The sequence below is a fragment of the Lineus longissimus genome, chromosome 6 (assembly GCF_910592395.1).
Source record: "Lineus longissimus chromosome 6, tnLinLong1.2, whole genome shotgun sequence".
NCBI lineage: Eukaryota > Metazoa > Nemertea > Pilidiophora > Heteronemertea > Lineidae > Lineus > Lineus longissimus.
In genome coordinates this window covers 8750744-8822832 of record NC_088313.1, presented here as the reverse complement: position 1 = coordinate 8822832, position 72089 = coordinate 8750744, and the positions used below count along the sequence as shown (strand labels likewise).

The 72089-nt window shown below is 42.2% G+C and overlaps 3 protein-coding genes across 3 annotated transcripts; 1 reads left to right on the top strand and 2 right to left on the bottom strand.

Annotated features, from left to right (window-relative positions):
- Positions 1-9227: 9227 nt before the first annotated feature.
- LOC135489935 (uncharacterized) lies at positions 9228-10151 on the bottom strand. The gene has a single exon (XM_064775570.1). The coding sequence runs from the start codon at positions 10149-10151 to the stop codon at positions 9228-9230; it is 924 nt and encodes a 307-aa protein (XP_064631640.1).
- Positions 10152-35707: 25556 nt separating this feature from the next.
- LOC135489357 (putative nuclease HARBI1) lies at positions 35708-37902 on the top strand. Its single transcript, XM_064774672.1, has 3 exons — positions 35708-36723; positions 36940-37168; positions 37724-37902. Coding segments are annotated over exons 1-3 (1077 nt in total). The 5' UTR covers positions 35708-35876; the 3' UTR covers positions 37725-37902.
- LOC135489934 (nuclear apoptosis-inducing factor 1-like) lies at positions 37792-39212 on the bottom strand. The gene is made up of 3 exons (XM_064775569.1): positions 38619-39212; positions 38238-38461; positions 37792-37984 (listed from the first exon to the last, which is right to left on the bottom strand). Exons 1-3 carry the CDS (start codon positions 39210-39212, stop codon positions 37792-37794), a joined length of 1011 nt encoding a protein of 336 aa, XP_064631639.1.
- Positions 39213-72089: the final 32877 nt, after the last annotated feature.

Here is a 72089-nt window from a genome sequence, read left to right as displayed (position 1 = left end):
TGACGCATTCTTTGATGCGTCGCGGTCAAACATTGACAATTTAACTGCTAAAAGGCTTAAAATATCAATTGTGGTCTTGTCTCTGCTGTCAATGCGTTGTACGCATGCGCATTAGTGATTCTTACTTTACTTCCGTTCTGAAGCCTGGATGCAACGTGTGTCTTACATTTAATTTATTTTGTGCTTGCTTTGCTTAAAATGGCTGGGAGAGGTAATGTGTAGGCCAGGATTGAAGTTCTTGCCCTCCTGGGCCTGTGGAGGGACTAGGACGTAGACATGGTAGAGGGGCAGATGCAAAACGTTCATAGAAATACTCCTATTTACGCCAGGCTGGCTGAGCTATTGTCTGATCAGAGGTGGGAGCGCACTCCTGAACAGTGTCGCCGCAAGATTAAGGCCCTAAAGCATGAGTGTGGCCTGTGCGTTATAGCTAAATGTTTTCTGTCGGATGTTTTACGGAGAACGACTTCAGATCGGATTCAGTGAGAACACAGCTTAAGGTAATTAATGCAGGCCCTGAAACTGATTAATCAGAACTTATAGGCAGAATGATTAAATTGGTAAGGCCTTTAGTGAACATATAATTCAAGATGACGGCCATACATTGGACTTTGTCAGGGACATAAAAACTAAGCAGCACCTCCTTCACCCTAGGACATCATTCATACCACAGGAATTTAAGGTCGCTTACTCAACTGCTTATCTAGTATTTGGGTCAGAATTCATGCCAATGTATTTCAGTAGGGCTATACATGGTCCTTAATTAATGTTTATGTTTACTTGGTCCTGGCTGTGCCAAATTTGGAAATTGATTGCCCTCCATGTTTCAGTAGAGTAAGATATCTGGAAGATAAAATAACAATATATAATGGAATGAAAACTACAACAGTGCCATTGTGCTTACCCTCTCATCAGACTGATATATCAGCAAAGTATTTGATCTCTGTGGCCTTGAAAGTAGGTCAAATCAAAAATTGAACTTACATGATGTGTAGTCTTGACTGATGATGACAGTTTTACAAACATCCATACATTATTAAATAGTTCAGCAGAATAGCAGTTTTTCCTTTTTGGTTTTAGCCACCTGGTGGCAAAACAAAGAATCAGACTGTACTGAAATTTGGTATCCAAGGTGATTTCATTTGGAGGTACACTTGTACCAAGCTTCAAGTCAATAGATTAATTTTGCGAAATGTGCCAGTATTGGCCAATTTGTGACCCAACACCACGAAATGAGTCGCTTTGCGCACCTATTGATTTTGCGCTACGGGCCGTCAAAGGCATCATGTATCAAAATATTAATAAATTTTTCAGATTTTTTTTAATGAATAAATTATACATTCAATGACCATTATTACACATCAACACAGCAAAAGTTTAGTTTGCATCCACTAAAGTACTTAAATCCTGCATTTGATGAAGAGTACACAGTTCCAAATTGGTTAATTAGTGCAGAAAACAATGAAAATTGCAACTTTTTAGCGTAACTTTACAAATGTTTACAACCACGCTATCATCACGTGTCGTATATCAAAATGCAGATCTTGGCTTTGATTTTCCAAATATGGAATAATAAATTCAAATATTCACGGCTATCTACCAATAAGAGCCTTGGATACAAGTTATCCAAAGTATCAACAAAGCACCCAAGCCGAAGGCATTTCGTAACATGCACGCTGATTGGCCCAATCCCGATTCAAAACGAGGTTCTTCAATGGCGGCGCCCATGGCTTAGAGAAACTGAGTGACTATTTCTGCAATACATATCGATTTTTACCCATCAAAATGGCTCTAAGTAAGAAAAAGAAGGTTGCTACGGCTTTGAATGATATTCGGGATTATAACATGCTGAACATTTCGGCCCCTGACTTTGTTTTAGCGACGATAAATGATTATTTTCTTGAGGAGTCTGATTCGGAGTCCGACAAAGCTGATACTGATAGTGATTCAGACTCTGAAATGCTTGAAGGTACAAATGAAAACAGCGTTGGTGATGATGAATTGGTTGCTAACAACTTGACTGAAACATTTAATGTTGGAGAGTTAGACCCTGAGCTGTTGGAAATGGTTGAAGATGCAGCAAACAACGTGTTGGTGCATGCAGACAATGTTCATGATGATGGTGGTGCACCTGCTGGTTCAGATTCTGATGATGATGATGATGGACCCCTTCTAGAGGACATGCAGGATGCTGTGGGCTTACGAGAGGGTGCCGCCTTCAGTGATACAGATGCAGATCTTGAGGCTGTTATGAAATTTAGTTGTGGGTGCAAGAAGTTCAAAGAAGGACAGTGCATCAAACAGTTTGACGATCGCTGGATAGTTGCACTCCGTCGCAACATGATGGAGTTTACGTCGGCTGAAAAAGATCTGGTATTGATGGCAACCCTGAGGGTGAACTTTAACAACTCGGAGAAAAGAGTCAACCACAAACATGGTCCTGTTGATAAGGATCGACTGCAACCGAACAACCAGTATGTTATTGAAGGAAAGTCTGTCTGCCGTTCAGCCTTCAAGTTCATGCACAAGTGAGTATGATAACATGACTGATCAGGGTCAGGATATTGATTGTAAAATAATGTTAAATACAACTTCCCAGCTATCTTAATATCTGTCTTATAGTACAGAGAAGTGGATTAGCATCTTGAAACCTACCTTTAGTGAAGAAGATGGCAATAAGAAATGAAACGGCCAGGGGCCATTGTGCTCACCGTATAGATATTTGGTGCTTTGTAATTCATCGAGATTAAGAAACATTGTACATGTATAGTATATAGGTCAAACCAAAGTCGGTATGACATGTGATGTATCGTTGCTTGGAGTAAGTACCATAAGAATATCATCAAAAACAAGTCAATAATAAACGAGATATTGCACTTTTTACCTATTTTAGTTTTGGCCTCCTGGTGGCCGAGTTGAGTACCAGATCAAATCGAAATTCGGTGTCCGAGGTTACATGACGTAGGGAGTCATGTGTATCAAATTTCAAGTTCAAAGCTTTAGTGGTTAAGAAACGTGCCATAGTTACAATCAACGACAAATTTACGCCATTTGACCTCTGTGACCTTGAAAAGCAGGTCAGATCAAAAACTCATATGATATGTGATGTATCCTTGCTAGGAGAACCTACCATAAAAATGTTATTGAAAACGAATCACTAAAAATAAGCAAGATATTGCACTTCTTACTTTTTCCATTATGGCCCCCTGGTGGCCGATTAAAGAATCAGATCGAGCCAAAATTTGGCATCAGAGGTTATCTGATGTAGGGGGTTATATGCACCAAGTTTCAAGTTCATAGCTTTAGTGGTTAAGAAACGTGCCATAGTTTACACTCTAACGGCCAATTTACGCCATATGACCTCTGTGACCTTGAAAAGTAGGTCAAATTGAAAACCCGTCAGATATGTGATGTATTCTTCCTAAGGGTACCTACCATAAAAATTTTATCGAAAACAAGTCACTTATAAGCGAGATATCACACTTTTTAGATTTCCACTTTTGGCCCCCTGGTGGCAAAGTTGAGAATCAGATCAAACTGAAATTCAGCACCAGAGGCTATGTGATATAGGGGGTTATATATACCAAGTTTCAAGTTCATAGCTTTAGTGGTTAAGAAACGTGCCATAGTTTACACTCTAACGGCCAATTTACGCCATATGACCTCTGTGACCTTGAAAAGTAGGTCAAATTAAAAACCCGTATGATATAAGATGTATATTTGCTATGAGTACCTACAACAAAAGTTTCATCGAAAACAAGTCACTAATAAGCGAGATATCACACTTTTTAGATATCCACATTTGGCCCCCTGGTGGCCAAGTAGAAAATCAGATCGGACAGAAATTTAGTGTCACGGGTCATCTGACCTAGGGGGTCATGTGTACAAAGTTTTAAGTTCATAGGCCTAGCGGTTAAGAAACGTGCCACTGTTTTTGAACTAGGATACGACGGACGACGACGACGACGACGACGACGACGACGGACGACGGACACTGCGGTATTGTATAGACTCCCCTACGGTGAGCCAATCAGATTTGATATGGCTTTCATTTCTTTTCCAGCATCAGCCAGAACAAGCTAACAGCTTGCATTGCAAGTTATAAGACAAAGGGGATGTGCCATAGGGAGAAGAAAGCAGGTGGTCGTAAATTCAATCGTCGTGCCCTCACGTATGAAGATACTCAGCGAATCAACACATTCCTGATCAACTTTGCTGAACAGTATGCCCTCGTCCTCCCAGGCCGCGTACCAGGTTTCAAGAGAGCAGATCTCAAGCTTCTACCCTCTTGTGAAACGAAGGTATCGATATGGAGAAAATACTGCAAGGCTGTAACTGATCTAGGTATGTTGTAAAGCTCAGATTTATTTCTGATAGACACTTTTAACCTGATTATAGATTAAATTTCAGGTTTTTTACATGAATTAGAAACTAATTTCATCAGTTTCAGAAGAAAAAAATAATCTCTATTTCACGAAAAATAACAGTCAACTTTCATCTATTACTTACAGGTCATCGAACTGCCAAACTGAGTGCCTTCAAGTCAGTATGGAAGAGTGTTGCACCTCACATTGTGAAGACCAAACCGATGACGGACTTGTGTGGGGATTGCCAACTGAACAACTACAAGATATATCGTAGTGCAAATCTCCCCAACTGTGTGAAGGATGCAAAGTTACGGAAGCAGGAGGAGCACCTCAGGATCGTTGAACAGGAACGAGATGTTTTGCGGGCCATGACCAACGAGGCCAAGAAAACAGTAGCTGAGCTTGGTATAGTGACCCTATCTGCGAGTGAACCTTGCTCCAAGGATATTTCTATGCATTACAGTTTTGACTTTGCCCAGCAAGTCCACTACCCATACAGTCCTTACCAACCAGGGCCAATCTATTTTCTTACACCGAGGAAGTGTGCCATTTTCGGGGTCTGCTGTGAAGCACTCCCACAGCAGATCAACTACTTGATTGATGAGGGTATGGCGTCATCAAAAGGTTCGAATGCAGTGATATCTTATGTTCACCATTTCCTTGGAAATTACGGCTTAGGTGAAAAACATGCGGACTTACATTGTGATAATTGCTCTGGACAGAACAAAAATAAGTTTGTTGTGTGGTACCTGCTATGGCGAGTCATGAATGGATATCATGACTCTATCACTATGAACTTCTTGATCGCCGGCCATACGAAGTTTGCACCAGATTGGTGTTTTGGGCTTTTCAAGCAACGGTTTCGGAGATGCGAGATGAACACTCTGAATGACATCGCTGATGCAGTCACTACAAGCGCAAATGCAAACCGACCTCAGCTGGTGGGAAATGAACAAGGAGAGTCTTATGTCAACATGTACGATTGGCAGGAATTCCTGAAGCCTTTCTTCAAGCCGCTGGATGGAATCAAATCGTTGCATGTCGTGAGGCAAGTCATCTTAAAATTTCACCAAACAAAAACAAATGAAAAAGTCTACTATCATTTGTATGCACCTGATGAGACCAAAACTTTATTTGAGATGAATACTTTAAGAATATTTGGTGGTTTTATTAAAGTTTGCTTTACCATTATTTTTCAGGTTTGATAGTAGACATCCTGGTGTTGTTTTCACGAAGGAACTGTCCTCAGACACAGTGGAAAAAGCCGTCCAACTGCTCAAGAACGTTAATCACCTTCCACCACGTGAACTCCCAACTCGTTTGAAACCACCTGGATTAGACTTTGCACGCCAGAAGTATCTTTTCGACAAGATACGGGATTACTGCATGAGTGAGGACTCGAAAGACATTGTTTGTCCCAAGCCGGTAGCTGTAGCAGCAGCAGATGACAGTTCAGATGGTGAGGAATATAGAGCTCCACCTCAGAAGAAGGGACGAAAGAAATAATGTATATTATTTGATGATAAATTTGTGTTTTCAATGGAATGTGTAGTTCATGAGAAATGGAAGAAAAAAAAAATTTCAAGAATTTATTTTCATGAAATTTTTTTTTTTTTTTTTAATGTTGGCCGCCAGTGTGCACTCTTTGATGACTAGTTTTGCTGTTGATTTCAGATTTGAAAATTGAAAATAGCACATTTTTCTTGCATAAACTGTTGCATATACTAGTTATGAAAAGAATTAAACAAGTTTTATGGACTCATTGTGATGGTTGCTATGGACTTTTTACTAGTATTGATGCCTCACCTTCAGGTCCATTTTTCTCCTTTTCTTCCTCAAAATAAAAGCGGCTTAGACAGTGTGCAATCCCGAATATGATTTGTCATAACTCTGTAAATATTTGAGCTATAATAAAACTTTTGATATCATTTTGAAGCTTAGATTCTCTGCTTTCTGTTGGTATTTGTAATTCATTTTTGCCAATTTGCTCCAAGTGACTCATTTTGTGGTGTTGGGTCACATTTACGCTATTTGACCTCTGTGATCTTGAAAAGTAGGTCAAATGAAAAACTTGCGTGATATGTTATGTATTGTCATCAGATGTGAAATTTGGCGATGATCCAGCCCTGAATTAAGGAGATATAGCACTTTTTGTGTTATTAGTTTTAGCCACCTGATGGCCAAACCAGAATCAGACTAAATTGAAACTTGGTCTCCCAGGTGACATAATAGAGGGAAACATGTGTAACATGTGTACCAAGTTTCAAGTCAATAGCTTCAGTCGTTACAAAATGTGCTGCGCTAAGAGATGACGACGACGACGGAGGCCACGCCAACGGAAATGTTTACCTTTCAGAGAGGTAAGCTAAAAAGTGATTTTCATCTAAAAGCACAATTTCACATTACCGGGGTAATGTGTGTGATGCTAACTGTTTTGTGGTTTAGTGAATAGAGATCCAGATAGATTTATGGTAGGAGTAGTAGGCATCTGAGACACCAGTTTGAAATGAAGCTATAGGACAATTTGTGTAGATGTGATCAATTTTGGTATTTCCATCTGTTGTGACACCACTGGGGTGTACAGTGAAGCCTTGTCGTTGAAAAAAGTTTATTAGGCTTTGTGTAGATGCAGTAGGCTTCAAAATATCTATGTTGAAATCACCAAGAATTACTGATTCATTGGAGGCAAGGAATGCTGTAGGTAGGTGTTTTATTGCTTCAATTATCTCTTTTACAGAGTTTGCAGGAGGACTGTATATACCTAAAGTCGTAGTTCCACCTATCATAAAACCCCCGTGTTTTTTCAAGACCTGTGTCTTTGCCGTGTGTCAAAAAACCCGTGGCGCACTTACACCTATCAGTTGTGTTAGATAATGGTTAATAGCCCTGGCGACAGGTGCGCTGTAGGTAGGGAGCTCTCCTGTGTTTTTTTTCCGTTGGAGGGGGCGCAATACCGAGGCAACTACACCGCGCCATCTGTCGCCGGATCTTAGAACTTGCAATCGCTGTGTCTATTCAGATTCCACCTATCAAAAAACCGGGTCTAAATTAGCCCCCGATTGGCCCCATCGAGCTCGATGGGGCTAATAGACACGGGGATTTGACACACGGGTCTATTTAGACACAGCAATTCATAGGTGTAAGCGCAAAAGACACGGGGATTTGATAGGTGGAAGTACGACTTAAGATATTAACGTTGCACCCAGTTTCTCTTTCAACTTGGTTGAATAGCAGTCATATTGGAGGAGATGTTTTGATATCTTTTCTAGTGAACACAGATATTCCATGAAATGGTCTGATGTTGTTTGTAGCAAGTTCCATTAAATGGAAAGAATTGAGTCCATCAATATCTATTGATGAATCTGATGGGATTATACGGCTTTCATAGGTGTAAGCGCAAAAGACACGGGGATTTGATAGGTGGAAGTACGACTTAAGATATTAACGTTGCACCCAGTTTCTCTTTCAACTTGGTTGAATAGCAGTCATATTGGAGGAGATGTTTTGATATCTTTTCTAGTGAACACAGATATTCCATGAAATGGTCTGATGTTGTTTGTAGCAAGTTCCATTAAATGGAAAGAATTGAGTCCATCAATATCTATTGATGAATCTGATGGGATTATACGGCTTTCTGAGCAGAAGACAATGTGCGAATGCTTGGTGAGTGGATCAGCAGCCACATCTGGCAAGTGACGATGAAGCGATTGTGCATTTATGTACATAATTTGCAATGATGGGGGTTGTGATGCATGATATGTTTGGACTTGGAGGGCACCTTTTCTAAGTCGGTCCATTTCTACCTTGGCTTTATTACTAACAGCAATTTTGTCTGCGCTGAAGTTTTTGAGGTATAGGCCATCTAAATTGGTGACACGGCTACATGCAACGTAATGAATATGTGTAGCAGGAAATTGAGAACTGGCTTGGAAATCTACGACAACCTTAGGCAGTGTGTCACCTTGTGATATATGCACTGTTTTGGCTGATGATGGTTTTAGTGGAAACTGAGTTCGTAGGACCTGTCCAACTTTATATTTTCCAACAGGGAACTTGCGACTAACTGGAGTAATAGGTGTCCATGTGTTAGAAATATTTTCAGCATACAGGTTGTGTTTCTACGATTCCTTAGGCCCGCTACTTCGGTAACATAACACAAATGAATATCGAAAATAACACTTTTATTTCGCAGCAACTTCCAACGATTACAAAACGTTGTCTCTCGTCACAGCCTCCATCATTACAGCCTATTCCAAAATCAATCGCCACAACATATTCTCCCCCTCATGAACAGACAGTGGTAACGAAATGTTCATCACTAACGTTAAGAGTCCAAAACACATACAAATTGTCTCATTGAAGACCGAAAAAAGAACGAAGTTGTCCCGTTATGGACCGAAGTATGAGTCCGGTTAATCCGGGCCCGGTGAGCGCTCAACGATCTGCGAAGTTAACAACAAGCAATCCTTATGCTAGATGTCCGAAATTAATGTGGATCTGCTGAATCCCGAAAGAACTTATATAAGTGATATACATTAATATCGCGGTGATAAAAATACTAGTCCACACGTCTAACGAATAAAGTCCAAATTAACTGGTAACACGAGAAAAGAGCAAATTAAAATAGTTAAGCAACTCAGCCTGGGCAGCGCACGGCGTGCACCCAACAATTGGGAAGCATTATTCTGGCTTGGACCCTAATTGCTGCGAAGATTCTAACCATCCAAATTTCCTAAAAACAACCACACTATGTCGAGTTATTATAATGTCCAAATAACCAAACGCAAGTTATCATCACAAAAGTTCAAGCGTAGGATGCTAGCGGAGCATCACCTAGCGCAATGTTCAAAGTCTGATTGTCTATTTCTTCACAACAAATGGGCACAATCTAGTATTCGGACGGATATACTCCTGGCCACCGCTCTTGACCTTCACAACACGAACGTGTCCGTCGGTTCCTGGAAAGACCTCAGTTACCACTCCCAATGGCCACTTTCCACGAGGGTTGGTTTGATTGACCAGAATACACACATCATCGACTTGAACGTCTTGGAGTTCTCTGTACCATTTTCCTCTTCTGTTTAGGTCTGTGAGTATCTCCTTCATCCAGCGTTTCCACACGTCACAGATGAGCTGTTGGACATAGCACCATCTATTCCGTGGGTTCACGACCAAGCTGTCCACTACTCGTGGTGCCAATTGTCCCCCAGCCTGACCGTAAATGAAATGGTTGGGCGTCAAGACGTTGGGATCATTGGGACTGTCACTGCAATAGCTTAAGGGTCGAGAGTTAAGCAATCCCTCGACTTCCACGACAGCACTCAGCGCCCGCTTCGCTTGTTTCACCATGGATTCAAATAGACCCCCATGATGAGATCCGGTGGGTGGGTTGAATTTCCATTCGATGCCGTCGTTTGCTGCTTGATCAACTATCTTGCTCTGATCCATTGCCTGGACAAGTTCCTTCAACTCTCGGTTCGCCCCAACAAAATTAGTTCCATTATCGGAGACGACAAACTCCGGTTTCCCGCGTCTCGCGACCATTCGGAAAAACGCATTCAGGAAGCTGCTTGTGTCGAGCGAATATGCGACTTCAAGGTGCACAGCTCTGCTAGTAGTGCAGGTAAACAGGCAGATATAGCGTTTCGCACTGGTCTTTCGGCTAATCTTCACAAAAAACGGACCAGCGTAATCAACTCCACATCTACTGAAGGCTCTCACTGGGATTGTTACTCGGAAATCAGGCAAAGGAGCCATCAGTTGCTGTCCTTTTACCTTTTTCATCTGCTTACATGTGTAGCATGTTCGCTCCCACCGTTATACTTCTTCTCTACCGTGCACTATCCAGTACTTCGCACGGATGTCAGCCAATGTTCCATTCACTCCTCGCACATGGTGACCAAGCACATGGTAGTGTGCCACAACAAGCTGAGTGATGCGATGCTTGTTCGGCAGGATTACAGGATGCTTGGTCTCGTAAGGTAGGCTGGACTTCTGGAGGCGACCTCCAACACGCATAACACCTTCGGCATCAAGGAAGGGTACCAATGGCTTTAGTCTTCCTCGAGCTGGTTCACGTTTACTCAAATGGCTCAGATCCTCCGTGAACGCCTGCTGGGCCTCTTTTATCCAGTACTGCTCAGCCTCCCTTAGTTCATCGACCCGATATTTAAACAGGTACCGCTGGTATAAAAGGTGGAGGCGGGCACCAGGTTGGCAAATGGCTGGGTGGCAAATCTGAATTCAGAGCTCCTGTACATTTTCACATTTTCTTTCAATTTTCTCAGGTTTTGTGGCAGATTGTGACTCAGAAATTTGATGATGATGATTATGAATATCATGAAAATCAAAATCCCTTGGAAGATTATTTCAACTTGTGTTTGAAATAGTGGAATTTGATGGAAAATTGCCTTCTAAATGACCCAACTGAAGAATCTTATGCATATTTGCAGTGCATAAGTAATGCAAATACGCATAAATTATACATATTCATGAGTAATACACTGTTAGTAAACAAAGTGCACATGCACATGTTATGCTCAATCTGAAATGGAATCAAAGCTCCATGCTTTGCTTATTTAGAGGGCCTACCTCCCAAGCTGTCAGGTCCCTGAAGTCAGTAGTCCTATGACAGTCCCAGTACCAGTCTAATAAGTATAATCCATTTAAATAAATCCAATAGAATGAAAATAAAATCCATCTGAAATTGACAGTCAAAAGTCATAATCCATACACGATTGAAAATAAGTCAAAATAATATTGTGATATTCCTTACAACCAGTGAAATAGTAACTTATGATATCCAAATCTAGTTCCACATATGTCCCATGTATGGCTTTCCCCGAGGGTTAGGGTAAAGACCCCTGACCAGGGTGAGAACACAGTCAGGAATGACCTCGCTGTCACCTCTTTGCCTTGAAATCCAAACAACCTGGTCTTGATTCCTTTCTTGCAACATCCTATGTTTTTTCTGAATGTATCTGTAATCATTCCATGCATCACGATCCTTCATCAATTTCCAATATCTTTTGTACAAGTCCTTCCTAATTGTATTGTTTCCTTTCCTGGGAGGCTGTCCTGCCCCCAGCCACCCTGGCCTCTTGGTTGCAACACATGGTTGGCAATAACATAAATTACATTCCTCTCTCTGTGGATCACGAGGCACACGAATCTGCTGCCTTTCTTCTACAACAGGCACAGCTGGAACTGGGTTAATGTTAACCCCTCCACCCTCTACAGTGTCTACTGGTAATGCTACATTGTAATCAATAATTCCAACAGGTTCAGCAGCAACTACTCTATCAACTGTGTCTGCTTCAGCTGAGTCTGAATCACACTGTATTCCAACATCATGATGCATAACACCAAGTTCTTCAATATCCAAATTATTAAAATGAATTATTCCCCATATCAACTCTTTTTGTTCAGCTGTAACCAGCAGTTGCAATATCTCCTTCCTTTCCATGATGATAAAACTTGGTCTAACACAGCCCAAATGAAACAAAGACATTCACCTCATGAACTAGGTCTTACCAACATGAGGGGTGATAGGTTGGTCTGTCATCTATTTATTTATTTATTTATTTATTTATTTCGTACGAAGTACAATAGACAGTGAGTTAATAGGGTGCATGTACATGTATATTTGTGCAATTACAGGCGTTATAATAAGAACATAGTTATTACATACAGTTTAATCAAGTCTCATCTGTACACACTACATTTAGCATCTGCTCCATCTCTGTTTTACTTAGAATAGAATAATCCCAGCGGTCGCGCATTCTCAATAGGTCCCTAATTACTGGTCCGTTAGGCTCCGTTTCCTCAAATGTCTCCTTCTTTACTGGTAGGTTGTCTATAGTACACTGGAACAAGTCGCATATTTTCAGCAGATTTCGTGATGCACTCGTTCCGCCCAGAAGAGTCAATTCGACACTTATTGAAACTCTCTTGCTTTCACTGTTCATACAGCTTTTAAAGAATCTCGCAAATCTCTTAAAAACCTGGATATCGGACTGTTCATCTCTACAAATAGACGGCAGCAGTATACAATGGGTTCTGCAGGGTAACCTGAATAACTTTCGAATGCAATTTCTCCAAGCAGTGTTGAATCTGCTGAAGGATCGGTGAGAATAGTCCCATAGAGCGCTACCGTACAATGTCATAACATATGATTTAAACAGCCTGTACTTTACTTCGAAATCACAGAAACCGAATAATGATAACAGACAGTTTGTTCGTTTGTACATTTCCGCGATGACATCGTTAATGACGTTATCCTTAACGTCAACGCCAACCATGTGTCCTAGGTGTTTTGTGTGGTCTTGGGCAATAATTCTGCCGTTCCATATAATGAATATCTCCTCGTTTGGCTTCTTTATACCGTAGAAAAGCAAAATGCTCTTTGTGGGATTAAACGTGACTCCACTGAGAAAGTATCGCATATCTTCAACATTTCCATCAACCCGCTTTTCATTGGAGATAGAATGACAATGTCATCGGCGTAGCCAAAGGCCCCCATAAACACGTGACCAACATGACATCCCAGTTTGGAACATTCCAATCGTTGAAGGAGTACATCCATATATATACAAAAAAGAATTGGGGATAAAACTCCCCCCTGTTTAATCCCGTTTTTAACACTAATTGGCCTGCTCAGTGCGGTTTTCCACTTTACCCGACACTGTTGAGTCGCGTAAAGTCTAGCAAGAAATCTGGCTATAAGTGGACAACACCCTTTCTTTTTGAGTAGATTAAAAAGTTTGATATGTTGGACTCTATCGAATGCTTTACTAGCGTCTAGGAACATAGCGTACACATTGGACCCATTCTTTCTGAAATAGTCGATAGTTTGTTGCATGGTAAAGGTGCATTGCGTGGTAGAACCTTTGCTTTTAAAACCGAACTGTAAATCTGATGACTTAAACGTGCCGGGGCACTTCTTAATCACAATGTGGTCGAAAACTTTCCCAAGAATGTTACTCAACGTTATACCCCCATAGTTTTCTGAGTCGCTCAAAGACTTTCTAGTGTTTTTAGGAATAGGAATGATAACTGAGTTTTTGAAAGCTTCAGGGACATATGAGTGCGTTAGCATACCCGTGAGTAATGCAGCCAGAAGTTCATCTAAGTCTGTAGTGCCATGTATTAAATGATCCGAGAAGAGAATTTTATGCCCTTCATGCTTTCCTTTGTTTAAAAGTTTAACCGCACCGCGGACTTCTGCCGGTGTGATCACGTGACTTTTGCAAGCACACTTATTCTGCATGAAGAAACCTGGCCATAGAAACTGTCCGTCCAAAGCTCCCACAATATACCCCTGTAGCCGAACAGTTTTTTCTTTTTTATATCCCTGCCAATAATCCTCCTTGGTTTTCTGGAGTCCTTCACTAATACTGTGAAAGTTACTTCTCTATCCTGCTGTTCATTCCAATCTAAAACAGCCAAGTTACTACGGATAACATATGCTGATTTCTCAAAAACTATCCTTTTGTCATGACACTGTAATATTGCATTATTGAATGATTCAACAAAATGTGTGTCCTTGCAACAAATGTACAACTCCGGTTTCTTGTATACAGGCATACCATGAAGGAACTTTCTCAAGGCCTCCACTGCTTTTGGGTTGACAATCGGTTCCTTGCTAGGTTCATAGTCAGGATCAGACCTGCGAGGGGACTCAGGATGACAGTGACTGTGATCGCCTTGATAGTGTGGAATGATACTGTCAATTCCTTCCTTGATCTTTTCAGGATCACCATCGCATCTTTTGATGTGGTATTACACATGGGTCTATACTGAACCTGCTTTATCCGCCAAGTCCTTAAACCAGGTTTTCCCTTCTAAGTACTTGTACCCCGATGTCAGCTTTTTCAATCCAGCAGCTATGTTTTTAGTCATGTGCCATGTATCCAGAGAGTTCATTGTTGAAGCATGCTGATCCCTGACAAACTTGGTGATCTGAGGGTTCGAGTCATGGGCGTGCACCCTCACTGGAACATCCTGTTCATCTAAATATGTATATATTTTCTTAGTTCCTATGAGTTCATGTCTCCCTGGAGCTGGATCATCATATTTGGACACGACCTCATGGGCAAGTACCTTGTGAGTTTTATCCCCCAAACACAAAACATCAGTAAATCTGGAATTCTTGCACCAGCAGTGTCTTGCATCTGTCGCAATGTCTATGCCATCAAGTCCACTTGTTTCGACAGAGGCGGCAATTTCTTCTCTTTCGTACTGATTTGGTAAAATCCCAGAAGCGAAATAGGCGTGTGCCATCCTTAGGTTAGTTAAAAATTGTCCACCTTCGACATGAGGAGAGGTTGTCCAACTCATCTTATGGGCACCATTTTGACATGCAATATCAAAAATAGCAACATGCCCATCCATCCTTTCTGTCATTATTCCCATTTTCGATGTGCAGTCCCGGTGATGCAAACACAATTTATCGAAGAGGTTCTCCAACGACTGTTTTGATGTAATGAATAATGGCTGCTCAACTTCTGATCTCTCACAGTACTGGTACGAGTTGCTACTTGGTTCACTTTGGAGTGATTTGTTATTCTCAACTGTCATTTCCTCATCACGACAAGTATTTTGGACCCCTGTCTTATTATGAAGTTTATAGAATTCCACAATTTCATTCAAAAACCTGTAGTTTGATATTTTCGATATGGTTCCACCACCTAGGTGTTTTTTTATGAAGTCTATATTGTTATAAAGCGAAAGTTTCTCTGCGTCGCTCTCACACGTAAATTCCAAGCAGCCACGAAATTTCTTCTCTGATGATTTCTTCTGCTTGTAGCGCTCTTTTCTCTCACGAACCTTTGATGTACTGTCAGAAGGAAATCGTTTTTCAGATTTTCAAGACGTTCCCTGTCCTTTAATCGTAGTTGTTCTGTATCCTCATGGCTTAAACTGGGTACAGATGATGTATCTTGGTCCATGTCTGATTGTCTGATGAACTTCTGTCTATCACTTATTTTTCAAGACTCTCCCTTTAACAATGAGCCAGCAGCCTCCCTACTTCTGAATGGAACATTCGGATCGGTTTATAGACTTTGTTATGTCCTAACCAGACAAATTAGAATGACAAATGATAAGAACCATATGTGTCTAATCTTTATTTCATTTCATTTTCCCCAGAAACTGGCATTTCTGTCAGGTTCAAGTATCTTAGTCAAATGACCCATGAATGATGATTGAAGATTTCCTGGTACAGAACCCAATTCATGCAGTGGGACCATCTCAGAATATCTCACATGAAGTCATGTTTTGAAGATTTTTGAGTTTTCAGACAGTTTGAATATTCCCGAATGAATGAGACTCGATACACTGTCAATGAAAGTCTGGTAATACATCTCAAGAAGGCAAAAATCAACCATTTTATAGGGAATAGCACCCTCCTATTTCATTTCTGAAATGGCCCCTGGTTCTTTGGCCAGGCATCTTGTTGCCAACAGCTTGAACTTGTTTACACGGTTACACTTTATCTCAAGCAAAACTAGCATTTCTGGAAGCTAAACTATTGAACACAAAACATTGTTTGCCACCTCCATGAAAGTTGTACAGTACACCTAATAGGCACATGGACATTTCCCGCCAAGTATTCAATTAAGCTATATTTAGGTGATGTGCCAGCCAACCAGCAGATGCATGCTGCTGCCTGAGAAGTTATCAGCCAGGTATCATGCACTGCCTGACTCGTGCCACTGGGAACTAGCGGTACCTGTTTAACAGCACACCGCTTCAGTCTCTTTATAAAACGTATGACTAATGCTGTGACTCTCACCAACTGCAACCAACTAAGAAACTTGTCTGGATCGATGATGCTGTCAACTCTCTGGGCTGTGAACAGTACAGGAGAAGTCCGCATTTCTGTACTTGCTTCTGGGCTGCAACTTCCGACTTGGGTTCTCGGCCACAGGTCCTCCCCCTCGAGCAGAAACCTGGGCCCAGCAAACTAAGGACAATATTCGATCAACTCTGTCACTTGGATGCCTCGGGTTCCTAGATTAGCTGGGTTCTGGAGTCCGGGTACGTGTCGCATCCGATTCCACGTAACCAGCATTCTTGCAGAGCTGTCTTGCCCCGGATGACAACAGGGGCCAAGAATTGGAACGGATCCAAGATGGTTGCATTACCAATCAGAATCTGTCTCTTCGTGGTAATCGTCTGATCGGTACTGCTTAAGATGAAGTTAAACGTGTCCGAAGCTGCATCCCATTCAACACCAAGGGTCTTCACACTGGGAAATACCGACTCTTCCAGATTAACTCCAGATGCTTGCTCCGACTCGTCCAACCCTTCTAGAACAGCAAGTCTATTGCTGCACCAACGGCGGATTGTAAAACCAGCTGGTTTCAAAACGGCTTGTAGATCCTGGCGCATACGCCTGGCTTCATCATCATCTTCAAGGCTGTCGATTACGCCATCAATGTATATTGCTTTGAGAACAACCTCTGCTGCCTCCGGATACTGCTCTCGCATTGCCTCAGCTTGATGTTTTGTTACAAACTGCGCCAAAAACGGAGATGCTGCATCACCAAACACCAATCTGGTTGCTTCATAAACTTCAATGGGTGCTGTTGGATCGAGATGCCACCACAACAGCCGGTGAAACTTCCTGTCCTTCTCCGCCATACTGACTTGATTAAACATCTCCTTTATATCTCCGATTAAGGCAACAGGCTTCAAGCGAAACTTCAGTACGATCTCCAAGATATCTCGTTGCAGCATCAGACCTGGGAACATCTTCTGGTTCAGACTTGTTCCTTCGTAGGCTGCTGCAGCATCATAAACGATGCGCACCTTCGTAGTTTGCTTATCATCCCGGATCACGGCAAAATGCGGCCGGTACCATCCTGGTTCTTGAGCTTTTTCCGATGATATCTTGGTGATGTATCCTTTCTCGACAGTCGCCTCAAATGCTTCTTTGTATCTTTTGGCTACTTCCGGTCTCCTCATCAGACTGGCTTCAAGTGATCTAAGTCTTCTTTCAGCCACTATTCTGTTATCTTTTAAATCCGGAGGGTCTTCATGCCAAGGAATCCCAACTTCGAACCGGTCTGGTAACTTCCTTATCGAACTCTTAGTTTTCTCAATCACCATCTTGTCTTCTGGAGCATGGATGTCCTCATGAACTTCTCCAATGACGTCCTGGTCCCACAACTTTTGCAACTGCTGATCGGTTGACTCGTGTGTGGCATGAAAGCTCATCGTGAAGTTGGTGGTGGTCTGATGTACATTGATCAAGGGTAGAGGACCAACACACGTCCAACCAAGCGGTGTTCTCCTGGCGACTGGCTCGCCGGGTTTTCCAATACGCTCCCTCAAGGGCGATACCTAACTCTGGGTAGTCAGATCCTATCAAAACATCAACAGTCTTCCTACCCGATGCTGTAGGAAACTCCAAATCAGCAATATGGTCAAACTTAGTCTTGTGGTGGTTCCAATTCTGTATCGGTAGCTTTCTGCACATGTCACTCATCGTCCAGATCTTCATCTTCCGAACCGTGCTGCCATCTATACTCTCAAGCTGAACTTCTACTTTCTGGCTGTCCAGTGACACACAGTCAGCAATTGAAGCAATCTTCAAATTCGCCTCAGTTCCACTTATTCCCAGAGCTGTTACGACATCCGCTCGAACATAAGATGTGTCAGATCCTTCATCCAATAGGGCATTTATCAGCACTCTCTTTCCTCCTGGACCAACTAACCACACTGGAACCGTCCGCAGCACAACCTGTATGGGTGCATTAGGCTGCAAATCACTGGTACCAAAGGAACTGTTGGCATTATTGGCAGGGTCGGCTTTTGACTTTGGTGACGGTCGGTCTTCATGAAGATGGAAATGGTGACTTTTACCACAGCCATTGACATTGCATGTGTTCCCGCGGGGGCAGTTTTTACCCATATGATTTCCCGCCAAACATCTGTAACATAACCTCTTTTCCTTTGCTAGGCTCCATCGCCTTGGCACGGCCACCGACTTCCAAACAGGACAGTCCAACAATCTGTGTGTGGATTCACAGATGTAGCATTATATGTTGTGGGAGCAAGAATAATTTTTCTGTTCCAAATAAAAACATCGTGCTGTGTATATTATATCCTCTTACTTTTAAAAATATCATTGCCTATTAAACCATATTTACCATGACTAGTTGGTTTTGTGGTGGATGTCTTCCATGTTGCTGATCATTTTCAATACCAGAGTCTTCATCAGGGCCTTGAAAGCCATCTTTTTCATCTGATGAAAAGTCGTCGTCACTCTTCTGGAAAGTCAAAACAAATTTGTAGGGAAGGAAACCATAATACAAATTTTCAACAGGGAAGTGTAGCATAGAAAAGTGCCATTTCTATGAGAATCAGCTATAATGACGCAATATCATTTCCATTGCCATCACAGTAGCAAAGTGTAAGAGAGCTAACAGCATGACATCATCGTGTTGATCCTTGTCTCTGTGCACCGTTCATTGATCTGCATGAAAATGATCTGGCTTCACTCAGGTCCAGTTGGAATTGGAATAGCCCGATAATTCAGTCAGTTTTAGAATTTTTCCATTTTATGTGTTATTTCATGACGGGAACTCCTACTGTAAGTGTAATGTAAAATGGAAGGCGACTGGGCAGCCAACAGTTTGGTAATGATGCCCTTAATATTAACAATGGTCCTTGAACCATGTTTTTATTGTAGTTTCAAGGAATTTGGCTGTGGAATTTGATGACAAGAATCCAGTTTTCTTTGTGATGATTTTTTCCAGCCAGAAAAATATCTATTGCTGATAATCTGGTGACTGCAATGGAACTGGAAGAGAAAATAGTCATTCATAATAACCAATTCAGACTCCGAATCAGAAGAATCAATGTATCGTCTATTTCCATCTAAATTCAAACCGCACTCTTCAGGCCCACTCATGAACATGTCCTCATGGACCAAAACTTCCCCAGGGCAAGTGAATGAGCAGTTGGAACGAGAGAACTCCGTTTGTCCTCCATCAGCATGACGCTGCAAAGAAAGTGAAAAGGACTCAGTATTAAAACAACTTTCCATTGTAAATTAAATCATCAGACGCAATAAGCTGGGAAATCATTGTTGTGTTGTGAGTAAGAGATGGCATAATATGAATCAATGAGTGGCTACCGAACTGTGATACTTCCCAGGAAGTTGAGCTTGACGCAAGGGCCCAACGCGCCGCGTAGCGGCAAAAAAGCGAAGCTGGCGAAACATTTATAACGGGTCACCGTCACTTATTATTGGACTTATAGCGCATTTACGGGGTTGCAACTATTTTGCTTTATAGTGTCACCAGGAAAGAAAAGCATGCGACCTAACGCCGATCTATTTGTATAAAGTGATAATTGGAAGGTATATAGTAGGAAATATCAATAAAATAATCATTCCATGTCGTCTTTTGAGGGCATTTTTGATTGTAAAAAATATATGTGTACGTCACCGTAGTCTCTGCAATGATAATTTTATCAGAGCAGTCTCGCGCAAGTAGAAGTTCTTTACCTATTAGTTCTTCACTTATTAGTCTCAACGTCTGGCGCAAAGCCAGACGTTTTCCATTACGATTTCACTACGATGTTTGACAAGAAGGAGCAGTGCGCGAGATATGCTAATGAGCAGACTTCCCTGGATTGAGTTTCTGAAGAATGTTCCATATCGCGCTAAGCTCATCACTACTGATTATGACAGGCGTGCAACGGTAGGTATCTGCTCCCCAACTTCCACCCTAATACGGTACAATAAGTTACCATTTGATGGGAATGGGACAATGCCCTCACTGTGTATGGAGTCATAGGGATAAGAAGACATTATTCATTAGTGTTGGTACAAGTGATTTTGCCCAAAAAGCATGCGCATTCAAAAAACAAAATATGCAAGGTTACGGTATCACGTACATGATCATGACGACGTGCAGAAAGTGCACTGGCCAGTGCATACCCTATGGCTATGTACTAGTAAACATGGTAAACATGAACAACATCATTATTCATCGGCAGTTCATTTTAATCCGAGCTTTTCCTGAAACATATAGCCATGATGATTAGGCCTACCATGTACCATGACCAATAACAGCACTAGATCATGTAGATGTCAACAAGTTCACATGAACCGTATAATCCCGCATGGCGCATGTGGGGCATGCGTCTAAACCAAAGCCCCAAAATCACTTGTTTTGGTCTAATTCACTTGTGTTTCCCCCGTCTCCCAGTCCATAATACATTTACAGTTTACAATCCCCGATCATGGCCCAACAAAAGGTCATCGGTTGAGTAAAGGAACACAACTGTTCAATGGATTTATAGTTGAATGCGATCAAACTACGTCTTTTCAATCGTGGATTGTAAATTTAACCCCATGGGCCTAGGGAAGGCCCTATAACAATACTTTCGACACAGTTATTATCTCCGCTGCCTCCACCATGTTACACACAGTGCTCACTGCTGATTCTAAAATGCGCCACCTAGTCAAAACAGGACATATGTTCTTCTAGGAATAGATCTCTTTCCAATATTTCGTCATTCCACTATCGTCATCACCTAATCATACTTTCATTGACATTACAGGCACACATCCACAGAGCACTCTTCAAATCATCTACACAGTGGTTATCCAACTAGGATTATAAAGGTAATTTCTTAGCCCCACACAGTGGGTTTCAGTCTTGATAAAGGGGCACTATTGCTAGCAGCTAGGTAGGCAAGATAAAGTTAGACGAAGTAGCCGATAGGGGTCTCTCACCCCTCAAAGTCCGTCACAACTATTCAAGCTTGTACAAGGAATACATGCAGCGCTGACTCTAACAAGGCCCAATGGGAATGTCGCACAGTCATCTGTCAAAAACAAGACCTATGTTGCAGTATGATCTCTTGCCAATATTTAATTATTGCACTATCGTCATCACCTCATCATACTTCATTGACATTACAGGTACACATTGACATAGACCACTGTTGCAGTCAACGACACAGTCGCTATCCAAGTAGCATTATAGAGGTAATTATCATTATCATACCTCATTAGCATGTGAACCAATCACGTCGCGTCCTTTGCGATCACGGCAAAGCCTCATGGAATAATGTCTTTCACCGTTGAATAATTTTTCATATTCCATGCCTACAACTTCAATTTCTTCATATTCCATGGCTAGAAGTTCAATACTAATATAATATCCAAGATAAAGTTACAAGAAGTAGTCAATAGGGGTCTCTCACCTCTCACTGTATGTCCACACTATTCACGCTTGTACGAGGAATACATTCAATGCTGAATCTAACAACACCCAGGGCCCTTACTCTGTATATTAGTCACTGGAAGATGGCCCATTTCATTCCTTGCTTCTACTTCACCTATAGTCTCATTGCAAACGCCTCAGTTCTATGATATCACATTCACTTTCAGCTGTCATGCAACGCAACAACTGTGCTATCTGCCATCGCACATCAACGAAGAAGTGCAGCCGCCCACATTCCACCTCACGTCTGTCCGACCAGCTGCAATCCTCGAGGACGCCCCACTGTACCACGATTTCACTACGATGTTTGACAAGAAGGAGCAGTGCACGAGATAGGCAAATGAGCAGACTTCCCTCGCTTGAGTTTCGGAAGAATGTTCCATATCGCGCTAAGCTGACCACTGCTGACCATGACAGGCGTGCATTGGACTGGTACAGGTTGGAACTGAACATTGAATATGCTGGTGGTGACGCTTTCTGATGAGAAGTTGGTCGTGACTGATGCAGTATCCTTGGACTTGTCCACAGCATCGTTCAATCATTGCTCTCTGTGCTGCCTTGATTCTGTACTTACCCAAATACTAAGACCAAATGCCTGTTGACTGTGCTTTAAGAGAGACTGGCGCCATGCCTAGAGATATGACTGACCCCTATTGGCAAATTTGTATGACTTTATCTTGCCTACCTAGCTGCTGCCTATAGTCTCCCTTTAACTGCGGAGCACTTCAAAGTCGATAAAATGCCATGTTCCACCTTTTAATGTGTTCAGACCGCCATTTTCAAAATAATCAAGTCAGGACACTGCCTTCTAGTCTCATAATAAATTTAGCTTTCCTCAATAATAACATTTCTTCTTCTTCAATGCTTTCATCATTCCAAACTTCTCCTCCTCTGACTTTTACAGGGATACAGTCATGGCAATCAAAACCCAAATACTGAGACCAAATGCCTGTTGACTGTGCTTTAAGAGAGACTGGCGCCATGCCTAGTCTCTCTTAAAGCACAGTCAACAGACACCAACCCCCTCAGACTCAGAAACCACAAACGCCCAACCCTTCCTGCTACCTTAATACTTCTGGATCTTGAGTGTACAGGCCTATAGCTATGGAAAATATGTCGAAGCGCACCTGACACTTAATTGTAAAGGTGCACTATATAAAAGCAGCGTACTTATTTTCATTTTTTGGCTGATGGAGAAAAAACATCACCCAGTTATTTATAGTTTTAAGCTTCAACAGCTTTTCCTGACACTCATGCTTTTAACAGAGCAGTAATGACAGCAGGTCCTAACTATAAAAAGGGACAGTTTCACATAAAGGGAAGGGCCCGCCAAAAAATGGGGAGTTTTGGACGGCCCGGTCGAACCTTAGGCGGGAATAAGGTTTCATTGATAAATATAAGGAGTTTCAAGGACCCCAAAACACTTGCAAGGTTTGAGAAATACTGGTCTGTCATTGGTTTACGTTTTCTTATCATCAACATACTCTCATCTTGAAAAAAAAGACAATATGTACCCCCAATGCGACCAATTTTTACTTTCATTTTGCAACATTATCGTTAACGCGCCCTTTGCAGATTGGTAAGGTACTACATGTATTTGGATGTTTTGCGACAAACTGCCCAGTCTAGTTTCTTTGCTTGCGGATAAATGAATAAGTTAAACTGCCGTTCCTTACTGTTGGAATCGAAGGAGAGAGGATAGGCCTACTATATTCATCTGATATTGCTAAGTCCTTTTTTGGAGTCTTCAAGGCTTAGCCTTCCGCTGCCAAATACAGTAGGCTATCCCGATGAAAACTGATGCGCCCAGGTATGTGTAACGTTACTCATGAAAGCAGACATCACATATACGGCGTTTTGTCTGGTACCGCTATATATATCATGTTCGTATCGCAATCGGTCCTCTTTCTAAGGTTATTTGGTTTCCATGGTTTCCACGTCCCCACCCGACTCGAAGTCCATATATATGTACTACTATTCTTTGCATTCTCCATCTTTTCTTTGCTAAAACATCACTTCTATTACTATTGACGATGTAACATGTCCTAACTGCATTCCGCTATCATCACCGACTTTATTTATATACCAGAAGACTGGCCTCTGTGTAGCCGATTATGTAACCCATAGTTAAAACAGCTGACAGCACCCAGGGGATCCACGTGCTGCTCGCGAATTTTCAACTCGTAGTCAACAAAAAGTTGTAAAGTTATGTAAATAAGCTTCCTTATATGGAACTAGTGACGTCACACAGTAGTTTGTAATTTCGCTACAGATGTCACTACTGCTCTCGGTTGTAAGACGATTCAATCTCTTTAAAGGACACTCCTACAATTTGTGATGAAAATGGTAGAACCTACGACATCAACACTTTCTTTGGTGATAGGTAAAGTAAGATAACATTTGCTGGGCCAACAGGCCTTAGCCAATTACTCTCTCATTAGGCTCAAGCTTATCCCAGCAAAATTAAGGAGTTAACTCCCCTGGATGGGATGCTAAGTCCATTGCAGGACACCTCCCCAGCTAAACTCGTACCCATCACCAATGATCACACCTGGGTCAGAAATATTAATTCTTGCAAACCAAATATTTCTTTCCGAACTTACACGCAAAACCGTTAGAAAAATTCAGAAAACATGAAATTCAAATTGTTATCTTTGTTTGGAAACGTGTCTAGTTATGACATAAGAAGACGCTTTAGGGCCTGAAATGAAAAACTCCAAAAGCACCATTTTTGAAAGTACAAGTGATATCTATACTATAATGCGTGTTGTGGCCGCTAAATAGGAGGCGATTTTTGTTTCAAAATTGGGCCTCGGAAATGCGTCGAATTTTTGCAACTTTTGGCTTCGTAGGTGTGGATCATAAGTAAGAGTGTCACTGAGGGTGTCATACGTCGAATATCTTGGTGGTTTTGGAATAAATAACAACTTTGTGGAGATGACGTCAACTGGAGAGCTCCAAGTAATCTCTTCGCCGAGAAGTCCATCAGTAATCTCTCTGCATTACCATCACGAAAATTGCCGAGCCACCTCCCACCTCCGCTATTAACCAATCAGATGTCCTGTTCAAATGGTCCCTTCCATGCAAGCATCATCCACCAATCAAAATCCACGTCACTGACGCCAGCATGCAAGATGGCGGCGCCCATATCTGAAGGAAAAATGAGACAAGACCACTAATGAATATTCATAGGTTGGAGGGTCGAGGCCTATCAATTAGGCAAGTCTACAGATATAAAGAAATTATTTGATGAAAAAATTAATTTCGAATTTTGCTAATTGGGTAATAGGGGGCGTGTTTTGAGTTTTTTCTGCCAGTTGGCTGAAAAGAGTGGAAATATCAAAGTCTGTCTAATTTGTCGATTATCAAAAAATTTCCGTGGTCAATCACCATTTTATTTTTCACCATTTACTTGCCCGACTGTCCGGAATAACATAATCTAAATTTCAGATTCATAACACCACGCGTTCTTTGATGCGTCGCGGTCAAACATTGACAATTTAACTGCTAAAAGGCTTAAAAAATCAATTGTGGTCTTGTCTCAAATGAAGACAAGACCACTAATGAATATTCATAGGTTGGAGGGTCTAGGCCTATCGATTAGACGAGTGCATGTTTTTAACTCTCAAGTACATATTTGGAGAGGTATTGAAAAAATATTTGTTGTGGCAAGTCTACAGATATATACGGAAGCGTATTAGTGCCAACAAAAAAAATAAAAAACTAACTCATACGTACGACTTATTATCTTATTCATTTAACTTATTGACTCATACGTACGACTTGTTATCTCATACGTACGACTTTTATCTTATACATACAACTTATCATCCCATACGTACGACTTATTATCTTATACGTACGACTTGTTATCTCATACGTACGACTTATTATCTCATACGTACGACTTGTTATCTCATACGTACGACTTATTATCTCATATGTACGACTTATTATCTTATATGTACGACTTATCATCTTATACGTACGACTTATTATCTCATACGTACGACTTGTTATCTCATACGTACGACTTGTTATCTCATACGTACGACTTGTTATCTCATACGTACCAGTTACCATACGCTATACGGATCTGGTTCTGTCGAATTCTAAAATTGCGCGTCTATTTCTATATGGGGCTCAATTACAAAGAGATTATAAAAACACTAGCTCATGTCGACGGCATCATACTCAGTCTCCGGACCTTGAACCGGATCCTCTCCAAGTCTGGCTTATGCAGACGCAAGAATAAGGCTGACATACTTGACGTTGCTTTGTTTATAATGAAAGAGGTGGAGGCGGCAGGGAAACTTCATGGTTACAAGTTCATGCACTTGAAGTGCATACAAAACGGACTTGTCTTCACTCAAAATGAAGTTCGTTATCAACAACATATCATCGATCCTGAGGGAGTTGCATACAGGCGACGGAACAGGCTGAGAAGGCGCCTTTATCAAAACCCGGGACCCGACTTCGCTTGGCACATTGATGGGTATGACAAGTTAAAACCGTTCGGCACATGCATCAATGGGTGCATTGATGGTTTTTCCAGATTCCTCGTGTGGCTTGAGCCTATCGTACAAACAGTGATCCGGCCGTTATTGCGAGTTACTTCATGCAAGCAATTCTAAGTCGAACGGGTTGCCCGAAAAGGCTAAGGATGGATCCAGGTACTGAGAATTGACATGTCGAGATATGCAGAGGTTCATGAGACATGACCACGTTGATGAGTTCAGCAGGCGAAGTGTCATATTTGGATCAAGTAACCACAATCAAAGAATCGAGTGCTGGTGGTCAATGAATCGAAGACAAAATGCTCAGTTTTGGATGAATCTGATCCAAGAAATGAAAGAAAACGACGACTTCTCAGGTGACCGCTTGGACAAATGTTTGACCCAATTTTGCTTCATGCAATTAATTCAGGTAAGCCCTGGTCCAGAATGTCTTATTAGCTTTACCGCCGAGTTCATAGCTAGTTACCGGTACATGTAGGCCTACCGGTAAGTGGGGGTGAGATCGGTGCATGACAACACTTCATTGATGTTTAACTCACCCAAAGATGAGTACAAAATACATAAATAGATAGATGAGGAAATTATATTATCAATGCAGAGTGTTGTGAACAGAATATTTTACAGAAGTATTATAACCTATACACATCTCTTTCTTTTCCAGAACGATCTTGACGAGCTTGTCCACTTGTGGAATTGTCACAGAATTCGTCCCTGTCGTAATCAAATAGCGCCTAGTGGTAGACCGCTGATGATGTACAACCTACCACATCTCGTCGGGGGAGAAAGCCAAATTTGCGCGGTAACGGACCAACAGGTAGATACATGCCTCACAGAATGCACACCCAAGGGCCGTCTTCCTTGCAACGAAGACGTTTTTGACTTGTCGTGCCTATTAATGACAGAAGCTGGCTTGTCTCTCCCGACAACCCCCACGGAGGGGCTTTTGTTGTACAGATACCTGAGAAATGAAATTCTTACAAATCTTTGAGGTTGCTGTGTCTCGCTTCCTAGGCACAATCACTAACTGATCCAAAAACTGACTGGTAGGCCTTCTTCCAAGGTATGCAAGACTGACGACGTCTGGGGAATGTCCCTCTCACGGCAAACCTGAAACTTTCATGTCCTTGTAGCTGCCGTATCAGTTGTTCAGGTGCGAGAGGGGCTTATAGCGACTTTTAACGTGATGTGTGTACTTATTCATGTATAATATATTCACATAGTGGTATTACGATTGTTATAAAATGAATAAAGTAAGGCATGCACTGAAAAACATGTTTAAGTTTACTTTTCCAAAGTTGGTAATGTAGAAAAGTGTGCTAAACCTCAGAAGAAGGTGATGATGATTACAGGATGATTACAGGATTTCAACCGTGGCTCTGTCAGGACAAAAATGCTGGATGCTCTTCCAGCCATTTCAAAATTCAACTGTGTTCCCAAACTACCGGTACGAATACCGGGATGTTGCCGCCTGCTCTACCAATCAAACAATGGTACGACTTAATACAATTGTGTATAACACCAAGAATATATATTCTTGATAATACCAAGAATATATTACCTATGAGTAATATGTCAAGGATTTATGATAATACACATCCATACCGATCGTCTGACAACCAAGAATTTCAGAACAGTAACAAAAACAAGTATAGAAAATGCGTTTTATTGGTAATGGGACTCGGCATTCCTTTCAGCAAACAATATGCCATAAACAAAATAAGTCAGCTACTTTAATAGTTGATGGCACAGATAATTACAAACAACATGTTGGGGGGGCTCTCTTTGCACCCCCTACCAAACACAACCAAAATAGGTCAACTATTAATCGTGGCATATAAGGTACAATTACAATCAACGATTAGATTGAACACAGGGTGGGGGGCTCTCTTTGCACCCCCTATACCATAGACAACCAAAATAGGCCAACCATTAATCTTAGCCCAGGTAATGATACTTTTAAAACACATATTGCAGCCATGCACATTGGCATTTATTGTGGAGAGGACTCAAAAGGCTCATGAAAATATCCCTAAAACCGTTGATAAGGAAAACACAATGTGCCTACGCCATGTCCATTTTGTACGAATCTGGATTGTCGAGCACCGATTTCAATTCCATCCGAAAATCCGGGTAGGTTTGATAGGTGCTCGGCAATTCCAGAGTCGGACATGGACCACACGTTCTAAATATTGGACGCCGTTCGACTCCCTCAAGTCGGCTGAAGGTAACGTTGATCCCATCAACTACGATACTGTCGGCCCCCGTCATTAACCTCAAAAAACCTTTCAAAGATGCTTCGTCAAGTGCAGAAATGAATCGCTTAAGGAATGAAAAAGTATTTCGTTCGGCCCTTGTTGTTGTTATAGCCCTCAGCAACTTGTTTAATCGTCTTGGTGTTGGCCTCCTTACCTCGTACATCTCTGTTATTTGCGTACAAGTGGGTAGCTTTGGTTGAAGAGTATATTTTGAAACTTCCGCCATTTTATCCAATATGTACATTGGCTTTTGAATTATTTCCTTATGGGCGATCTGTATCAGGGTGCCTCTGATGTTTTCTGAGGGTATCGAGGTATACCCAAAGCGATCCAATAGCTCTTCAAACCTTTCTTGGTTCTCTTCATCTAACGTCCCCGCCATGGCCTCCTTCACAACATCTCGGTCTACCCCACTTAGGTACGTTATGAACGATTCATACAAACATTCCGGTGTCACCTGCTGCTCTCCTAGCACTAGGGCTACAGTAAAAGCTTTTGCAAGCATTAGTGGAAAGAAACCATGATCTATGTAACCCTTCATGAGTATTCTTCCAACGGCTTTCCATTCTTCATCTTGCCAGTGAGCCAATATAACAGGAACTCTGCATTCCTCCCCCTCTGAAGCACGTAAAACAGTTCTTTCCAGAACAGAGAGTATGTATCCCTCGAAACGCCGCTACTGTCGATACCTCGCTCATCAATGAAAGAACATCTGGTTGGTGAATCTACGATTTCAGAGTCCTTGAAATTTGTAACCATTTCCTCCATAAGTTTTGCCCTGTGGAGCGTTGTGAAGGTTGAGCTGACGCCCCTATAACCGGATGGATTGTCCAAGATCTCATGAAATGACGGTTCAACTTCAAGCGAGGGTTCAAAACCAAATGATAACGAGTGACTGGCAACTGACGCTGTCGGCATTCGTAAAGGTGATTCATGGTTTGCAGCCGGCGGATCGGCACCTGATGACGTAGGTAATGGCGAATTGTGATTGTCATCCAGTTCGGCAACTGATGCTGAAGGCTTTGGCGATGCTGAAGGCTTTGGCGATGCTGAAGGCTTTGACGATGCTGAAGGCTTGGACGATGGTTATTCATGGCTAGCCTTGGATGTACCTCTGGCGCGGAAATGAACTATATCAGGAAGTGTTGGTGGAAAATCTTCCATGGCAGGTATATTGGACTTAAAGCGGGGCAAAGTTGTTGTAGGTCTGTTCGGCTCTACAGTGTGTTCAGCGATTGGAGTGGATGTTGTTACAAGCTCGCAGCTTCCAACAAAAGGTAGCGTGTCGTCACCCTCCCAATAATGGTAGTCTGGACTTACTGGCCCTGTCTTTACTACTGTTGAGTTCGGACTAAACGAAATGATAGGCATGTGATCATTTACCTCTTCTTCGTCGTCGACCACACCGGCAACATCAGAACTTGTCCTTTCTATCAAACGAGTTGACAAGTACACCCTCACCAAACCCATTTTAACCTCTTCATAGATGTGCCCAACGGTTGCACCATCGGGAAGTTTCCCTTCCTGAAAATCGAGGATGTCGCATGATACATCCTCTATGCGACAACATTTTGATTTGCCGTTTGTAAAGAAGAGATTCTTCGCCTAGAAGTTTTTAACATTGTCACTTTCCTCGTTCCTCTGATCTGCTTCCCTTGATGCAGCCAGCCGATTTCGATCATCCGAGTGGTCTTTTTGTTCCCTTTTCCTTTGCTCTTGGTATTGTGCTCACCATCTTTCTTATCGTCGCTACCCTTTCCTCCTGCCGAATACAATCCCATTTTTTCGTGGAGCTTAGTAAACAGTGTTCGCTTTTCTTACTCGTGATCAACCCTTGTACTAGTGCCGGTTGCTTGATGCAAACTTCTGGATCCCTCATCAAATTTGAAGTGACGAATGGCCAGTCGATCCCCTATGATCGGCACATAGGTACTCAGCTCTACATCACTCAACAGCTGGATATTCATGTGATCGATCTGCAATCAGAGGAAAAAGGATGCTGTCATTTCTTTCCTAATAATTAAACTACATGTTTCTTTTTAGATAACGTAGTTTATTTGAATTAACTTTTTTATAATTCCCCCAGGGTTGTAATAATTGAATAAAGGGTTGTGACATTGGCTGTGTCTCTGGTATGACTGCTAATAGTTTTTGTGAAGGTGAACTTTATGGGATGGAAGACCTGCCCAAGAGCAGGGTTGCATTATCACTGGCCGGATCTCGGAGGTAGAATTTTTTGTGAATGACCAGTTGTGACAGAAGATATAAATAAAGCTAACACAACAGGCTACCTGTGAGTCATTGCGCCTGTCGGCCTGTGTAACAGTCCCATGGCTGCTGGAATAGGGTGACAGAGGCCTATATACCGGCATCAACAATTTTATGCGAGGCCTGCATTGGCTACCTACTTTGTCTTTTTCCAATCGTTCTAAGACATCTTCCCCACATCTTTCCCTCATAAACTCCAGCCACCTCAGTTTGTTTTTCTCCTCTCCGGCCATCACCTGAAACAATAAACGTAGGCCTATACAATCTTGATCAGTAACCCGCACCGCCAACTTCGATATATATATTTTCAAACTCAGAATATTGAATATAAATATAGGCCCTATATATGTTGAATAAAAGACGAGAGTGTGTCGGTTCTTGAGGCTTGAGATTTATAACTACACAGTTGTGTCACTTCATTCCGTGATCCTCATCAAGATATGATCGGCCTAGGCCTATAAGAGACATCGTTTGTACAGACTACAGGGGCGGATCCAGCGTAGCTGGATGGGGGGTGGGGGCTCTATTGAGGGCGAAGCCCGAATATGTGAGCACCGCAGGCGCGAACTTTGGCGGGGGGTCTAGGCCTAATGGGGGACCTCCTCCACAAAAAAATTGAAACTGAGATGCTCTCAATCTCGTGCGTTTCCCAGGTATCTGAGAGACAATATTAATATTGGGCGTTCTGTTCATATTGACCTGGCCATCTGGACTGACAATACCTACCAAACTGTACAGATGCTGAGCTAATCAGAGCCGATCGACAGGACAAGCAAAAATCGGTGCGCACGTGGTGAGAATCAAAATGGCAGCTATACGCGTAGCGTATCGGAGGCCCTCTGGTGGCGAGACTGAGAGTCTACATGTATTCAACTACGTATGAGATAATAACTCATACGTATGAGATAATAACTCATACGTATGAGATAATAACTCATACGTATGAGATAATAAGTCGTACGTATGAGATAATAACTCATACGTATGAGATAATAACTCATACGTATGAGATAATAAGTCGTACGTATGAGATAATAAGTCGTACGTATGATATAATAAGTCGTACGTATTGAGATAATAACTCATACGTATGAGATAATAAGTCGTACGTATGAGATGATAAGTCGTACGTATGAGTTATTATCTCATATGTATGAGATACTAACTCAAACGAATGAGATAGAAAGTCGAACGAATGCGATACTAACTCGAACGAACGACTTAATTAGTCGTACGTATGAGATTTTTTTTTTTTTGGCACTAATACGCTTCCGTAGATATAAAGAAATTACTTGATGAAAAAATTATTTTTCAAATTTTGCTAATTGGGTAATAGGGGGCGTGTTTTGAGATTTTTCTGCCAGTTGGCTGAAAAGAGTGGAAATATCAATGTCTGTCTAATTTGTCGATTATCAAAAAATTTCCGTGGTCAACTACCAGTTTATTTTTCACCATTTACTTGCCCGACTGTCCGCAATATCATCACAAAATTTCAGATCCCCAACCCCACACAGTATTTGATGCGTCGCGGTCAAAATTGACAATTTAACTGCTAAAAGGCTTAAAAAATCAATTGTGGTCTTGTCTCCATTTACACTACATTTTGGGTCAATTTAGTGAAAAATTTGAATTTGCTCAAATCACTCTAATTCATTTTGAATATTGTATTGCTGATGATTTAAGGTCAAAACAAGCTAAAATAATGAGAGAAAAAAACAAACTTAATTTGACCCCAATATGAGCCAACCTAGCCCCGGTCTAAGTTCGGTTTCATTTTAACAAGTCTTGTTGTGTTGCCATTCATTTTGTAATTTCTTTGAAACTACTTAGGCCTTGATTCTGAAAGTTGTGCCCTAAGCATAACAAAATTTCAGATTCACAACCCCACGCAGTATTTGATGCGTCGCGGTCAAACATTGACAATTTAACTGCTAAAAGGCTTAAAAAATCAATTGTGGTCTTGTCTCAATGCTGCTTTTTCACCTCGAGACAGCCATTTATTCACAAATAGCTCATCTTAGGACACAATGTACCCAACGGGAGACAAGATTTACGCACATACCGGTAACTTAAACCATTCTGGCGCTAATCGCTGGCTGATATCGAGTACATCACCAGTCTGCACCATCTTGGTTTTCCGAGAATTGGTTTAGCATTGTGGACGCCTGTACATCATGTACATGGTTACATAGTTCCGTTTTCAAGAAGTATTACACTCATTAAAAAAAGTGTGTAACAATTTTCACTACTCATGCCATTCATGTTTTAATCATTGACCCTTACCGAGGCCATTCATTGTGTGTTATGCGTAATTCACTTGTAAATAAACACATTCATGTTTAATACTTGAGTTTACTCTTTCTTTGTTGTTATATAATTGGGTGGAGGTTTGGTGTAGGCTTTGCTTGTATGGAAGGTGTGATTGGAGTGAGTTGAAGCTTGAGGTTGGTGAGAGCGAGAGGACTGACTGGTATTTGCTGTGGGGTAGGTTATATTTTGAATTAGTCATTGATGAATTTGATGAATTAGATTAATTGATAAGGTTAGCTTGTGAATAGACTTTATTGATGTTGAGTTTAGAGACAAATTGAGTCTTGGTGTGTGGTTGAAGTTTGATACCTCGGTTTTGATACGTCCTCTGAAGTAGTATAATGCGAAGATGCCAAAGATAGTAATTGTAGTGAACGTGTATACATGTATATCCTGTGTAATTTGTATGTTTGGTTAATTGTATTTCATTTACTTTATGTGTTTCAGTTTTTCCGAGTTTGAAATAAACCTGCTGTGATAAGGATACTCGAGTTGGTTGAATGAATTTGAGACCTCGATCCTTACAAAGTGCACCCCATTTACACCAAACCCACAACATACCAGCACCCACACAATCCGATGTTTATACCTTGAACAACCCGCGCCACGGATATATGCCTTAGGATAAAGACTAAAACGAGATTGAAAACTGCATGCCATTTGTTCACGCCTTTACCGACCTTGACCAAACATGCTCTTGAGAACACGCCTGACTCACGTTATGTCATCATTGTATTCTGGTGCAAAAAAGCAATGACACGATCATTGAAATGACGTGCACTGATGACATCATCATGAATCGCAGGGCGGGAACATCGCTTGGTAGTGCACTACTAAAACAGCTCACTTGCGCTAACAGGATGTTTTGTCATGCTAGAACTTCAGATCTAACCGATGCAATAATACTTTAGATCAATCTATTTTGGAGGCAAATGAAAAGCCATGAATTTCAGCTTTAGTCCTAAAATGCAATAAACCAGGTTTTCATATTTTTGTAATTTTTCATGATGTTTTCACCCTACAACTACCTGAAATATCACAAATCTCTAACTTGAATAAGCCTCTCTATCAAAACGTGAATTTTTTTGGATAACAGGAAGTCATAGAGTTATCACTCGTATTTGTATACCTACCTCACCATCAGTTTTACATTCTGGATCCATATCAACTTCATCACTACCATCTCCACTGCCCAGCTGGTAATTACCAATATCGTTATCATCGCCACCACTAGTAGCGCAATCATTGGAAATGATATCCTCCTAAAAAGCAATATGAACTAGAAATTTGAAATTTTCTTGTCAGCAAATTTGATAGCCCCCACTTGTACTTGGGGGTATTGCTGGAATCTTCTACAGCCAGTATTGGGAAGAAGGGAAAGAACAGGAAGATATAAAGAAATATACTGTGGCCGCTCAGTTAAGCGGTCTTCTAGTCTCATACCTATATATAATATCGCCAACCCATAGTTCCCTTGCTAACACGGGATTGGGCACATAAGTTGAGTAGGTATGGCCAAAGATAAAAGACCAGGGTCCGGATTCACAAAGCCCTCTTAGATTTCTATACTCAGAGGTCTCTAAGACACCACTTTCGTGAACACTTGCGCATTCACTGATTGATATTCACAAAGCAGTGTACGTAATTGCGTAGGGTTAAGTGAACACGGAACAATACGCAAATGCGTAACTCGTGGAAGGTTTCACGCAGCCCACAGATAAGCCAGCAGATCAAGACACATATTGTATTTTGATTTTCCATCAGGGCCGAAGCAGATGCATTATTGGCCCTGGTAAGTATGGAGGAGTCCATCACAAGCTACTCATGTTCCTCACTTGGATGGGGTCTTTTGCCTGCCCTCGCATAGGCACAAGGTACAAGGAACCTCGGTTTTACGTCTCATTCGAAGAGACAAATTTCAGCGGAGAGAGCCTCCTTCTCGACCCCAAGGAGACCCCAGGCTACAGCAGGGAAAATACTTCAGGCCCTGTTTTCCACAAATTTGTTCAAAATAACACACAGGTTATGACCAGATTTGCGTCTTTTAAATTCGACTGCTCATCAACCGTACTAGTGACGTCAATTTGTTTGCCAGCAAACTGAAGGCACTTGTGATGTCCGTTGTTGGTAAAGTTTTCATGCTTGTAGGCTTCACGGTCGTGGAGAAATCGGCAAAGGACTAATTCTAACCGAGACAAGGTGAAAAAATGTGTCATTTAAAAGAATAATTCGGCACTTAAAGGGTTAAATCCTACCTTGCTTGTTTAGACAAAGCCATCTTGCCTTCCATCGCCCAAACGTCCTTTCGATTACGGAACGAATTCGCCGATGATGCGAATTGTACCGCCTCTCGGCTTTATCAGCTGGGTGACGAACTGGAGTAAGCAGCCAATATTGTAGAGGGTACGCACTGTCTCCGAGAAGATAGGAACCATGTCCTTGGCCGCGCTGCAACTGTGCCTTCAAATCGCTATTTGACCAAATAAATGTGTCGTGGGTTGATCCTGGCCAACGTGCCTCAGATCGATCAACTTCATATCAGCCGTACACACCCCTTGAACATTTATTGCATGATATTGTATTCGGCAAATGTATGTTTCCTCGTTTTCAGAAGGACATTTACTAGGAATCAAACTGCCGTCGACACAACCTAAAATGTTGGGAATCCTCTGTCTGTCCGTATAAAATTCCTCTGAAATCCGTTCCTGGGGCCTTATTCATGAAGCCTTCTTAGGGCCTAGTAAGCACTTACGTATTACTAGGTCGTTATTAGCGAATTACGCGGTATTCACGAAGCACCCGTAACTTCAATCTATTTCGCAAGTCGTTACTAGTGTTACGTGAGGTGTTCGGGCTTCTTAGCGTGTTATCAGTCCATGCTTAGATAGTTGGACACATTTTTACACAAGGAGCATGGCTGCGGCGTTGATTGTGTTGGAAAATTTGGAAGCAAGGCGGGCTTTACGACGGCAGCGTGTGTTTAGAGATCGTCTACAACCGCTTGACGTCTATGATGACGTAGATTTGTACAGACGATACCGGATGACTCGGCCGGTCCTTCTCGAAGTTATCGACCTGTTGCAGGATGACATTGCCCCGTATACGCTGCGCTCGCACGCCGTTCCAGCAACTCTCCAAGTTTGCGTTGCGCTTAGATATTTTGCTACTGGCAGTTTGCAGTTGGACAATGGAGACATGTCAAATGGCTTGAGTCAACCTACGATATCAAGGATTATTACCAGAGTTGCAACTGCTTTGCAGGGTAAAGCAAAACATTTCATAACATTTCCTCGAACAGCTGCTGAGCAAGAACGTCAGAAGGAAGGATTTTATACAGAACGCCATCGGATTCCGAACGTTATTGGCTGCGTAGATGGATCCCTTATTCCGATCAAATGTCCATCCGTAAACGAGAATGCATACGTGTGCAGGAAACAGTGGCATGCCATTAATGTGCAGGGGATTTGTACTTATGATTTGAAATTTTCAAATATAGTAGCCCGATGGCCAGGTGCCACCCATGATGCGTTTATCTGGTCCAACTGCAATTTAAAGGTGAAGATGGAACGCGGCCTGAATGATGGAGGATACTTGCTCGGTGACAGTGCCTACCCACTTAGACCCTGTCTCATGACCCCAGTCTCCCGCCCAGCAGATGCAGCGGACAGACAATACAACGTTCACCACAGGCGAGTACGAAACATCATTGAACGAACCTTTGGAAGATGGAAAAACCGATGGAGGTGCTTGCACAAAGAAGGTAAATTATGTCCTTATTGGTGAATCAGGAGAGATCGCCAGTTTCTAGACACCGACCGCACCTGTCTGCAAATGGCTATTATAGCCATTCTCAGACAGTGCTGCAGCATTTCACCCCATAACATTGCTGCATAGACTGCTTTGCAGTACAAGTTCCATTTCGATTTCGACTGACTTTCCCCATTCTCATTTCTTTAATAAGATGCCTTTTTTGCAGGTGGAACTCTTCGATTAAGCCCCGAGAAGTGTTGCTCGGTGATCATTGCAACATCTGTGCTACATAACATCTGTGAAAACCACGGCCTCCCTGTCCCAAACGACCCACCAGCCAATGTGGATAATCCCGATGATGACGTCAACAATAGACCAATCCTCGATGTCGATGTCGAAGAAAGAGATGTTGGAGAAAGGGCACGCTTGATAGATCAGCATTTCAGGAATATGTAGTATGTATTTAAAACAGAACTTTATTTCCAATTAACCCAAACATTTTAATTGATGTGTACAACCAAAATGGTGGTACATGTAACAAGAGACGTTTTCAACATCATGTTACAATCAACAACGATAAACAGTAAGGTTGTAGAGCATTTGATTACTGGCGAGACTGCCAAACTACAATTCCAACGATCTTCTTTCATCAACAAATAAACATCATGTTTGTACAGAACAATGTACTGTGATCAAGGTATAAATTCATACCAACAACCAACACGATTTTGATGAAAGCACAATCTTATCAGTTATTCCTTACTTCACTATCTATCTAACAAACAATGTAGCAGTTATACAGCAACAACATCACTTTAAAATTGCGTGATATATGTAGGTCACTCTCCTTTGGCCATTTTTTCAAGTACAGAGAATGCCGATGACCTGGACTTGTACTCCTTTGGTTTTGAGCCAGTTTTCTGGGATTCGCTGGTTTCCGTAACAGCATCCACTAGTACCTCCAATAGCCATACTGCCTTTTTTGCGAGATGAACCTTTGTTTCTTCCAGATGAAGCCGTTGTTCTTCCACGTCAAGTCGCTTGCTCTCGATTTTGACCCGTTCCTTCTCCACATCAATTAGTTCAACGGCATGTGAAAGCTTCTTATCTGCGAGAGACAAACCAGTTGAAGACGCCTTGGAAGAGCCAGCAGTGGGACGACAGCTCTTGGGTTGTCGGGCAGGACTTGGCGGCGTTGAAGGGGATCGGGTGTCATCTTCTGAGCTGCTATCGTTCGGGCGCGTGATGGTTGCTGTAACCTTACGAATTCTCTGGAAAATACATTTGATAGACTTAAATGCAAAAAGCCATTAAACATGAGTGAGGTCTTAGTATGTCTTTAGTTGTTATTTACTTCCTTCTCATATAGAAGGCCAGTACTGAAACGGGCACATCAGGAGATACGTTTTCTTTCATAATAACGACACAAGCAAATGAGAAAAAGCATTGCACAGATCGTTGTGCAGCCACCTGGAAAGTTGCGATCTTCCCTTATTACTGCTTATGCCTCCAATAATCAAAAACCTATTTACCTCGGGTGATTTCCGCAATTCAACGGTATGGAATGTATGCAATGACTTCTTTGCTGCGACAGACAAACCAGTTGAAGACGCCTTGGAAGAGCCAGCAGTGGGACGACAGCTCTTGGGTTGTCGGACAGGACTTGGCGGCGGTGAAGGGGATCGGGTGTCATCTTCTGAGCTGCTATCGTTCGGGCGCGTGACGGTTGCTGTAACGTTACGAATTCTCTGGAAAATACATTTGATAGAATTAAGTATTGAATGCTATGTAAGGATGAAATATCTCGTCAAGAGCCAAGCGCCTAAGATGGCACTTTTGAATCTGTAGACAAATCGGGCGAAATGTAATGCAGGAAACTGGAGCGCCCGCAGACGACCAACCTACCTTCGATTTTTGAAGTGAGAGTGACGCATTCTGATCGAAATAAGAAATTTCGTCATCATCGGCTTCTGTGACAGACGGGGAAAACGGGTATTGCTGGTTCATGTCATCTTCAGGTAGGTCCAGCTCTTCTGTGTCCATACCAGTAGCGATTCCTTGTATCATTTCGACACCGATTAGGCCTACGATCCTTTGCTCGAGTTGCGTCAACTCGGACACATCATCGCCAAGGGGTTTGTTCCCGGTCCGCTTGGTCAGTACATTGATTTTTGCAGCCTTCTGTTTTGCCTTCGATTTCAGGTCATGCCATTTATGGTGAACTGCTTCGGTCGTTCTCCGGACGCTTGCCACACTGTTGATCTTAAGGGTTATTTCTTTCCACGTGTCGGACTTCCGCTTCAGCGTAATGACATCCGAAAACTTGCTGCTGATCACGGACCACTTCGATTCCACGAGATCAACTAACTTTATAATTTCATTTGGGGAAAAATTCACACCCCGTTTCCTCTTTCCTTCCTCGGGTGGTGGGACAACGGTCTTCTTTCCTTCCTCGGGTGGTGGGACAATGGTCTTCCTCTTCTTATTGGTTTTCTCCATGATGTTGTCAGGGTGGCGAATATCCATCAAATGATGGTAAGCACGTCCAATTACTGTATAAATACTCGATGCCTCTATTACAAACAGTCAATGAGGTGAGCTCAAGTGGATTACGTAACAATTCTATACAGATCACCTCAAGTGCGTACCTGATAATATTTCCCTACGAAGGGTTTAATAAGTAATACGGTAATAAATCGATGATAATGCTTTGTGAATAAGACGTAGTGTCTTACTTGGCAGTTACTAAAGTCTTACTACGAGCCACGTAAATCGTTGTTAGTAACAATTTTACGAAGGCTTCATGAATAAGGCCCCTGGGTAGCTATATCAGTAGGAAACTTTATGAAGTCGTGTGCTCTTCTCATCAAAGCTTCCGATACCCGTGTTACAATTCTCGAAACGGAAGACTGACTGATGTGAACATTATCAGCGTTGCCCAGCTGCAGATTTCGGGAGGCATAGAATCTTAGAGCTGTGAGGACTTAAAGTGAACTTGGCAATGCGTGTGACCGTCTTGTTGGATGGGCAACGTCTTGATCCAATAAGTCAATCACCTCTAAAATGACAGGCCTCGTCATCCGATAACGTCTAAATAATTTGTTATCATCGAAATCGTCCAGCGGGTGTACACGATCTCTAAATACCCTCTCCCGGCGACGACCTCGTCGGTTTTCCTCTTCTAACACAAAAAGGGCAGCAGCGGACTTTGACCGTTTGGCTTGCTTCGGCCTGAAATGAAGTTGATAGGAGAATATATAGGGACACTATAGATAGCAGCTAGGTAGGCAAGACAAAGTTACACGAAGCACATATCACAGTATGTCGAAATGATTCCTGCTTGTACGAAAAAATAAATTTAGTGCTGAATAGGACATGATCTAGGGCCCTCACTGTGTGTATTAGTCACCTGAAGATTGCCAAATTAGCACCTGGTTTTCTGGGCTTGGTTGTGTTTTAACCAGATGCATATTAGTTTTGGGCTTGAATAATGCTTAATTTTGATATCTTAAATAATGAATGACCGACTGAAAATACTTACGTGTAAGTCTGCTTCAGAAAAGACATCCAAGTTTAAAGGGAAATTCCTGCTTTTTTGAATCCTTCCACAATATTGTCGTATGTGAATGCCTTGTAGAAGGACCTGGCAAAACAAGCTGGCAAGTCGTATATGGTAATTCGACGAACAGGGTGACTCAGGTTCCACTCGTTCACAGCTGCACTGTAATATTTCTTTAGAGGACCATAAACTGAAATATCTAGCGGTTGAAGCTTGTGTGAACAGTTGGGTGGAAAGGTTACAATAGTTAGGCCATTTTCACGTGCTAGATCCACTACCTCCAAAGAGCAATGGCTGTCATGGTTATCCATAAGGAGAAGTGCAGGTTTTTCCTTGGAGCATCCCATATATTTGATGAAATGACGCAATACCTGGGGAAACAGTTCAGAGTTCATCCATCCGGTTGGAGTTGCTAATCCAAGTGTAGATGCTGGCGCCCCCTCCACCATATATTCTTTATAGTTCACTCTTGGAAATATCATTGCTGGAGGGAGTGCCTGCCCGACAGCATTGACACAACAACACACAGTCACAAGAGTCCCACGCTCTTGTGCAGTGATTTGCCCAACCTGTTTTGTACCTTTTTCAGCAATGATTTTGGGCACACTTTGTACCGTGGTGATTCCGGATTCATCCAGATTGTAAACCATATTGGCCTCAAATTTGTGTTTTGCAAATGCTTCACTCAAGAGGGCAAAGAATTCGTCTGCAGCTTTTTAGCTCACCTCTTAGCAGAGGTGAGCTTATCCCATACCGTGGCGTCCGTCGTCCGTCGTCGTCGTCGTCGTCGTCGTCGTCGTCGTCGTCGTCGTCGTCGTTGTCGTCGTCGTCGTCGTCGTCCGTCGTCGTCCGTTGTCCGTTAGCAGGGCACGTTTCGTAACTGTTAGAGCTATTGAGTTGAAACTTGGGACACATGTACCCTTATGTAATGACACCTTGGAGACCATGTTTCGGTTCGATTCGTTTCATGGTTTGGCCACCAGGGGGCCAAACGTTAAAAGGGAAAATATGCAATATCTCCCTTAATAGTAGTCGGGAAATTTTGAAAAAAATATGGTAGGTACTTCTAGCAAAGGTGCATCATATATCCTCCGGGTTTTTGATTTGACCTCCTTTTCAAGGTCACAGAGGTCAAATGGTGTAAATTGGCCGTTGGGATGTAACGATGGCACGTTTCTAAACTGCAATGACTATTGATACCAAATTTGGTACACATTTACCCCTTAGTCAGGTGATCTCAGGGACCGAAGTTTGGTCCAATATGATTCACCACTTGACCACCAGGGGGCAAAATCCAAAAACCTTAAAAATGTGATTATTCCTTAACTTCTTGCCCGATTGCCACCAATTTGATAACATGGGTACATCTAACCACCATACAGTATATGTCACACAGGTTTTTAATTTGACCTTCTTGTCAAGGTCACAGAGGTCAAATGGCGTAAATTCGCCGTCAGGCGGTAACTATGGCACGTTTCTTAACTACAATGACTATTGATCACAAATTAATTACACATGTACCCCTTGGTCAGGTGATCTCAGGTACCGAAGTTTGGTGCAATCTGATTTGCCGTTTGGCCTCCAGGGAGGGGGCCAAATCCTAAATTCTTGAAAATGCCATTATTCCTAGTAATGACTTGCCTGATTGGCACCAATTTTATATCATAGGTACATCTAATTCTAACAACCATTCAATGTGTCACCCGGGTCTTCTTTGATTTGACCTACTTTTCAAGGTCACAGAGGTCGAATGTACTGTAAATTGGCCATTTTGGGGAAATTGTAATTGCTCGGACCTACATCAAACCTAACACTACATGACACAATACCATGCTCTTTATCCATCTTTCCTCCACATGAGGTGAGCACAATGGCCCTGGCCATTTCATTTATTGAAACCATGGGCACGGGCATAATGCTTGTTGCCTCTGGTGACTTTAGACTTAGATTTTCATGACGACTAACCCGGACATCCATTCTCTACCAGCTTTTTCTTCACGGTTCCAGCTCTCTGGCACATTTCTACCAAGACGTGTAGCGTATTCGTAGGCAAGTGTTCTAACAGCTATATATCCCAGCCCATGGAACAATTTGGAGCAATTCAAGATGTACCTCTCAAGATGAGCTTCTTCTTCTCTTGTGAAAACCTGAAAAGAAAGAAAAGTGCAAGCCTTAGTTTTTTTTCTTAATAATCCTTGCATAACAGACAGCACATCTTTGGTGGTAGGCTCAAAACAAACTGACATTTTGTCAGGTTCCTATCAGAATAGTAGAGATTTCAAAGTGTGGGATACCTTTGTCACATTCCTGTTTTTATCAATAACCTAGATAACAAAGCCATGGAATACTAGTACTTAATTGAGGTCATCATTCCAAAGAAACAACTCAAGTTAAAGTGTTTAGTTCTGCCTACCTGTCTTTTTCTGTATAAATCCCTAGGCTGAAAATTTATTTCCTTGGTTTCATTTTCGTTTTCTCTTGCTTTCTGGCGGAATCGGATTAGTGTTGTCTTTGGTATATGTAGGTCCTTGGACACATCTCTTAATGACTTCCCCTTGTCAAGTTCTTCAAGTGCCCGTATCACCAAAGCACCATCATATGTTGCACGGTCAGTCTTGGGTTTGTTATTCCTTACCATCTTGATCTGAAAAAGAACATTGTATATCATAAATAGGTCTAAAGCATCACATGGATGACAATGATATCCAGTAAACCCAGTGGGGCACGTTGGACAACTGGTCCAACGTGCCTCAACCTTGCTGGTCCAACCTGCCCCATCTGAACTTTTTATAAACATGTGCATGCCACAGTGAGAGGGTGGATTGTCAACTCTAAAAACTTATTTCAAACTGTGCTCAAGTCATGATAGTTTAAGTTGATATAACTTGTTACATTTGATCCCCTGTACTAAAGGAGGGGTTACATCACAACTGAGATTTTCAAAAAGTCACTTTTTGTGTGTAAAATGAGAAAACTTACCGTGGAAATCACAAACTCAATCCAATCCTCATGTAACTTTTTGGTTGAAAGGCTTACCAAAAGAGGTCTCTTCGGTATGGATATGAAAATTATTGAAGCTGCTGTAACAAAAATATTAAGGGTGGTCCAACGTACCCACAGTCCAACCTGCCCCGCTCTCCCCTACACTCCATAATGCAGAGGTTCAGCTGTCTCGGTCAGGGAGTCGTGCTCTAAGTAACCTTAAAAAGTATGGCATCTTTGATAAAATTTAAATTCAAATTATTTATTTGCACAACTATCACAAGTACAGACAGTATGGCATATACATGCATGAATATTACAAAATAAAAGACATTACATTAAAACATATCATTAGTCACATTGGTAAAATTATATTGTCATTGCTCCTGAAGAGCTGCTTGCCTTTCGTAAAAAGCCCTGGAGATAAAAATAGCAGTCTTGATGATGATGTCGTGATCAGTGCTGCTCAATGAGGAAATAAAATCCGAATTGGAGAACAAGTGACTATCTTTACAAAAAGCAATATTCTTAAAATACTCATCTCTTAGTTTTTGAATAGAAGGACATCTAGCAAAAAAATGAAATTCTTCTTCTACTACGTCACACCCAAATGGACACAGACGCTTTTCCAACTGAGTACCAAAATGTCTACCTTTTTCGATGAGTAGGCTGTGATTGCTAAGGCGAAACCTAGCCATTTTGGAAAAGACCCCACGATTTTTTAATGCATCGAGGTAGGGCTCAAATTGATACTCTGTTTTAAAAGTTCTGTATGTCCTGAGTTTATTCTTTTGATTAGGATCCAACCTTCTGTCGTTTTTTAGGACAGAGAAAAAGTGAGTGCGATAAAAGGATTCAAGTGAATTGGAAACGCAAGTGCTACCAGAGGAAAGGTCAAAATCTTTCTGACATTTGGCATTCAATACATCAATAATTGCCGAGACCGACTTGTTGATACTACAAGACTGTGTGAGCTTATTGTCAATTTCATAAGCTTAATTGAAAATAGCATTACTGGAGGATTTAACATGAGATAAGTAGTTAAAAGTATGCTTGAACATGAAATTAACAAATGGATAAAGACCTAATTCTGTTTTAACTCCACAATTGGAAGTAAATCTGTTAACACCCAGAATCCATTTACAAAATTTAGACAACAGTTGTTCAAAAGGAAATCGATCTACCTGTTTAAAGAACTTATTACTGTCGTTAACAAGGAATGACTTAAGATTGCTAAAACTCCAGATTTCACAATTATAAGAAAGAATTGGCTTGATAAAACTACTAAACAAACGAATAGCAGTGCGTGGTTCTATACCATTGGAGTTGATTGTTTTCATTAATACAAAGAAAGCTTTGGAACCTTTTTAGCTCACCTGTCAGGTGAGCTAATACGATACCGCGGCGTCTGGCGTCCGTCGTCGTCCGTCGTCGTCGTCGTCGTCGTCGTCGTCCGTCGTTAACTTTTGACAAAATCGTGGCACGTTTCTTAACCGCTTGACCCAGAAAGTTCATACTTGGTGTGTGGGTACCCCTAGGCAAAACCTTCCTTCAGAATGAAAATCAGCGCAATTTTTCTGCCATATAGGGGGCGCTCTTTGAAAACTTATTTTTGTCATTTTGAAGCTTATGGTTAAAGCTAGAGCGATGAAAATTTTATGGTGGGTGTATCTAATAAAGTTACATCACAGATCACACGGGTTTTTGATTTGACCTTCATTTCAAGATCACAGAGGTCGAACTTTAAAATTTCTTTGATCATGGCACGTTTTTTTGCTATTGGTCATAGACTCTCTAAATTTGATATGTAGACACCTATTGGGCATCTCTACATGTTGACACAGATTTAGGCCAGTGTGACCTACTATTCAGGTATAAGTAGGTCAAGGTTAAAAAAGCCCATTTTCTTTATTCCAGCAGATTGAAGTTAATTTCGTTTCATATCACTAGGTGGCGGTATTGTGCAAAAATGTCAGTTGGCACATTGCCAACAGTTTTGAATTTCGCGGTTTGAGGCAATCCGTCGGGGTATCCCAGATGCGCAGTGTTGTACTGCGCCACTAGATCTGTATACTACAAGTATGGAAGACAGCCATTTTATGAATTCGAAGCGAGACGAAGAAGGAATTAAATCACCTTGAATCAATGCTAAAACTTAATCATCCGCTCTTCGGATGAAGTCGTATGTGTTGATTACATTCTTGTGATTGGTTTGAGATTATTAGTTTGTCCTCATTGCCGGTTATTTAAAAAAATTTTGACTGTGATTGGAAGGTAAAATGAGAAACTTTTCACACTGTTCTTCGGCTTGGAATGGGGATTGGCAATGCAGAGCCAGTTGGTACAAGCTGCCTTGCGAATCGGGTTGTCGTAATAATACTGTGAAAGAACAATAAAATGATGAATTGCAGCAGTTTGTGTCAGAAATTATGTGATTTCCATTGCATTTGACGATCCCAAAGTTTCGAGAGTATGGCAAAATGGCGGCTGCCGTCATTGGAGATTAGCGTCAAGCCGGAACCTTTCGTTACAATGTGGGCTTTTAAACACAAGTTAATGGTTTATAATCACCCAGATGCATCTCATAAGGTAAACCTCTACTAAAAACACTTGCTTTCTGACTCCATTTCCCAGTTCAAAATGCCAGCTCCTTATTCGTCTTAGGCTCATTTTAACCCTCTATAAGTCTATTTCCCTATTCAAATGCTGGCTACCGATTCAGCTACAAGTCACGTTAACCCTTTCTGACTCCAATTCATTCATTTGCAAGTCACTTTAACCCTTTCTGACTCCATTTCCCAGTTCAAAATGCCGTGGATCGAGTTTGTTTACAATATGCAGTGCCATCTTGGAAAAGCCGTGACGTCACCGCGGTATCGTCCTCGATTTGCAAGTCACTTTAACCCTTTTTGACTCCATTTCCCGGTTCAAAATGCCAGCTCCTTATTCGTCTTAACTCATTTTAACCCTCAAATACTGGCTCCCAATTCAGCTACAAGTCACTTTAACCCTTTCTGACTCCATTTCATTTGCAAATCATTCATTTGCAAATCACTTTAACCCTTTCTGACTCCATTTCCCAGTTCAAAATGTCAGTTCCTTATTCGTCATTTGACCCCTCTATAAGTATTAAATGCTATCCCAATAAACAGCCCAGTTCCTCACCCCAGACAGCTTTCGGAACGTGCGAAGATTACATAATAGGTCTAAATTTACCCATGTATGCCCTCAGTTTTGCTGTAGTAATTAGGATTATATGTATTGATTAGAACCAACTTGGCGTGAACCAAGTCTTGTGTATTTTATTTCGGCTGCCATCTTGAATAGTAGGCCTGGGCCAGCATTGCAAAGTTAGCTAAAGGATGACTTTGATGGCATTTTTCTGTGCAAACGTTGATGATTGTTTACAACACTTTCTAAGCCCATTTCCCAGTTCAAAATGCCAGCTACTTATTCGTCTTAACGCATTTTAACCCTCTATAACTCCACTTCCCCATTCAAATGCTGGCTCCCGATTCAGCTACAAGTCACTTTAACCCTTTCTGACTCCATTTCCCAGTTCAAAATGACAGTTCCTTATTAGTCTTAACTCATTTTAACCATCTATAAGTCCATTTCCCTATTCAAATGCTGGCTCACGATTCAGCTGCAAGTCACGTTAACCCTTTCTGACTCCATTTCATTCATTTGCAAGTCACTTTAACCCTTTCTGACTCCATTTCCCAGTTCAAAATGCCGTGGATCGAGTTTGTTTACAATATGCAGTGCCATCTTGGAAAAGCCGTGACATCACCGCGGTATCGTCCTCGATTTGCAAGTCACTTTAACCCTTTTTGACTCCATTTCCCGGTTCAAAATGCCAGCTCCTTATTCGTCTTAACTCATTTTAACCCTCAAATACTGGCTCCCAATTCAGCTACAATTCACTTTAACCCTTTCTGACTCCATTTCATTCATTTGCAAGTCACTTTAACCCTTTCTGACTCCATTTCCCGGTTCAAAATGCCAGCTCCTTATTCGTCTTAACTCATTTTAACCCTCAAATACTGGCTCCCAATTCAGCTACAATTCACTTTAACCCTTTCTGACTCCATTTCATTCATTTGCAAGTCACTTTAACCCTTTCTGACTCCATTTCCCGGTTCAAAATGCCCAGTTCCTTATTCGTCTTAACTTATTTTAACCCTCTATAACTCCATTTCCCTATTCAAATGCTGGCTCCCGATTCAGCTACAAGTCACTTTAACCCTTTCTGACTCCATTTCATTCATTTGCAAGTCACTTTAACCCTTTCTGACTCCATTTCCCAGTTCAAAATGCCAGTTCCTTATTCGTCTTAACTCATTTTAACCCTCTATAACTCAATTTCCCTATTCAAATGCTGGCTCCCGATTCAGCTACAAGTATCTTTAACCCTTTCTGACTCCATTTCATTCATTTACAGTCACTTTAACCCGTTCTGACTCCATTTCATTCATTTGCAAGTCACTTTAACCCTTTCTGACTCCATTTCCCAGTTCAAAATGCCAGTTCCTTATTCGTCTTAACTCGTTTTAACCCTCTGTAACTCCATTTCCCTATTCAAATGATGGCTCCCGATTCAGCTACAAGTCACTTTAACCCTTTCTGACTCCATTTCATTCATTTGCAAGTCTCTTTAACCCTTTCTGACTTCATTTCCCAGTTCAAAATGCCAGTTCCTTATTCGTCTTAACTCATTTTAACCCTGCTCAGCTAAGTCTGAAGTTTCTCGTACAATCAGGTGATAGGCGGATGACCACAGTTGCTATATTTAGTATGGCCACTACGAAGGTGGCACTATTTTGAGACGGGTATCCCTGGTTTATCTTGTATTATTGTGTACTAGCTGTCGCCGCCAGCTAATTATGTATGTAACCATGCTTGTTTATACCACTTGTGTTCGGTTGTTGGTCAAATAGGACCTGAGTTAATTATTTTGTTACAACATGTATGGTGCTGGCTTGTGGTGGACGCCATCAAGAGACTTGTTTACAAACACAGTTTATTTTAGGCCTATGCACTTACCTTCTTACGTAAGTGCATAGGTTCATTTTCTATCAGTTTTCTTATACTCGCCCCATTCGTATACACAGGTGTGGTGTGAGAAGACCGGGAGGACGTTTGCTCCTGTGTTTTTTATTCGTGTTCAAGGATCCGAACTTTGAGTATTTCTATTACGTTCTTTCCACGACTGATGGAAAGAAAGATTTACTGTGTGTCTCGAGCTTTGACAATTCTTTAATTCGTAACTATGCATAGAGCCAAGCACGTGTGTGCATAGACCATACATTTTGGCTACATTTCGTAGCACTGCTTACATCGTTCGTAACAAGTGTCTTTGGCGGCCGCAAGGAGCACCTTTACATGTAACCTTTATACGCAACGTTTTACGTGGATATACGTCGGATATCTGTACTTCCTGTTTGCGCAATCGTGACTTGTCTTTTGTCACTCACTTCCGGTACCGGGCTTGCACTTTTTATGTGACGTCATCGACATGTACATGACTGTGTTTCTACGTTCTACGAGTACATAACTGTGTTTCTACGAGTTGGAGCTTCTTTGGATATGTGTTTCTCAACCAGATTGACTGACTGATGTGTTTGTGCAAGTGTCATTCATAGCAGAGAGCTCTACATTGCCACCATATAGACCATTACCTAAGTTGCTTATGTAAATAAAGTGTGTTTGTGTATTTGTGTAAAACAGCTTCAGGGTGTGTTTCTTCTGGTAATTTAGTAGTGTTTTTTCATGTAGCTATAGTACATTGGTCTCTCCGACCGGATTTTTCATCCAGATCACATTCTTCGAGGCTGTTTTGCTGATCAATTTTTCTTTCCAGGAGCATTCATTGGTGATTGTTTGTTGTCTTTGTAGAGATCTATGTCACAAGTTCATGCATTTCTGACATCACTTTTCATACCTACATGTATTTCATAGCGTACCGGTTGTGTGAATGCGTCATGTGCGTGCAACGTTACGTTTGCGTCATTGTAAATGAGTCATGTGCGAATGCGTCTTGTGTGTGTCACTGTGAATGAGATGTGAATGAGGTGTTTCTTGTTTCTTACATTTTCATTTACAATTCTGGTGTGGTCGTTTTGTGCGTGTCATCACTATTCACACGGCATATTTCATTCGGTACGACATTTTGGTATCATGTTCTATTCAATGAGTTAGAGTTGTGTATTGCAAAATGGGCCAAATGCATATAAGTGCATTTTTTATTTTCAGTTGTTTGAGCAACGGTGCTCTGGTCATATAATTTGATGATGTGTTGCATATACATGTACTCTTATAGTGATCAGTAACGTTACGTGTGTTTCATTCATTCACTGGTATTAAATTGTTACGTGACATATTTGTGCATAAGGTAGTGTTGAGCCGAGGACTATCGGGTGTAGAGATTCTAAATAAGAATCTAAGCATTTCGTCGTGGGTTTTAAGTGGAGAACCTTTGGAGCATACTTGTCGAGATTGGCACTAGCTGATTAGAAACGGTGCGTGCCAATTGCGACCGGTCATCTCGTATAAAGCATTTATTGTGCGGTGTAAAACATCCTCCCCTCAGTGTGTCTTTATTTTCATACTCAAGTACAATAGTACAATATGGCGGCAAGTTTAAATGAGTTGCTTGAGAAGAGGCGAATCACCAGAGGTCGCTTCACAAAATATATCACTGTGACAGATACAGCTGCTAAGGAAGCTGAAACACTTGTTGCTGATGATGAGTCTAATGAAAAAGATGTGCATATAGCGATACGTACAGCTCTTTCTTCATTCAAAGGGTTGAGGAAGTTTATGGGGAGTTATCAGGAGTGCAGGATCAAATAGATTATCATGCAGAAAATGATGCTCGCCTAAAAGCGGTGAAAGATGATGATGGTGAGGTGAGATACCTCAAAGCGTACAATCATATGTGTGCTTCGATACAAGGGTTAGAGGCATGTTTATCACCTGTGCAGGAAGCAAGTGAAGCATCCGGAAAATCTGCTAAATCTGAGTTCAGCCCGGAAATGTTTGCAGAAAGCTTGTCAAAGGCTCTCGCCGGAGTGAGCACTGGCGTTTCTGAGACACAACTAGAAGAAATTCTTTCTACGCTGACGCACAAGAAGCGAGTTATTCAGATCCCAAAATTCAAGGGCGATACTGAGCTATTTGATCAATGGCGAGATCTTGTGGGTGCAGAGGTTAGAAAACCTGGGTACAGTGACGTCGAGAAGACTCATGTTGTAATTTCATTACTCGATGGAGAGGTAGCAAAGTTGGTGTCTGGTTTGAAAGACCCAAGCTACGAAGAAATAATCGAGTTCTTAGAGAATCGTTACGGAGATGTGTTAGCTCGCATTGAGAAGGCTGTCAATGAGATAGCTAGTGTTCCAGTTGTAAAAAGTCCCACAGTTCGAGAGTTGGATCCTATGCTGAACACACTGGTGGCAAACTGGAATTACATTAAGAAGAGGACACACGATGACCCAGAGCTCATCCGATCTAGTTGGATTCTCACTGCGTTAGTAAGGAGGAAGATGCCGAAGAGTTTGGTGAGAAAGTGGGACAGCGAACGAATCAAAGAAGAAAAGAGAACGACAGCTCCGTCCAACCTTCCAATTCGAATTGACGACTTGATCGAGAAGATCCAAGATGCAGTGAAGGTTGCTAGAAGGTCAGAGTCCCTTCCAAACGATCCAAAAAAGGAAAGATCATTTGAAAGGCGTCCATCAGGCCACGCCTTGAATGTGACCCCACAAACACAGGAGAGTACCGAAAGTCGGTGTGTCTTTTGTGATAATGCACACCAATCCTATTCGTGTCCGTCCGTTTCCAAGATGCGTGTTGAGGAGAGATGCGAGCGTGTGAAAGCAGCAAGGGCTTGCTTCAATTGCTTGTCGAGATTCCACATGGTAAAAACATGTCGATCTAGGGGATGCAAATCGTGTAAGAAGAATCACCATACTTTGCTCCACTTCGAGAAAAGAAGTGGAAGTGACAACGCTGCGAGAAGTAATGTATCAGGTTCTTCTAACCTTACATCTGAGGTATCACATCAGAACAAAGTTGAATCGACTGCAGGACTGGTCAAGTCTACTGGTTCAACGAATGTCGTCATGCAGAGCGGCATAGTCAAACTTGAGTCAAAGTCTAGGGTTGCGGAAGGTCGCGTGTTACTGGACACCGGGAGTGGTGTTACGTTCATTAGCCGTTCAATGGCAAAAAGATTGAATTTGAGAGGCCCCAAGGTTGAAGGTGAGTTCATCTTGGCAGGTGGAGAGGTGATGGCTACCACTACTGAGAAGGTCAAGTTCTATCTATCGGGAATTCTTCCTGGCTGGAAGGGAGAAGTTTTCGAAATTTCTGCGTACATTTTGGACAAGCCAAGTGCTCCGATAAATGCTGTCAACGTGGATTTCACCAAGATGAGTCATTTGAGGGGTCTACAGCTCGCGGAAAGATTTCCTGTCCAGGCAAACTCTGAAGTGGATGTTCTTCTGGGCATTGAAGACACTCTCAACATCTTAAAAGAGAAGAGAATCAGAGGGCCTCCAGGAACGCCCATGGCACAGAAGACTCACATAGGCTGGATCCTATGTGGGCCGTACTCAACCCAGACCGAAGTCAACCGTACTTATTGTGTCCACCGCGTCAGCTTCCAAGAACAAAATGAAACTGAGATGGCAACCCGTTATTGGGACCTTGAACACCTGGGCATTCGTCCTAATGAGAGTAAGAACTCGACTGAACTTGAGACTTCGGCCTTGGAGCAACACCGAATGATGACAACACGAGTAGGAGACCATTATGTGACTGGATTACCACGTCATCCAAGTTACAAGGATAGGATCAAAGTTCCTCGTTGCCTCAAACCTGAAGATTTCCAGAATCCAATTTACTCCCTCCATGGTTTTGGCGATGCGTGCGAAGCTTCCTACGGCAGTGCAATCTATCTCTTGGCTGAAGATAGACCATCTGGAAGGAAGTATTCTACACTGCTCTTTTCAAAGACTCGTCTGTCTCCTATTGGGAGGAGACGTAGCATTCCTGAGCTGGAACTCATTGCCGCGCTCATCAATGCTAGACTGGTGACATACGTCAGAAATGAACTCAAGCTGCTGATAGAGAAGACAATCTGTTGGACTGACTCTCAGGTCGTGTTGCACTGGATTTCAAAGCCAGCGTATACATGGCAAGTTTTCGTTGCTAATCGGGTGTCAGAGATTCAACAGCTTGTAAGACCACTGAATTGGAGATACGTGCCCGGCAAACTTAATCCTGCGGACCTATGCTCACGAGGTGTCACAGCGAGAGCAGTGGTCGACTCCGCACTGTGGTGGGATGGACCACTGTTTCTGAGGCAAAAGGAAACGGAGTGGCCCCCAATAATTGTGGTCTCTAATGAAGCCGAGAAGGCTAACGAGAAGAAGAAGACAACAAGTACCTCGTTGGCGGTTTTGCCCAGTCAAAGACTCAAGGACTCCGAGGTAGAACAATATGTGGAGAAATTTTCAGACTATGAGAAATTCATCAGAGTCATGATGAGATTGAGGAGTTGGATCACACTATACCGAAGAGACAAAGCAAACAAAGATGTAGACACTGTCCCAGATGAGGGGAGTGATCGATTGAGTGAGAGGAGGAAGGAAGAACTTCATTGGATACAATGGGCCCAAGAGAAGCATTTCCAGAAGGAGATACAGAAGCTTAAAGCTGGAGAGAGTGTAGAGAAGACAAGTGTCATCGTCCAATTGAACCCATATTGGGATAAGCGATCACAAGTTATCCGCGTAGGTGGTCGCCTCAACTATGCCCCACTGCCAGAACAAGTGAAGCACCCAATCGTTCTTCCGACTCACAATTCGTTAGTGAAGATGCTTGTGATGCATTACCACAAGATTACCTTGCATCCTGGAGCGGCTCAGACTCTAGCAAGTCTACGAAACAGATATTGGATTGTCCATGGGAAACAAGAGGTGCGGCGGATACTCAATACGTGCAAAACCTGTCGAGAACCTCTCAAGATCGACCAACGAATGGCACCTTTGCCAGAGGAGCGTATATCAATCGCACCAGCATTCACTAATGTCGGTGTCGATTTTGCTGGGCCACTCTTCGTGAGGGTCACAGTTGGAGGTGAATCAACAAGCAAAGTGTACATTTGTCTGTTTTCCTGTATGGTGACTAGGGCCATACACCTTGAGCTTGTCGAAACACTGACTACTGAGCAGTTTATGTTGGCCTTGCGGAGAATGATGAGCCGAAGAGGACGATGTCGGATGATGTTGTCGGACAACGCTAAAACTTTTAAGAAGGCTTCAGACATAGTCCAGAAGATTTTCAAGAAGCAGGATGATGTTAGAGACAAGTTAGAACAAGAGGGCATACGCTGGAAGTTCATCACTGAACGTGCTCCATGGCACGGTGGGTTTTACGAGAGAATGGTTGGATCGGTAAAGAGACCATTGAAGAAGGTTCTCGGGAAATCGAAGCTCACCCTGATTGAGCTGATGACTGTTTTAACGGAAGTAGAGGCAATGGTGAACTCGCGTCCATTGACCATGGTGTCGAGTGATACAGAGGATTGGTTGCCCCTCACTCCGGGGCACCTTGCCATAGGACGAAGCCCCCAGTCTCTTCCGGAGGTTGACAAGGTTACAGCACAGACCACACTTGGCAAGCGTTGGCGGTACCAACAGTCTCTTATGAAGCAATTTTGGAACAGATGGACAACAGAGTACCTTCTCCAACTCCAGCAGATGCGGAAGTGGACCGATGTAAGGGACAACCTTCAAGTTGGGGACGTTGTATTTTTGGCAGAAGAAGGGATGCGAAAGGGAGACTGGACGTTGGCCAAAGTGGAAGAGTTGCACCCAGGCAGGGACAACTTAGTGAGGTCCGTGACAGTGAGGACAGCTGCTGGTCTGAGACGGCGACCAGTACAGAAGTTAAGGTTACTTGAACCAGTAGATAATCAGTAGATTATCGCGTACGATTATTACTTATAGATTAGGACATGACGAAGTCATTGCAATTTCCGATGATAATGTTTGCACTACTAGTATACTTTGTTCAAACGATTCATATAGTAAAATGCTACAAGCGTAGCGCGCGCAAGCAACATAGAGATTTTGTTTTTAGTTTGTAGTGAAAATCTTTATACTTGGGTTAATTCGATTTTCAGAGGGGAGGATGTTCGGTTGTTGGTCAAATAGGACCTGAGTTAATTATTTTGTTACAACATGTATGGTGCTGGCTTGTGGTGGACGCCATCAAGAGACTTGTTTACAAACACAGTTTATTTTAGGCCTATGCACTTACCTTCTTACGTAAGTGCATAGGTTCATTTTCTATCAGTTTTCTTATACTCGCCCCATTCGTATACACAGCTGTGGTGTGAGAAGACCGGGAGGACGTTTGCTCCTGTGTTTTTTATTCGTGTTCAAGGATCCGAACTTTGAGTATTTCTATTACGTTCTTTCCACGACTGATGGAAAGAAAGATTTACTGTGTGTCTCGAGCTTTGACAATTCTTTAATTCGTAACTATGCATAGAGCCAAGCACGTGTGTGCATAGACCATACATTTTGGCTACATTTCGTAGCACTGCTTACATCGTTCGTAACAAGTGTCTTTGGCGGCCGCAAGGAGCACCTTTACATGTAACCTTTATACGCAACGTTTTACGTGGATATACGTCGGATATCTGTACTTCCTGTTTGCGCAATCGTGACTTGTCTTTTGTCACTCACTTCCGGTACCGGGCTTGCACTTTTTATGTGACGTCATCGACATGTACATGACTGTGTTTCTACGTTCTACGAGTACATAACTGTGTTTCTACGAGTTGGAGCTTCTTTGGATATGTGTTTCTCAACCAGATTGACTGACTGATGTGTTTGTGCAAGTGTCATTCATAGCAGAGAGCTCTACATTGCCACCATATAGACCATTACCTAAGTTGCTTATGTAAATAAAGTGTGTTTGTGTACTTGTGTAAAACAGCTTCAGGGTGTGTTTCTTCTGGTAATTTAGTAGTGTTTTTTCATGTAGCTATAGTACAACTTGCAGCTTGCCGCTAAGCTCCTCCCTCTTGCAGTCAATGAGACGACTTAATTACCATTCCTGATTTTAATTCCTTTCTCTGAACCAATCAGAGAAATTGCATTCATCCTGTACGTATTTGTAACCCGTATATGATATGTTTGTGGATAATAAAGCAGATTCAATTTAGTCTTAGAATAACCAAGTTGTTTAAGAGTTGTTTCTCACGAACCTGTTGTACAAATTGTTGTACAAATTGTTGTACAAATTCATTCAGTTTTGTTTACCATAACAATACTTAACCGCATCCTTCAATGAATATTGCATATAAACTTGATCATTCATTCCAGGTTTAAAATGCTTCTTTGTTTACTCGCCATATATAATTTTGATACTACCCAGTAAATCACGCCAAGGCATCAACGACTCATCCCAGCTGCAACTGCCCTGCTCATAACCCGGCCCTGGGACCTCTAGTCACAGCATCAAAGGCGTATAGCTGAGTACCAGGGCCTGTTACCTCGGAATACCCATTCTCACTTAACACAATGCCGTGGTCACACTGGGGTTTTAACACGAATTGAATTCGAATTAAAACGTTGATACGTATTGGGGCGTCACACTCAATTCGGTTCATACCGATCTCAATCCGCTTTAACCAACACGGTTCTTAAACCGAATTGAATGCGAATCAGCTAATCCGAATCAACGAAACCGTATTGAGATTTCAAGTGTGACGCGCTTGATACGAATTAAGGTTTTCGATCGCACTGCGCATGCGCCCGGCGCATGGAAAGTGACCTTTGACCGCGGGAACTAGTGCTCCGAACTAGTTAACTGATGTATTTAAATGATCTCATTAACTCAAATCGTTTTTCGTTATGCCATAGAATAGGGAAAAATCAACTCCCTTGCACGTGACTTGCATTTCTATTTCCTGGCAAGGTATGTTGCCGCCGGTTCGTTGGTCAAAGGTACGCTGGTCAGCAACATCGTCGCGGCGGGGTTTTCCCCGGTTTTGGCCTCGTTTTCGAGGGCGAGGCCGGGATTCTCCGCTAATAGCGACGGTGGTGTTGACTCGCTGAGGACACTCCTCTTTGACCCGAACTTTGGCAATAGGCATGGCCGGGAGATGGAAATGGTCAAGCACCTTACGCGATTTTAACCTGTTAATAATGACTGTGTGATACTGTGATATTATATACTTATATGTTTTGTACTCGTAAATTTTATTCTCCCATATGGGAGGTTAATAAATAATAATAATGATAATAATAGATGGCGCGTCGTTAGTATGCATTGAGTGTGGCGCGTTTTAAACCAATTTGAATGCGTATTCGGGCCAGTGTGACGCGACCGTTCTGAAACTGGATTAATCAATTCGTTAATCTTCCATTGCGTAATAAAATTCCTAGGCCAAGGTATGCATGGTCTGTGTGTTAACAGAACAGATAAAGATAAAACAGCATGCTTCATGCTATACTGGACATCACATGATAGGCGGTATATCCACACCTGATGCATTGCAATTTTTTTAGCTTAAAGAGGTTGAATAGCGCCTCCAGAAGCAAGCAACAGCGCCACCCGTAGCAGAAATAAGCACTGCTTAGTGACGTCATGGTTTCCATATACGGCATCTCATTTGCATATTTTTACAACCTTATTTACTACGAGTTATAAATATGCCAGTAGCACGTGTATCATGCCGGGCGGCGCTGCCAGGTGTTTCCACTATTGGTTACATAATCGGCTACAAAGAGGCCAGTGTTCTAGTAAATGAAGTTAGCAATGATAGCGAAAGAATTTTAGTGTATGTTACGCAGTCAATAGCGATAGTAGTGAGTTGGAGAGAGGAAAAAATGGAAAATGGAGAGAATAGTAGTATGGATTTCGAGTCGCCGGTGGATTCTGGGCCGGTGGAGAGCGAGGCCCCTGATCCGAACAGTACAGAAGAAATGGAGCAGCATATTATCCAAGACTTGTTTGACAACCATGACGACTCAAGATATTTGCCAGAATTGCCGGCAATGAACATGAGTGAAGAGGAGATGGGGCCATTCCAGCCAAGTGACCTGTCACTGCTGAGTCATGGCGAATGTCGGAGCCTCTAGAGACGCTGGTCTCGTCAGTACGCCAACGGCATTGAGGTGTTCCCCAAGGGTGGTGCAGACGCCAAGACGTGAGACTAACACCGGCGCGGTGACAGCTGTAGCAGATGGAGCCACGCCACTAACATTTTTCAAGCATCCGAATGGTACCTTACAGATCCGCAAGGGGCGCGTTACCGAAAATGTTGCAAAAATCAATAACGTGATCGTAAATATTGTCATATTTTTCAAGATGAGAGTATGTAAATGATACGCAAACGGTAAACCAATGAAAGGCCAGTATCTATTGAACCTTACAAGTAATTTGGGGGCCTTGAAACTCCTTATATTTATCAATGAAACCTTATTCCCGCCTAAGGTTTTGACCGGGCCGTCCAAAACTCCCCATTTTTTGGCGGGCCCTTCCCTTTAAGTTGAAATTGGACGGATAGCTCTGACCTGGCTACAGGGAGTCTATGTCAGTAAGTAGGCCACGCAATAGCATACATTATATAGGCCGTAGGCATGTGTACTATTTTCAAGTTAGGTCAAGATAGAGGCAAGGCTGTAATATTGGTCAATTTTTACCGGCATCATCGATTCCTCTTCAACGATTGTTTACCAATTTTGGAGAAATTCCAAAACGCGGCCCATGAGTTAAGACGAATAAGGAACTGGCATTTTGAACCGGGAAATGGGCTTAGAAAGTGTTAAAGTGACTTGTAGCTAAATCGGGAGACAGCATTTGAATCGGGAAATGGACTTATAGAGGGTTAAAATGAGTTAAGACGAATAAGGAACTGGCATTTTGAACTGGGAAATGGAGTCAGAATGGCTTAAAGAGGCTTGCAAATGAATGAAATGGAGTCAGAAAGGGTTAAAGTGACTTGTAGCTGAATCGGGAGCCAGCATTTGAATAGGGAAATTGAGTTATAGAGGGTTAAAATCAGTTAAGACGAATAAGGAACTGGCATTTTGAACTGGGAAATGGAGTCAGAAAGGGTTAAAGCACGGTGACTTGCAAATGAATGAAATGGAGTCAGAAAGGGTTAAAGTGACTTGTAGCTATATCGGGAGCCAGCATTTGAATATGGAAATGGACTTAAAGAGGGTTAAAATGAGTTAAGACGAATAAGGAACTGGCATTTTGAACTGGGAAATGGAGTCAGAATGGCTTAAAGAGGCTTGCAAATGAATGAAATGGAGTCAGAAAGGGTTAAAGTGACTTGTAGCTGAATCGGGAGCCAGCATTTGAATAGGGAAATGGAGATGTAGAGGGTTAAAATGAGTTAAAACGAATAAGGAGCTGGCATTTTGAACTGGGAAATGTGTCAGAAAGGGTTAAAGTCACTGATAGTTGAATCGGGAGCTCGGTAGGAAAGGGTTAAAACCACCAAGTTGAGTTATCGAACTTTGGAGTGTTAATATTTGAAAGAAATTTGAATTGGGAACTGGGAAATGCTTAGCCCATTTCCTAGTTCCTTATTCGTACCCATGTTTGGGTACGAATAAGGAACTGCGAACTGGGAACTGGGAACTGGGAGCCAACTTCACAGACCCGGAGACACGAATGTAAACATTTGCCTGTTGGGTCGGAAGGAGTTCACCGTTACCGATCACTGCCCCAAGAAAGGTCATCTGAGCTGGTTGACTAAAGTAGATGATGATAATGATGAAAGTGTAGCACAGCTGTCATCAGTGCTTTTATAGTTAGGCCTATAGTCGGATTCATAAGTAAATGTCACTGACTGCCCTTTTGGGTCGCTGTGAAAAAACTATTGGGCCGATTTCTTCAAAGTTTGGTTTTTCTTGAATCTAATTTTGGGACCCAACACTATTTCCAGGTTAGAGGTTTGCAAATTATAAAGAAAAAAATTGTCAACTTTGGAGCCCTTTGGCCATTTTGGGGGAATCTGGAGGGCCCGATTTTTTTTGATGGATAGTTCTTAATGAAACTTGGCAGCTTTAAAGATACACACGAAAAAAAAATTAACCTGAACATTTCAGCAAAATGCATCCAGAAATAAGCAGTACAGAGGAGAAAATGTCAAAATCAATACACTACGTCAATGTACACCAATACATACAAAAAAATTATTTCGTAACCATGGTTACTGAAATATGAAAATCCTCTTGAGTCCCGAAATAAGATTCAAGAAAAACCAAACTTTGAAGAAATCGGCCCAGTTATTTTTGCGCAGCGGCCCAAAAGGGCAGTGACATTTACTTATGAATCCGACTATAGGGCTGTCTTGTAAATACGTGTATGTTATTGTCTCAAAAATGAATACAAACTGCTACCTAGTTACTCAGTACATCATATTCTATACTGTGCATTCCTTGCTTCAATTGTTCTTGTATCATATTTTTCAACATTTCTCTCTAATCGCAAGCCGAGGATAAATACTCCTTTCAAGATAGCGTAATCACACGCAATTCCACATTCCATTCATTTGAAATTTCGGCAAATGACAGCAGGTTTTACAAAATGTAAATGCGCTGTTTATTTTCAATAGTCACTGAATAGCTAAGACACATGTAAACCCGTCTTAATTGGCCAGTAAAACATCTCTCAGCTTCTCCCACAAATAACGATTCACTTATTCCAACGTCAGTAACATGTGCACGCGGAAAACAATGCGACTAACTCCACTTTTTCAAGACAAACCACACCATCCCACAACTATTGCATGATTAACCCCTAACAATGACAAGTTCTTCACCATACTCTCCCTTTCATATCGACAGGTGAGCACAATGGCCCTGGCCATTTCATTTAGTTAACAATTCAACTCCGGCTCTAAAAGAGCACCTGAAATCAATTGATGTACCAAGGTGTGTGAAGTCGTACACCCTATCAAGTATAACACCATCCAACGTAAAAGGTATCAGACCTGATACCTTCTTTTCAAAGACCATAATCTTTGATTTGTTGAGATTGATTTGAAGTCTCCAAGTTTTGCAGTATTGGGATAGACCATCCAGACATGTCTGGAGGCCTTCCGGGGTAAGAGAGAAGAGAACCAAATCGTCCGCATACAGTAGAGATGATAACCTAGTTGTTTCTAACAAAGCTGGTGAAGGATTGACCTGATCTAATACATTTACAACATCATTGATGAAAAGATTGAACAGTGTGGGGCTCAAGACATCACCCTGACGAGTCCCAACCTCAACATTAAAAAACTGTGACATTCCTTAAGGAAATTTGACACAGCTTGACATTGATCCATAAAAACTTTTTACATAGTCAAGAAAATTGCCAGTAATATTGACCTTCATCATTTTAAGGAATAAACCATTGTGCCAAACACTGTCGAAAGCCTTTTTGAGGTCGACAAAACAACAGTATATTTTTTACCCTTACTGAAGTATTTGTTGACAATGGTTTTGAAGATAAAGATGTTGTCACTAGTTCTGGCATTTTTCTTAAAATCATTCTGACAGTTACTGATGACATTATTCCTGTCAATATAAGACACTAGTCTAGCATTCAGTACAGATGAAAACAACTTACATAGACAACTTAAAATAGTAATTCCCCGATAATTGTTGGGGTCATCAGGATCACCTTTTTTTTTAAAGAGAGGTACAATATAACCATATCTCCATTGAGATGGAGAAAGTGAACTACCCAGAATTAAGTTAAAGACCTTAGTAAAGAGAGGCAGAAGTTGATCAGAACCAGTTTTAATCATTTCATTAGAAATCGAATCAAAACCAACTGCCTTACCATTTTTTAGCTTCCTAATGGATTTTTTGATTTCGCTCATAGTGAGTGGTTTATTGAGTTCGGCTACTTCCGAGTCAGATATGCTACAACCCTGTAGTTGATCTTGAGAGCTGGGTCCATTGGAGCTACATGTAGGCTTACCATCACAGGGTTTATCAGGAAGAGCAAGATCTTTGAAATGTTTTAGAAAGAGAGATGGATTGACATTATTTTGAGGGCGAGTTTGATCACAGTCATTTAGTTTTTTTTAAGTATCCCAAAACAACTTTAGGTCACTTTTCTCAGACTCGCACAATTTTTTAATAAGGAAATCCTTATTTTCACTCTTAGCTTTTTTGATAGCCTTGTTGTATTGATTACACATAGTTCGGAGACGACCCGCCAGAAACGTGTTATTGGGATCACGAGCGAGAGTCTTGTAAAGACTTCGTATACTGCAACGTAAAGATTTACAGTCATTATTGAACCATCTTTTGTGCGTCTTCTTGGGGGTTGTTTTCCGACGCGGTTTAGAGCCTGTAGATATTTTTAGGCTCACCTCTGCCGTACCAGTAAAAATACTATTTAAATCATGTATGGCTGCATCTACACCAGATTGTTCCTTGCTGTATTGTATACTTTGAAAATATCGTAGCTGTGCCTTAATTGCATTTGACTCCAACACTTTGGTGAACCTGTTTTTGCCTTTATCGTCCCATACATACTTTTTTGGTAGTGGCGCCAAATCACAGAACAGCTGATCAGTGCAATCATTTACAAACAAGTCAACCGGTACTTTGATGTCAAAAGAGAGAGCAAGATCAAATGGATGAACACAAAAATGATTTACAGAGGCAAACAACTCTTCAGAGACAAGTGTATGATCTATTGTACTTTTGAACACTTTATCTCGGCAAACTTTGAAATATGTAAAGTTGCCGAAATAATCACCAATGTCTCTTCCATTTAACAATCTAAGTCTTTTTCCAACATCAATGTCAATCAGCGATTTACCATGACTATTGCAAAAATTGTCTCGATGCAGCCTCTCTGGGATGCTGTCATCATCACACACATAGTCCAAATGATCATCGATTGGCAGGTGAAGGACGGAATCTTTCCGAATAAAGTCAGATTCTCCACCGATTCTACTGTTGAAATCACCGAATAGAGCTATCATACCCTGATTACTATACAAAAGCACCTCATCATGGAGTTGTTCCCAGGTGTCATTTAGATGAGGCGAGCCAGTAGGAGGAATATAACATATGCATAGAAAAATTGATTTCTTAAATTTGAAGAAAGCTGATTTGAGTTCCAGCCACAGTAAGTTTTCTGACTTACTGCCTAGAATTTTAACACCCCTTTTGATGGAGTTTTTGATAAAACATAAAATGCCGCCTGAGGCACGCCTGGCATGTTTTGATAAGTTCCTATATTTGTTGTAGGTATAATAATCAGGAATCTGAATAGAAGAATTTTCCGTCGTCCATGATTCTAAGACACCGAAGATATCACAATTGGCGATTCTATTCAGGAGACTTGAGTCGGAAAGCTTCCATCCGTCAATGCCAGACCCATTTAGATTTAGAGTACTAACTGTGATACAATTACGCATATACGCAGGCGTAACGAAAATTTGCGATCATAATGAAGCAGATGAGTTCTTTGGTTAAATACCATGAGCTTGAGGGCTCAAATCTCATATTCATCCACGTTGAAAATGAGGGAAGGTTGGTATGCCAGCGTAGGTCCATACATTTGAAACGGTCCAGACTGGATTTGTTGAAAAGGTAGACTATTTCTACACATTGAGTTGTTCATGAAATTGTTCATGTGGTCATACATGGCGGGCATTGACCATTGAGGGGGTCCACTGCGCTGAAAATTGTTCATATTTGACATAATCGATCCGAATGGCGACATAGCTCAAAAATCTGAGAGTTCAGGCTTTGCACATACCCAAAGTGTCTCCAGGCTTGTGTATGATCTTCACATTTAAGTGTTGGGGTGTGAAAATGTAATGGCGCGAAGATACATACACGGCTCTAAAGCAATCCGGATACTAGGGCGGGGAGGGAGGGGAAAGCCAATCCACTGCAGTGGCTCCAGAGCCTGCCATCGTACACAGGGTTTACATTAACCTGTACACGCCAAACTGTCTTCCTTCTGGGTGTCCATGCGAGACGAAATACAGTTCGCTCAATCACCGCCAGGATACACTTTGGATCTGCACATACCCAAAGTGTCTCCAGGCTTGTGTATGATCTTCACATTTAAGTGTTGGGGTGTGAAAATGTACAGGCGCGCACGCCCGGGCTCTCAACCATCCCGGAGAAACATGCCCTACTTCATAACTCCTTTCCCAATACTTAAACAAAATTAACTAATTAATCCGCCATAATTAATTATTAATTAGGGACTAATTAGTCCGGAATTCGAAAATAAGGTAACGAGAAATTGTAACTTAAATTCTAACATTGCTTTATTATAAGAACTCAACACTGTATTTTAAATTCCACAGAAGATTACACGGTATGGTTTTAGTATGATGATGCATGTAGCGAAAAGGCGAGGCCACACTCTAACCAACACAATTATGCAATAATTACAATACGAAAATGCATAAAAATATACATCGAAATCTGCTCAAGGGAACGCTGCTGGGAAATTATCAACATCGCCAAACTTACTGTAAAGTGTTTTAACCGCTTCTGGCCGACGAGAACTGTCAGCCAGGGCTTCGGACACATTAGCCGCTTTTACCAAAATATCTGACCGACTGTAGTACTCTGCTGATGCCTCTGTGAACCAACCAACATGAGACATTACTTCCGCCGGGCTTGAAGCTGCCCCCGACAGAAGCAAAGTAATGGAGCAGCCGGCTCTTAAGCCGTGAGGGGTCTCACCCTGGTTGATCCCCAATGTATTTAGATAAATCTTTAATCTATCGTAAATTGCACTGTACGAAATAGGCGCATCCAACACTACACCGGCTTCTGAGACTGGACGGAATAAATATCCGACCGTAAGATCCACCCCCCAGGTTTGTGCCTTGGAGATATACTGCTGAACTCCCTTTACCGGGCAAATAAGATGATTTGGACATTCTTTAACAATGAAGGTATTCACTTTGTTTACCGAAAACGATTTCCCATGGGAATGAGAGATTACAAGACCTGATCCATCGGGTAAGCGTTTAACTTCCTGTGTTTTTAAAATTCCCAAATCACTCGCCCTATCCCCGGCAAAGAACTGCATCTTGAGAAAAGCTTGGTCTCTGGACAAAACGAATTGCTCCCTAAGGGATAGATCTGGTCTTTTAATCTGGTTATCGATATATTTTGAAATAGCTTGAAGCTTATCCATGAACAAGGGTTTTGCCTGCTTGGCAACTACGTGCGAGAAACCTTGCTCTCGTTTGACACACTTCAAATACGATTTCACAGGAGGTGAATCAGCCGGATTCCCAACCCCGGAGAAAATATCCCACGTGCTGCCCCTGTCGGTTTCTTTAGAAATAATGGATTTCAGGGACCGGACTAATCCTTCTAACGTACCGAAGGCAAGACGGGTAGGACACCCACAGTGGAATTTACCATGATGCCCGAGGAATATACAGGAAGCATTATGGATCTGTGTCCTACCGGCTTTGTCTTTCCATACTAAAAATCGTGTTAGATCTTTTGGAGAAACCCGTTCCAGGGTTGGCCTCTTAGGCAGCTGTGCCAAAAATTGCAACAGCTCGTTTTTTAGGGATTGCCTTTTCTTCATAAGGGGGGTTGCGGAAGCCGCCTTATCCAACTCCTGGAGCCGCTTGTCAATTGCCCCCATGTCAACGCTGATGTTCTGAAATAATCAAGATTAAAGCGTCATCCACAGAGTATATTCGAAGGATATCGCACATTATGATGTGCAGCTAATTCGAAAAGCCATTAATGGCCATCTCAAACCGACGCTATCTCTGATGAACCCCTGCTTGGAGGGATAATATACTACGCCCTTTTCTCCTTTAACCCCAAGGCAAACCTGTGAAATTATCCTGGGCTTTAATAGTGGCCACCATATTGGCGCGGGTGACGTCATGGGTAGCACAAGCGTGCAAACTGGGATTTCCTGCTGGATCAAAAACTGAATAAGGGGTAGAATGACAGCGATAGGTGGGAAAACGTAAGGATTTAGCTCCTTAGCTATTTCCTGGGCGAAAACATTTTGACCCGCTGACAGAGGTGAAGGGTGCAGGGTAAAATGTCTCAAAACATCGCCCTGTATTGAACGCATTGCATTTGAGTCACATGCCATGAGGTCTACTCCGTGCGGGCCATAGAGTAACTCCAATTGGAACCATTTTTCACTTGCCAACATAGTGTCCTGAGCTGAAATCGCCCTAGAAGGAGCATCTGCTGGGTTTTCTGCCGAAGAAATGTACTGCAAACGTAAATCAATATTTAATTGCTGAGTAAGATGAAACAATTTTATGAGCATTTCATTTAAGGCGTTGTCCTTGCAACCCTTGTTATTCCACGACGAAACTAGGCTTGTGTTATCGACTTTAACGTCTACCCGGTGGTCTTTTATATTTGTACTCAATGCTAAGAGGGAAGAATAGAGGGCGTCGGCCTCTTTGACATGAATCGGCCTTATATCATCTGCAGCCCAATAATCACCTAAAGTATGACCAACCTGTGGCCCTGATAGAGTGACCGCGCCATAGCGATATCCCGAAGCATCAGTAGCCAGAGCGTAATGTAAATGTTTTTCTGGTCTCCAAGAAAAATGCCCATGCCAATCATCCAAAAAAGCCCAGAATTGTATCTCGTCCCGTAGGGGGCCAGAGATTGGGATGGTTTTACTGTTTTTCGAAGCTTTGGCTATTGCGCTAAACAACTCTCTCGTAAATAGTTTTGCGGCCGGAAAAACCAACATCATAGAAATGCATTTACCCGCGAATCTTTGTAGCGTTTTAAGGCTGACGAAGGGCTGACGAAGAATTTCCTCGCGCAAAACCTTAAACTTCTGTTTCTTATCAGATGGCAGAAGATACGCCTGCCTGCTAGAATCTACTAGAAACCCTAAGGACTTGAGCGCCATCATAGGTTGCAAAACACATTTTGGCAAGGAGAACGTGTAACCTAGTTCTGTAAGGATATATAATACCAAAAAGACCCAAAGCAAAGGAATGCTTGACGCGTCAATATTCTTAGGGACCACGTAGAATCTGTCGTCAATATACTGGATGGTTGGGATCCCCAAATGTCTTAAGAAGGTTGTAGCTGCATAGCCTACAGTTTGATAAACATAAGCCGATGATTTCCATCCGAACGGAAGCGTCGTACAAACTAGGTACCAACCTGCCCATTCCATGCCAAAATACGTTTGCGAAGTTTGCGATAATTTAATATGGTCATACCCCGATTTCTCATCAGTGGCAAACATGAGAGCATCTTTGTGTACCAATCGCGGTACTTCTTTCAATGTATCTAATGTGAAGGGAGAATCCTTAATCCACAGGTTAAGGAATCTCTGGTCATTGCATAATCTCGGCTTTGAGGGTTCAACTACCAAGGGCATGACTACTTTAGGGGGCGGACACTCCCCAACTTTACCCCAAACTCTGACTGAACCTGCTTTGATTCTATCATTCAAGGTTTCGGAAATAAAAGCAGCTTGTTTCTGACAATGGACAGAGTTAGGAAAAAAACTAACTGGGGGTTCGTTTGAATTGTATTTCTGACCCTTGAATTCACCCTTAAATGGCCTAAAGAAAGAATGCACATCAACCCCTTTTTCCAACCAAGTGTGAACCATCTCGCTCTCTGGGAAATCGTTCATTATGGAACTCCAAAGTTCAATATTTTGATGCAATTGTCCAGCGACAAAGTGTTCAGGGTCCCTTAAAGGCAAAGTGTCCAAAGGCACCGGAGTTTTTTTGTAGAAGTAATACATCATTTACAACCTGATTGAGTTTGAATTGTTGAGCTGTGAAGTCAGGAGAAGTTTCCCCAATGGTAGTCCAAGACGCCTGTAACCTCTTGACCTTTTCGGCAGCAATTGGATTAAATTTCACCGCATATTCCCATTCTGGAATCTCTGGCTTAAAGTGCCCCAGTGAGATAGTAGGGGGGGATTCCTGCAAGAACCAAAATAAAATGTAGAAACATCTCATTACAGGCGTATCAGACTATCAAAGGGAGAACTTCTCCTAACTCACAGCTCGCGCGAACTAGGTCCGCAAGGGGTAAGATCCCTTGAGCTGAGAGAGAGGAAGATGTTCAAAATCAAAATTGCTTTACTTATTAACGGTTTTCTAAACAATACACTTATACCACTTAGCGTACCGGACTATTTTACCTTAGACCTATTTCTTGTTGTCAAATTGGGCCTTTGCCAACTTCATCTTTTCACATTCTTTGTACCAATGCCCAACCTCACCGCAAAAATTACATGGGCCCGGGTTATTTCTAGCATAACCATAACCGCCATAACCCCTGCCGCGACCTCTACCTCTGCCGTACCCATAACCCCCGCCATATCCCTGACCGTAAGCGGCACCATAGCCACCAAAGCCAAACTGATGCTGGGGAGGTGGGGGAGGCTGCGCGTAAACATGCTGAAGGGGGGAAGAGGATACGGCAGAAGAGGTAACCGGTGGAGACTGTGACCTGGAACGAAGCGGCTTTTTTACCAACTTTTTGGCCTTTTTGCACTTGGCTAAAGCTTTCATTATTACGTCAGACTGGCCTCCACCCAATGCGGAAAGACAAAAAGTGGGGATATCAACAGTATCTTTGAAACGTTCAGCTTGTTTGCCGAGCTCGTAAAAGAGGTGCAAATCTTTCTGATCTTGGTCCTTGGCGCACGCCACTAGTTCGTCTAAAGTGGCTAGGATGAGGGTAACGTTGGGCTTTACTTGTAAGGATAAATTCCTCACCTTCCTCAGGACTGCCTCCACCGGTTCTGCCTTTCGGTTCTTTTCTCTCTTTTCTAGTTCTAGAATTCGTTCCCGTAAACGCGGCGCGGTTTCCTCATCCTGTTCTTGACGGTCGAGGCGAGGGGCTTTGGCTACTGGTGCTTCGTCTTCATGCAATTGTTGTCCAACGGGCTGTCCATACTCGTTCGCAACCACAATGGCCGAATGTAGCAGCAGGCGGAAGTTGACTACCGAATCTTCTCGACCTGACATTCTGAAAAAATCTACCGCATCTTCACCCTTGAGTTCCTGAAAGGCTACTGCTATGTCGGGGACGTCCAATTATTCGGTAGGGCGGTTGAGGCGTATACGAGCAAGTGGGTCCGGGAGGTCGTCGTCCTTGAAACGGGCGAGAAGCTTCAAAATGGGCAGCAAATCTCTGCCCACTAATGAGTGCCTTTTCCGCAATAATATGTTATTGGAAGCCATGACAGAAAACTTCTAGGAGCGAAGCAATCTAGCCACGGCCTAGAAGGGAGTGAAACAAGATTGCCACCAGACCTGAATTTAAACTCACGCCCAGAGATTATGAATGGGATTATAAAACCAGTTGAAAGGTGTAAAAGCCAGTTAACAAAGGATCTCCGGCGTGCACAAAAGGGCGTGTCACGTAACACGAATCACGCGGCGAGCTTGACGGGAAAGCGCATGTGCGCACCCAACCCTCGATATGTTACATAATGTAAAACCTAATGTTTTGCTGCCCTAGCAGACCTATTTCCATAATGCATTTACCTATGCATTTCCTATACCTCTGTATACATGACCAAACCGAAATGGCCGCCATACCAAATAACCAAACTGCCAAGTAACCTAAAACTTGGAACCTTCACTATAGCTTTATAATAGCCCTTACCGAATTCTAAATTTGGCAAAAGGACGAGCACAAACTTAGAAACGGGATAGCTGTATAGAAAATCTAAAATAGCGAGAAATAGGCAAAAAACGGAGATAATTACCTGAGAGCGCACAAAAAAGCCGACCGTAAGGTGAACATGCGAGACGAAATACAGTTCGCTCAATCACCGCCAGGATACACTTTGGATCACGACTATGCACTGGATGATTGGACGGAATCGTGACAGGAGGACACTGTCTGTCGTTACTCCAGTTGGTCCTAGTTGTACGGCGGGATGCTTTGCTCTGTTGAGAGATCAGATGTTCCAGAGAAGCAGAGTCACTAACTCTCCGAACACGAGTGTTTTTTTAAGAGAATGACTCGGTTGCGAGACCGATCAGTGGACGGACTTGTGCAGCAATCCTGCGAACCATACGGGCCACACCTCCTGATTTCACACTGAGATGCACATTGTCATGATATAGACTAGGCGCAAAGACACCAATGTCAAGGAAACATGCTATCCCTTTTGTGGGCTCGTATTCCTCACACTGAATCTGGATCATTGCATAATCATGCTTTAGTTTTTCGTCAAGGGCAGGATCAGCACATGTTAGTGGCGCATTGACCATGCATATTTTCGCGTTAGGATGCTTTTCATGTGCTTTTACCAAAAGGGTCTGAATGTCTGCCCGACAACTATTCGAGTCTTGGAAATTTGTGGTATTTTTCGTGCCAAGAACGAATACAATGGCTTTATCAACCACGATGCACGAGTCTGACACAAAATCAGCAGCACCCTTGAATGACTTGTCCTTCAGCATATGTTTTCTGACAGATACTTTGTCTTTCCCAAAGACGGCACCAGCATGGATGTTCCTAACGTGAGATGATCCGATGAGAAGAACATCACATTTTGATCTATGATCAGGTGGGAGACGGACTTCTATGTGAGATTCATCTGGCAGGGGGCTAAATCGATTGTGACAGGGCACTTCAGCGTTAGTTTTCTCCTTAGCCCAGGCAGCACGTCTCGTTCGATTGCTGGGTTTGGAGAAAGAGTCTGATATCTCATTTTTGGCTCACCGTAGGGGAGTCTATACAATACCGCAGTGTCCGTCGTCCGTCGTCGTCTGTCGTCGTCGTCCGTCGTCCGTCGTCGTCGTCGTATCCTGTTTCAAAAACAGTGGCACGTTTCTTAACCGCTAAGCCTATGAACTTGTAACTTTGTACACAGGACTCCCTTGGTCAGATGACCTGTGACACTAAATTTTGGTCCGATCTCATTCTTAATTTGGCCACCAGGGGGCCGAATGTAGATATCTAAAAAGTGTGATATCTCGCTTATTAATGACTTGTTTGGAATGAAATTTGTGTGGTAGGTACTCATAGCAAGAAAACATCATATATCGTACGGGTTTTTAATTTGACCTACTTTTCAAGGTCACAGAGGTCAAATGGCGTAAATTGTTTGTTTCAGTGTAACCTTGTTTTCAATAAAACTTTCGTGGTGGGTGTTCATAGCAAGGATACATCATATATCGTACGGGTTTTGAATTTGACCTACTTTTCAAGGTTGCAGAGGTCAAATGGCATAAATTGACTGTTTCAGTGTAACTATGGCACGTTTCTCAACCGCCACAACTATGAACTTGAAACTTGGTACATATAACCCCCTATATCAGATAACCTCTTGTGCTGAATATCGGTCCGATCTGATTCTCAATTTGGCCACCAGGGGGTCGAATGTGGATATCTAAAAAGTGTGATATCTCGCTTATTGATGACTTGTTTTCGATAAAACTTTTGTGGTAGGTACTCATAGCAAGGATACATCATATATCATATGGGTTTTTAATTTGACCTACTTGTCAAGGTCACAGAGGTCACAACGCAGACACAGATATGGCCGAAATTGCATGTTTTGTGTTTTTCGTGTTGTGGCAATCCAAAGGTCGTGAGTTCAAACCCCGGTCAGGGACGGCCAAAAATATTTTTTTTATTTTTCAAGACAAACCACACCATCCCACAACTATTGCATGATTAACCCCTAACAATGACAAGTTCTTCCTCATACTCTCCCTTTCATATCGACAGGTGAGCACAATGGCCCTGGCCATTTCATTTAAGTTAGTGTAGTCCTTTGACAGATCACCTAACTGCACTTGGATTGTCTTGATCGTTTCAAGAGCAGCGATGAACCTGTCATCTGCAGCCTTCACACTGTTCCTTATGTCGGCAGTACTAGCAGCGAAACCAAGCAACCTTGAGTCGGTATTGTCGATACGAGTGCTCAGTGCATCAAGACGTTTTGTACTGGTGGAGTTATTGGATTCCACTGTCTTTCGCAGAGATGAAATGTCAGATGAAAGTTTCGATGATGACTTTTCAAATGACGCAAACCTCATATCGATAGCCGCAACGTCCATGGTAACAAAGGATGACTGGCCTTTCTGAATCCCACACACAATCTTCGAAAGCGATGTTAGATTGTTCTCAAGGGCTTGAAAACCGGAGTGAAATCTATCCATGATACTATCACAGTTACATGAAGACTGAGACTTGGATGTAGGAGCTGGCAACAGAGGGGCGGGGGAAAGCGGCCCTGCGTCATTGTCACTAGGATGTGCAGCAACTATGTCATGAAGTAATTCCTCGGTATCAGAGTTATCAGAAAAAAGTTCTTGAGAGGCTGTGACTGCGTCTGTGAGAGGCTTGTCCTCGATAATCATGTCGTTCTCGCAAGGCGTTTCAGGTACAGAGTTTTTATCATCAGCAACTTGGTTTAACAGGTTGGAGGGAACGAGAGCCTCCTTGATGCGGGAAAAGTGCCGACTGCACCAATCCATGAACCCGCCACCTTGAATCATCACAAAAGAGTTCTTCTGATAAAAGTTCAGAATTGCATACAGTTTATTATTATCGACGTCATCATCAGCGTCCGACAGATTCACGAGAATGCGAATCGCAAAACCACCAGCAATTTTCGATTCCGTTACCTTCATTGTGTTGGAAGGTTCACTCCCTTTGAAGTACGCTAGTGTAGCATCCTTCCACGAAATCAGGCGATCACTAAAAAAATTGGCATTGCATGGGAAATAAGCACCTCCTTCGACTTCCTCTTTCGACTCGTTATTCTCATCATCATGCTCAGCACGTTGCCACGAATAATCA

What these genes read in the sequence shown, in the direction of transcription:
- LOC135489935 (XM_064775570.1), bottom strand. Translation starts at nt 10,151, where the DNA reads ATGAAAAAGGTAAAAGGACAGCAACTGATGGCTCCTTTGCCTGATTTC.
- LOC135489357 (XM_064774672.1), top strand. Translation starts at nt 35,877, where the DNA reads ATGGCTGCGGCGTTGATTGTGTTGGAAAATTTGGAAGCAAGGCGGGCT. An exon ending in GAGGTGCTTGCACAAAGAAG is followed by an intron (nt 36,724 to 36,939) that starts GTAAATTATGTC and finishes CCTTTTTTGCAG; the next exon opens with GTGGAACTCTTCGATTAAGC.
- LOC135489934 (XM_064775569.1), bottom strand. Translation starts at nt 39,212, where the DNA reads ATGGAGAAAACCAATAAGAAGAGGAAGACCATTGTCCCACCACCCGAG. An exon ending in TCTCACTTCAAAAATCGAAG is followed by an intron (nt 38,462 to 38,618) that starts GTAGGTTGGTCG and finishes TGTATTTTCCAG; the next exon opens with AGAATTCGTAACGTTACAGC. An exon ending in AAATCACCCGAGGTAAATAG is followed by an intron (nt 37,985 to 38,237) that starts GTTTTTGATTAT and finishes TGTATTTTCCAG; the next exon opens with AGAATTCGTAAGGTTACAGC.